At 44.9% G+C, this 57,173-nt stretch overlaps 1 protein-coding gene across 1 annotated transcript; it reads right to left on the bottom strand.

Moving 5' to 3' along the window:
• Positions 1-23,237: 23,237 nt before the first annotated feature.
• GHRH (growth hormone releasing hormone) lies at positions 23,238-38,134 on the bottom strand. The gene is made up of 6 exons (XM_075347547.1): positions 38,016-38,134; positions 36,981-37,061; positions 25,609-25,728; positions 25,421-25,525; positions 25,255-25,344; positions 23,238-23,483 (listed from the first exon to the last, which is right to left on the bottom strand). Coding segments are annotated over exons 1-6 (441 nt in total). The 5' UTR covers positions 38,018-38,134; the 3' UTR covers positions 23,238-23,440.
• Positions 38,135-57,173: the final 19,039 nt, after the last annotated feature.

The raw sequence follows: 57,173 nt of genomic DNA, 5'->3' as shown, positions 1-57,173 counted from the left end.
GCATGGGAGTATATTAAAGACATTGGCAGTGTGGGTATAATAAGGAGAGCGGCAGCATGGGGGGTATATTAAGGAGAGTGGCAGCGTGGGGGGTATATTAAGGAGGTGCAGCGTGGAGCCAAAAACTGCTGCCGCGAGGAGGTGCAACGTGCAATCCTGAAACTGCTGCCGAGAGGAGGTGCAGCGTGGAACCAGAAACTGCTGCCATGAGGAGGTGCAGCGTGGAACCAAAAACTGCTGCTGCGAGGAGGTGCAACTTGCGATCCAAAAACTGCCGCCGCGAGGAGTGCAGCATGCGATCCAAAAACTGCCGCCGCGAGGAGTGCAGCGTGCCTTTTAGAGATCATTTCATCTTCAACTTGTTTAACTGTTCTCAATAATAATTTTGACCAGGGGTGTCCAAAATTTTACATGCCACTGTATATTCTTATACATAGGGGCAGTATTATAGTAGTTATATTCTTGTGTATAGGGGCAGTAATATAGTAGTTATATTCTTGTACATGGGGGCAGTATTATAGTAGTTATATTCTTGTACATAGCAGTATTATAGCAGTTATATGCTTGTGCATAGGGGTAGTAATATAGTAGTTATATTCTTGTACATAGGAGCAGTATTATAGCAGTTATATGCTTGTACATAGGGGCAGTATTATAGTAGTTATATTCTTGTGCATAGGGGCAGTAAAATAGTAGTTATATTCTTGCACATAGGGGCAGTATTCTAGTAGTTATATTCTTGTACATAGGGGCAGTATTCTAGTAGATATATTCTTGTACATAGGGACAGTATTCTAGTAGATATATTCTTGTACATAGGGGCAGTATTCTAGTAGTTATATTCTTGTACATAGGGGCAGTATTATAGTAGATATATTCTTGTATATAGGAGACAGTATTATAGTAGTTATATTCTTGTACATAGGGGCAGTATTCTAGTAGATATATTCTTGTACATAGGGGCAGTATTCTAGTAGATATATTCTTGTACATAGGGGCAGTATTCTAGTAGATATATCCTTGCATATAGGAGTCAGTATTATAGTAGTTATATTCTTGTACATAGGGGCAGTATTATAGTAGTTATATTCTTGTACATAGGGGCAGTATTATAGTAGTTATATTCTTGTGCATAGGGGCAGTAAAATAGTAGTTATATTCTTGTACATAGGAGCAGTATTATAGCAGTTATATGCTTGTACATAGGGGCTGTATTATAGTGGTTATATTCTTGTACATTGGGGCAGTATTATAGCAGTTATATTCTTGCACATAGGGGCAGTATTCTAGTAGTTATATTCTTGTACATAGGGGCAGTATTCTAGTAGATATATTCTTCTACATAGGGGCAGTATTCTAGTAGATATATTCTTGTACATAGGGGCAGTATTCTAGTAGTTATATTCTTGTACATAGGGGCAGTATTCTAGTAGATATATTCTTGTACATAGGGGCAGTATTATAGTAGATATATCCTTGCATATAGGAGACAGTATTATAGTAGTTATGTTCTTGTACATAGGGGCAGTATTCTAGTAGTTATATTCTTGTGCATAGCGGCAGTAAAATAGTAGTTATATTCTTGTACATAGGAGCAGTATTATAGCAGTTATATGCTTGTACATAGGGGCTGTATTATAGTGGTTATATTCTTGTACATAGGGGCAGTATTATAGCAGTTATATTCTTGCACATAGGGGCAGTATTCTAGTAGTTATATTCTTGTACATAGGGGCAGTATTCTAGTAGATATATTCTTGTACATAGGGGCAGTATTCTAGTAGATATATTCTTGTACATAGGGGCAGTATTCTAGTAGATATATTCTTGTACATAGGGGCAGTATTCTAGTAGTTATATTCTTGTATATAGGGGCAGTATTATAGTAGATATATTCTTGTATATAGGAGACAGTATTCTAGTAGTTATATTCATGTACATAGGGGCAGTATTCTAGTAGTTATATTCTTGTACATAGGGGCAGTATTATAGTAGATATATTCTTGTACATAGGGGCAGTATTATTTTAATTATTGTCTTGTGCATTTATGCTGTAAAACAGAAGTATTTTGACTGTCCCTATGACGGCAGCCATAATGTCACCATTAATAATGCCAGTGACACCCCCCTGGATCCTCGCTCTCTGAGTAAATAATGGAGCCTCGCTGAGTAAATAATGGAGCCTCACTAAGTAAATAATGGAGCCTCGCTGAGTAAATAATGGAACCTCGCTCGCTGAGTAAATAATGGAGCATCGCTGAGTAAATAATGGAGCCTCACTAAGTAAATAATGGAGCCTCACAAAGTAAATAAAGGAGCTCGCTGAGTAAATAATGGAGCCTCACTGAGTAAATAATGGAGCCTCGCTAAGTAAATAATGGAGCCTCGCTAAGTAAATAATGGAGCCTCACTGAGTAAATAATGGAGCCTCGCTAAGTAAATAATGGAGCCTCACTAAGTAAATAATGGAGCCTCGCTGAGTAAATGGAGCCTCGCTGAGTAAATAATGGAGCCTCACTGAGTAAATAATGGAGACTCACTAAGTAAATAATGGAGCCTCGCTAAGTAAATAATAGAACCTCGCTCGCTGACTAAATAAAGGGGCCACACTCACTTGCTATGTCATCATATTATGAGGTCACAGTAGTCAGAGACTATAAAAAGCCATGCGGCTATCAATTGTCCTCATACTCCTGGACCGGACCGCCGAAAAACAAAGCTCCACCTGTCACCATGCCATCTAGAACGCAGAATGAACGCAGTAGACGTCGGCGGCGACGCAGAGCCAGGAGGACCCCCATAAAGCGCCACCCCGGCCTTAGGACAGGTAAATATCTATGTACAGGCTTGCCTGTGGACAGAATGTGTAGTAAGGATGGCTTCTTCTTGTCTCAGTTCGCAGGCGCAGAAGGCACCATCACAGACGGTGAACAGGTCTCCACACAGCGATGCCGCGTCTCAAGACTTCAGCAAACCCTGGGTGAATCCAAAAGACTTCTGAAGACTCCACCAAAACCGTAGTGAATCCAAAATATCGCTTGAAGGCTTTACGAAACCCGTGCTGAATCCAAAATACTTACTGAAGGCTTCACCAAACCCGTGCTGAGTTCAAAAGACGCTGGATGCCGCTGGAGATATCTGTTAATAAACCTAAGGCGCAAAAACTCTTCTGTTCTGGTTGTTTTTTTTTAGTAAAACGCCTCAATCTTTTTGTGCTTTATCTAAGCTGGGGTCTTAAAGGGGACCGGGGTTCTTCTTGTAGAGATGTGGGATCTTAAATGGGGTCGGGGTTCTTCTTGCAGGCATGTGGGATCTTAAAGTGGGCCGGGGTTCTTCTTGCAGGCATGTGGGATCTTAAAGGGGGTCGGGGTTCTTCTTGCAGGCATGTGGGATCTTAAAGTGGGCCGGGGTTCTTCTTGCAGGCATGTGGGATCTTAAAGGGGGTCGGGGTTCTTCTTGCAGGCATGTGGGATCTTAAAGTGGGCCGGGGTTCTTCTTGCAGGCATGTGGGATCTTAAAGGGGGGCCGGGGTTCTTCTTGCAGGCATGTGTTCCTGCATAGAGACCACACTTATCAGCTGCAGGACACCACACATCAGAGGATATGGCCGGCATTAGCCTCCTATCAGTCCAGGGTCTATAATCAGCTCATATCTGTAAATACAAAGTGACAAATATTAAAACCCCATTGTTAAACTTTTTATTAAAAAAAAAAAAATCTCCACAAAGTTGGATGGAAATATATGATTAGTGATGGGTGGGACCACAAACACCCGAAATCAGTGCATCCAACAGGGTTTGGAAAAAAAAAAACAAATAAAGAAGTAAGAATTATAATAAAAACATCACATTAAAAAATAAGTGAATCCAACCAGGTTTAAAAAAAAACCAGCCCAAGAAACAAAATACAATTAAAGAGAATAAACAGAAAATAAAACAAAAACCTCACATGCACAAATATCCTGGATCAGTGAATGCAACCCAGGTTTAAAGAAAAGAAAACAAACCTAAAAAAACGAAATACAAACAAAGAAAATAAACAGAAAATTAAAAAATAATAAAATAAAAACATCACCTGGGATCAGTGAATGCAACTGGGTTTAAAAAAGAACAAACAAAAAATAAACACAATCGAAGAAAATAAAATTAAAAAAAAAATAAAAACCTCACATGCACAAATATCTGGTATGAGTGGATCCAACTGGGTTTAAAACAAAAAAAAAACAAATAGAAAATTAAAAATAAAAAAAAACAGATCTCACATGCAAAAATATCCAAGATCAGTGGATCCAACCAGGTTAAAAGAAAAAAAAACCTTATAAACAAAATACAATCACAGAAAATAAACAGAAAATTTAAAAAATAAAATCATCACATGAAAAAATACCTGGGATCAGTGAATGCAACTGGGTTTAAAAAAAAAAACAAAAACAGAAAATTAACAAAATTAAAATAAAAACCTCACAGTATATCCGAGATGATTGGATTCAACTGGGTTTAAAAAAAAAAACATCCTCCCCCCCCAAAAAAAAAAACAGAATTAAAAATAAAAAAACAGAGACCTCACATGCACAAACATCCAAGATCAGTGAATGCAACCGGGTTTAAAAAAAAAAAATAATAATAATAATAATACAATCAAAGAGAATAGAAAATTATGATAAAATAAATAAAAACATCACATGCAAAAGTACCCAGGATCAGTGAATCCAACCAGGTTTAAAAAAAAACAAAAAAACAAAACCCCAAAAAAATAAATAAAATGCAATACAAATAAATAAACCGAAAATTTAAAAAAAATCCCACATCCACAAATATCCGGGAACAGTGAATCCAACCGGATTTAAAGAAAAAAACAAAACCAAAAAAGTAATACAATCAATGAAAATAAAATGAAAACCTCAAGTTTTTTTTTGTACTTCATACAAACATTTAAAATATTATAGAAAAACGATGCAGGAAAAAAAAGTGAAATAGCCTTTTTTTTTTCTTCCCAAAAAGGGTTGAAGTGTACACTTCCTTGTGTGATATATGTCTCATTGTAGATAACGGCAGCTGTTGTTTGGGCCTGGATTATTATATTTACATGTGAAAAATCAAGATAATTATGGAGATAATTAAGGAGAGTGTCAGTGTGGGGGTATATTAAGGAGAGGAGCAGCATAAGGGTATATTAATTAGAGTGGCAGCGTGGGGGTATATTAAGGACATTGGCAGTGTGGGTATATTAAGGAGAGCAACAGCATGGGGGTATATTATGGAGAGTGGCAGCGTGGGGGTATATTAAGGAGAGTGGCAGCATGGGGGTACATTAAGGAGAGTGATAGCGTGGTGGGTATATTAAGGAGAGTGGAAGCGTGTGGGTATATTATGAAGAGGGGTAGTGTGAGGGGATATTTTGGATAAGGGCAGTGTGTATATGGGTGGAGATATTTTGTGAAGAAAGTACAGCAATTATTTATTCAGGGTTGCAGCATGGGAAATATTCATATTAATGGATCAGAATAATGATTCTTTTATAGTTAAAGGCACTGTGTCAGGAAGTGCTCCTGAAAAGCAAAGAGGAAGGTCTTCAGAGACGAGTTGAGGGCATTAAATCTCATGATGGTGGCTGTACTACGTGGAAACAAAAGGGATGGGAATGACTCTGATCAGAGATGATGTCACGTATAAGGTACCTGGATGTAAATGTTTATTTGTGATGCTACCTGCGTCTTATCAGTACTGTGGTTCTTGTATGACCCGCAGTCTGATAATTGATAACAACAACTCTCAGCATTTCCTTACCATTATTAAGGACAAATTGAGAGTTGTAGGTTCATACAATCCAATTGTACATGGGGCTAAGCATGATTCATGTACTGACGTTAGTTTTGACGCTATAGTCATGTTCTGGTGGTGGTTCTGGTGCTGTATTCATGTGCTGATGATGGTTCTGGTGCAACATTCATGTACTGATTGTGGCCCTGGCGCTGCATTCATGTGCTGATGGTGGTTCTGAAGCTACATTCATGTGCTGATGGTGGTTCTGGTGCTGCATTCATGTACTGATGGTGGTTCTTGTGCTGCATTCATGTGCTGATGGTGGTTCTGGTGCAGCATTCATGTACTGATGGTGGTTCTGAAGCTCCATTGATGTGCTGATGGTGGTTCTGAAGCTACATTCATGTGCTGATGGTGGTTCTGCACTTGACAATCCAAAACAAGTTTCATAGCTATGTTAAAGCTTAAAAATAAAAAAAAACCTTTGTTTTGAGATTTTGAGAATTTGGCAAGATTCTGCTCAGTTTCTGCTCCAAAAACAGTGTAAATTAGCGTATGTTTGCACATATTTTTCAGAATGTCTCCAAATCCTCCTTAAATCTTTGGTTCTAGTGATATATTCATGTAAGTACCCCTTACATGAGGCTGACTGTTCACATCCTCTTGATGTCTGATGCGTCTTTTTTGTTATTAAAAAATACAAACTGCTGTTGCATCTGGGGTCTATAATTGTCTGCATCTCTGACATCACATCAGCAGCGCTGTAGCCGATCAGTTAGCTGCTGAGCTCCTTGATTGGTTCCAGCGCTGTCATTGTGATGTGACATCAGCGCTGCAGACAATAGCAGACCTGGGGAGAGTTAATAAAGTTAACAAACAATGCAGGGAATGGGTTTCCAAACCCGGAAAACCTAAGGTTATGTGCACACAAGGGATTTTAAACTCAAGCAAAACCGCCATGTTTCTCAAGCAGAAGATGCTGAAAACCATTGCGTTTTTTTTCTTGACCCCATCTTCTGTGTAGTTTTACAGTCGTTTCCTAGCACCTGTGGTTTTCACCATCTTTGGTTTTTCTTTTAGTGATTTCTCATTGTTTTTGTCACATTTTTTACTGCACTTTTAAGAAAAAGCGATGGTAAACACAACAAAAAACGTCTGGGCATCTTCCGAGCCTTCTTATTGATCTGCATTGTAAAGCACAGAGAGTTTTCTAAGTGGAAAACACCAAAAGAATGGAGCGGTCACTTCTTTTAACCACTGGGTGGTTTTAGAAACCCAAAGTGGGTAAAAAATGCTGAAAATCCTGAACATGTGCACAGCAATAGATGCATAAGATCATTCGAGTATTTTTCATAGTAGTTTCCATGGTGTGATCTGCCCCCAAAAATGTCATTACACATTCCCTAAGTGGTATGTGTCCAAAATGATCACCAGTGACAACAACAGCTTCCCTGATCACCTATCTCCTATCTGTAGAATAGGTCATCAAAATTAGTTCAGGGGGATGTGATTTTGTATCCCTGCCCATCAGCTATATGACCGCAGTATTATATGGAGAGCAGCATCCTCTTCATTATCTGCGAGACCCAGCTCTGTAGGGAAAATAGCGGCTTCACCAGGTCCTGCTACTAAGAGCAATAAATAGGCCTGAGCTGTAATAATGGATGCAGCCGTGACTGCATGTTATATGGTCGTGTTACACAATCTACAACTGCACAAAGATATTACACATTCACCACGCGAAAAGTGGGCCTGTGTACTGCCCCAGCGCCAGCAGCCGGGCTGCTGCTTGGACCCAGATCCGCGGTGGCTCGAGGGGTCTCCGGATCCGAGAGGGGTCGCGCAGACACCCAGAATAAAAGGGGGGGTATTTATAGGTGATTTTGTGATTAGAGTTTGTGACGCCACCCACGGTGCGTGGTAATGTGGGATACCCCGCTGCTGTTGGAAGCTCCCGGTGGCATTGGTATGGCAGCCGGGTGTTTATCCCATCCATGGGTAGGGGAAAGTGCCCCGGGACTTAATGATGGGGAGAGGAGAGTACCGTGGGGGAGGAAAGGGTCACTGCGTACTTACTCAGTCCAATAACGCTGACACTGACAACTTGTAAACCGGAATTCTTAGCACCACTGCAGCAGGGAGGGAGTACGCTGGGGTCCATACCCGATGGTGTTGCTTGTTAGCCTGTGACCTTTTCCTTCGCACTGTTTCTACTTGTTGGCCCCTGTAGTTTGAAACTAGTTGAGTCCCGCTCACCCGTATGGCTAACTGACTATAACTAACTGAGCTTGCTCTCAGGGTTCATACTTGGGATTTTCTGGACTGTGTATTGGGAAAATCCCATCCCCCTCGTTGAGCTATTACCCCGATTTTGGAGCGGTTGGAGAACGAATCATGAAGTCTTCGCCCTCGTCGTGTAAATTACCAGGACGCGTGAAGCTACTTCCCGGCCTAGGGTCCACGTACCCCGTTGTGCCTTGGCCCCTGCCTGGCTCAAGGCCGCCGGCTGCCCTCCTCGGCAGTTCCGTGCCCCATGACACGATCCCCTGCGACCGGGGTTCCAGCTCCTACCAGGCCCAGACCAACGTCTGCCACCTAGTACTGAGGAGCCCAGCTCCGAACCTGTGACCTCTCCTCTCAAGAGTCACTCCACAACTGACTGTCTCCTACATTCCTGACCCTCCCAAACCAACCCCCCAAGTGGGCAGCCCTATTCCCTTCATTGGCGTGTCTGGTGGGTGTGGTGCAGAGTGTTTCTAGGATTTTTGATTGGCTTGGCTTAGCAACACCAAAAGGTCAGGGACCCATAACCAAGGAGGTGGATACCGTGCATAAGGGCATACTGCACAATACCATGTGACGACTTGATAGGCCAGGGCGTCACATTCCCCCTTGGTTAAACGTCCCCGAGCTACAGGACACCAGAGGTTTATTATTATTATTTTTTTAAACTGTAGAAGGGTAAAAACAAGTTAACAGCAATTTTTATTGACAATTCTCATCCTTCACAGGGGAGGCACTTCACTTGAACTCCTTAAAGTTAAGTAACGTTTACCTCCCAATGGTGGGACGCTACCGGTTTTATTGGTAACGGAGGCTCAACCTACTCCGTTGCAGCCCCTTCCTGCGACAGTCCAGTCCCAATGTCTCGGATCCCAGTAACCCGCTACCCAAACAACCTGACCCCCTGAAAACCTATGGTGGGTCCGTGACCGGGTTAAGGTCCCGGATGTGGTATTAGACGACTCTGGTTGGCACAGGAGGTGCAACTATATATAATACACAAGTTTGTGTTGGTCACGCCAGTCCTGTGACCGTGGTCCAGTTTTACTGACTATAAAAATTAACGGAGTCCATGTACCGGGTGTACACTGCAAAAGAATCTAATCAGGTAACTTCCTCGTTCATTTGTAATTGGTTACTCAAGCATTCATTTTCTAACATTTCTACATGAAAAACAACAAACTGTGGAAAATAACAAATGAAAACACAGATCCTCACTCTAACTTCTACGGTTTGAAATGGCCCAGCACCGCTGCCATCACTGCAGCAGGCAGTCAGGGCCTACTTGCGCCAGTGGGCCTTCCAGGATACAGCGCTGGATCAGGCCACAGTTCCGTGGGTCCCTGACCCAGACGGCACATTCACTCATAAGTGCCCGAGCGCCAATTCTTCTCCGGCGCCGCTCTCTGGCTAGCACTTTTGTATGGAATCGCATCAGCCGTCGCCCCTGCATCTCCCAATCATAGGGGTCGGCGTCAGGCTGCACCTCATCTTCTGACACTGGTTGTAAGTAACCTCCTGCGTCCCCAACAGCCGTCGCGATACCGCGCTGCAACGTAACCAGTGGACCTGTAGGTTCCGCTTCCACATCTGCAGACAGATGGACCAACTGCTCTGCAGCTGGGGTTGCAGGGTCCGGGTGCTCCACCTCTGAGGACGGGCCTGGTAATGCGGCCGGGTCTGTTCTGGCCGGGGTCCGGGTGACCGCTGTCGTGACTGGAACGAGGGACAGCACCGGGGTTTCTTCAGCTGGAGCTTCCCCTGTAGATACTGAAGGTTCTGTTGCCAGGATTGGTGTAGGCAGCTCGAGGACAGGGTAGGTGACGATGTGGGGCTGACCGCAAGCGGGGGCGGTCCGGATCCCTCAGCCACTGTGGCCGGATTTGGGCAATCTATAGGGACTGGGTAACCGCTTACCCTCTCTTCACGTGGGACTTCTGTCTCACGGGCTCGCACTGCCAGGCTCCTCATCTCTTCCCTCCAGTGGCTTAGGATGTACAAGAACTGCGCCCGCATTCTTCTGCACAGCTGTTCGGTCTCCTCCTCTATCCATGTCGCGGTCCCGGGAACAGCACGTTCTGGTGACCAGCTCCGTTCCGACATCTTGCCTCTGCGTTGTCCAGGAATGTTATCGCAGAGTCCTGGTGTCCCTGCTCCACTTCCGCTGTGGTTACATTCTGGCACGCCCCCTCGGTTTTAGCTGCGCACTCTTTCGCATGCTGTGGCCCTCTGTGAACTTCCGGTTCCGGCCTCACACGCAAGACAAAGGGCGGGGCTTAGACTTCGCACGCTTTCTCGGGGAAGACAGCTTTTTATCACGAAAAGATGGCGGAAAATGGCGGAATCAGCGGGAAATAAAATCTTGACTCACGATTTTCAGCTTCAAGGCGCATTTCACCCAGGTAAGTGGGTCCTGCTCGAAATCCTGTTCATGACGCCAGAATTTCCGAGGTGTACCGCCCCAGCACCAGCAGCCGTGCTGCTGCTCGGACCCGGATCCGCGATGGCTCGAGGGGTCTCTGGATCCGAGAGACGTCGCGCGGACACCTGTAATAAAAGGGGGGGGTATTTACAGGAGATTTTGTGGTTAGAGTTCGTAACGCCACCCACGGTGTGTGGTAATGTGGGATACCACCGCTGCTGTTGGAAGCGCCCGGTGGTGATGGTATGGCAGCCAGGTGTTTAACCCCTCCGTGGGTAGGGGGAAGTGCCCCGGGGCTTGGTGATGGGGAGAGGGGAGTACTGTTGGGGAGGAAAGGGTCACTGTGTACTCAGTCCAATAACGCTGACACCGACCATTTGTAATCCGGAATTCTTAGCACCACTGTAGCAGGGAGGGAGTACGCTGGGGTCCGTACCCGATGATGTTGCTTGTTAGCCTGTGACCTTTTCCTTGGCACTAACTCTACTTGTTGGCCCCTGTAGTTTGAAACTAGTCGGGTCCCGCTCACCCGTATGGCTAACGGAGTGAGCTTGCTCTCAGGGTTCAGCTTGGGATTTTCTGGACTGTGTATTGGGAAAGTCCCATCCCCCTCGTTGTGCTAGTACCCCGATTTTGGAGTAGGTGGAGAACGAATCATAAAGTCTTTGCCCTCGTCGGGTAAATTACCAGGACGCGTGAAGCTACTTCCCGGCCTAGGGTTCACGTACCCCGTCATGCCCTTGCCCCTGCCCGGAAATGGCTCAAGGCCGCCGGCTGCCCTCCTCGGCAGTTCCGTGCCCTGCGACCCGGGTTCCAGCTCCTACCAGGCCAGACCAACGTCTGCCACCTAGTACTGAGGAGCCCAGCTCCCAACCTGTAACCTCTCCTCTCATGAGTCACAACTGACTGTCTCCTACATTCCTGACTCTCCCAAACCAACCCCCCCAAGTGGGCAGCCCTATTCCCTTCAGGCTACCCATTGGCGTGTCTGGTTGGTCTGGTGCAGAGTGTTTCTAGGATTTTCTTTTTCGCTCTATTGGGAGACCCAGACAATTGGGTGTATAGGCTATGCCTCCGGAGGCCGCACAAAGCACTACACTTAAAAGTGTTAGGCCCCTCCCCTTCTGCCTATACACCCCCCGTGCTCCCACGGGCTCCTCAGTTTTTTGCTTTGTGCGAAGGAGGTCAGACACAGCACAGCTCCACAGATTAGTCAGCAGCAGCTGCTGACTATGTCGGATGGAAGAAAAGTGGGCCCATATAGGGCCCCCAGCATGCTCCCTTCTCACCCCACTCTTGTCGGCGGTGTTGTTAAGGTTGAGGTATCCATTGCGGGTACGGAGGCTGGAGCCCACATGCTGCTTTCCTTCCCCATCCCCCTCTGGGCTCTGGGTGAAGTGGGATCTTACCGGTCTCCAGGCACTGAGACCGTGCTCCATCCACAACTCCTGTGGAGCCTGATGGATAGGAGCCGAGTATCGTTCAGGGACATGGCCCTGCATCTTGGAGGTACTCTGTATCCCTGTGGGGACCGCGCACGGCATCACCTCAGCTTTGCTGGGTGTGCTAGTGCACCGGGGACCGCGGCGCTGACCGGGTCTATATGTGCCATTACACACTCAGCGTCGCTGAGTGTGTTTATATGTAAGGGCTACCGCACTAACCGCCGCTGCCATGGGACACTGCGGCGCGGCTGGGACTTGTAGTTCGCCGGGGACTTTCACGCCGGCCGCGCTTTTACGGCGGCCGCGTTTATTACTAGAGTCCCCGGCTTCCTTGCGGCCTAGTTTACTTTTCTCCCGCCCTCAGCCCTGACAGGCAGGGGGAAGGGCGGGACGCTGCACGGAGCGAGCAGCTCTGAGGGCTGGAGTATGATTTACATACTCCACCCCCCTCACTGTGCACGGTGTGAGCACCAGTTCGCGCTCTTTCTCGGCCACGCCCACAGCTCCCTCATCTCGTCAGGACGCCGCAGCCATTCCTGTCAGCTCCACCGACGCTGCAGAAGAGGGACAAGTCCTGGGAGACCCAGACACGGTCTCTGGTGGCTTCACAACCGCTTTAGGCGGCTGGTAAGCAGCACCTGTTGGTGCTAGCCCCATGGTGCTGTAGTGTATTGGTACATTATTTGTGTATCATATATACTTTACACTGTATGAGCACAGTGCATTCTGGCTATATACCCTTTTGTGTAACTCAAGGAAAACTATAGCATGGCGCCCACAAAAGGCAGGGGTGCCAAAACACAGGCTTATTATGCTGCCTGCGCCGCTTGTAAGACCCCACTACCGGCAGGTTCCACTGACCCTCATTGTGTGCAGTGTTCGACCCCTGTGCCACTTCTTCAGCCGGAGCCTATGCTAAGAGGGGCCCAGGGGGAGACACCTGTTGACACTGTCCAGGTGACGGGGACTGAGTTTGCTAAACTCTCTGAGACTATGGCTAAGATACTAGAAGCCTTGCAGTCCAGGCCGGTATCTCAGCAACGGGACCCTGTTGAATCGTTGTTCCCGGGCCCCCCTCAGTTGGACCAACAATGTCCTCCCGGGGTATCTCCTACATCCCAGTCTGAGGGTTCTGACTTAGACCCCAGCCCCAGATTGACTAAGCGGGCTCGCTTAGAATTTCCCTCGACATCATATTGTTTAGGGTCTCAGCGGGGGGAATCTTTGGTTGATGATGCGGAGACAGCTGATCAGGATTCTGATCCTGAGAGCGCTCTCAATCTTAATACTCCAGATGGGGACGCCATAGTGAACGATCTTATTGCGTCCATCCATCAGTTGCTGGATATTTCTCCCTCAGCCCCTCCGGCGGAGGAGTCAGCTTCTCAGCAGGAGAAATTTCGTTTCAGGTTTCCCAAGCGGACACAGAGTATGTTTCTAGACCACTCTGATTTCAGAGAGGCAATCCAGAATCACCATGCTTGTCCAGATAAGCGTTTTTCTAAGCGCCTTAAGGATACACGTTATCCTTTCCCCCCGGACGTGGTTAAAGGTTGGACTCAATGTCCCAAAGTGGATCCTCCAATCTCCAGACTGGCGGCTAGATCCATACTTGCAGTGGAAGATGGGGCCTCGCTCAAAGATGCCACTGACAGGCAGATGGAGCTCTGGTTGAAATCCATCTATGAAGCTATCGGAGCTTCTTTTGCCCCAGCATTCGCAGCCGTATGGGCGCTGCAAGCTATCTCAGCAGGTCAAGCGCAAATTGAAGCAGCCACTTGCACGGCCGCGCCACAAGTGGCATCCATTACCACCCAGACCTCGGCAATTGCGTCTTACGCTATTAATGCTGTCCTGGACTCTGTGAGCCGTACGGCGGTGGCGACCGCCAATTCGGTGGTACTCTGCAGGGCCTTGTGGCTACGGGAATGGAAGGCAGATTCTGCTTCCAAAAAGCGCTTAACCAGTTTGCCAATTTCTGGCGACAGGCTGTTTGGCGAGCGTCTGGATGAAATCATCAAACAATCCAAGGGAAAGGATACATCCTTACCCCAGCCCAAACAGAACATTCCCCAACAGAGGAGAGGGCAGGCGAGGTTTCGGTCCTTTCGGGGCGCGGGCAGGTCCCAATTCTCCTCGTCCAAAAGGTCTCAGAAAGAACAAAGGAACTCTGATGCATGGCGGTCTAAGTCACGTCCTAAAAAGAACATTGGAGGCACCGCTAACAAGGCGGCTTCCTCATGACTTTCGACCTCCTCTAGTAGCATCCTCGGTCGGTGGCAGGCTCTCCCGCTTTTGCGACGCCTGGCTGCCACAAATAAAAGACCGCTGGGTGAGAGACATTCTGTCTCACGGTTACAAGATAGAGTTCATCTCTCGTCCCCCGACTCGATTCTTCAGGTCTTCTCCGCCTCCCGAGAGAGCCGAGGCTCTTCTGCAGGCGCTGGGCACTCTGAAGGCAGAAGGAGTGGTGGTCCCTGTTCCTCTTCATCAACAGGGCCACGGTTTTTACTCCAACTTGTTTGTGGTCCCAAAGAAGGACGGGTCTTTCCGTCCTGTCCTAGACCTGAAACTTCTCAACAAACACGTAAAGACCAGGCGGTTCCGGATGGAATCCCTTCGCTCCGTCATCGCCTCAATGTCCCAAGGAGATTTCCTTGCATCGATCGATATCAAAGATGCTTATCTCCACGTTCCGATTGCCCCAGAGCACCAGCGCTTCTTGCGCTTCGCCATAGGAAACGAACACCTGCAGTTCGTGGCACTGCCATTCGGCCTGGCAACAGCCCCACGGGTTTTCACCAAGGTTATGGCTACTGTAGTAGCGGTCCTCCATTCTCAGGGTCACTCGGTGATCCCGTACTTGGACGATCTGTTGATCAAGGCACCCTCTCAAGAGGCATGCCAACACAGCCTCGACGCTACCCTGGAGACTCTCCAGAGTTTCGGGTGGATCATCAATTTTCCAAAGTCAAATCTGACACCGGCCCAATCGCTCACATACCTTGGCATGGAGTTTCATACCCTCTCAGCGATAGTGAAGCTTCCGCTGATCAAGCAGCGGTCACTACAGACAGGGGTACAATCTCTCCTTCAAGGCCAGTCACACCCCTTGAGGCGCCTCATGCACTTCCTGGGGAAGATGGTGGCAGCAATGGAAGCAGTCCCTTTCGCGCAGTTTCACCTGCGTCCTCTTCAATGGGACATCCTACGCAAATGGGACAGGAAGCCGACGTCCCTCGACAGGACCGTCTCCCTCTCTCAGGCGACCAAAGCTTCCCTTCGGTGGTGGCTTCTTCCCACTTCATTATCGAAGGGGAAATCCTTCCTACCCCCATCCTGGGAAGTAGTCACGACGGACGCAAGTCTGTCAGGGTGGGGAGCGGTTTTTCTCCACCACAGGACTCAGGGTACGTGGTCCCGGCAAGAGTCCTCGCTTCAGATCAATGTTCTGGAAATTCGGGCAGTGTATCTTGCCCTGAAAGCGTTCCAGCAGTGGCTGGAAGGCAAGCAGATCCGAATTCAGTCGGACAATTCCACAGCGGTGGCATACATCAACCACCAAGGCGGCACACGCAGTCGACAAGCCTTCCAGGAAGTCCGGCGGATTTTGATGTGGGTGGAAGCCACGGCCTCCACCATATCCGCAGTTCACATCCCAGGCGTGGAAAACTGGGAAGCAGATTATCTCAGTCGCCAGGGCATGGACGCAGGGGAATGGTCCCTTCACCCGGACGTGTTTCAGGAGATCTGTTGCCGCTGGGGGGTGCCGGACGTCGACCTCATGGCGTCCCGGCACAACAACAAGGTACCAACGTTCATGGCACGGTCTCAAGATCCCAGAGCTCTGGCGGCAGACGCCTTAGTTCAGGATTGGTCGCAGTTTCAGCTCCCTTATGTGTTTCCTCCGCTGGCACTGTTGCCCAGAGTGTTACGCAAGATCAGGGCCGACTGCCGCCGCGCCATCCTAGTCGCTCCAGACTGGCCGAGGAGGTCGTGGTACCCGGATCTGTGGCATCTCACGGTCGGCCAACCGTGGGCACTACCAGACCGACCAGACTTGCTGTCTCAAGGGCCGTTTTTCCATCTGAATTCTGCGGCCCTCAACCTGACTGTGTGGCCATTGAGTCCTGGATCCTAGCGTCTTCAGGGTTATCTCAAGAAGTCATTGCCACTATGAGACAGGCTAGGAAACCAACGTCCGCCAAGATTTATCACAGGACGTGGAAAATTTTCCTGTCGTGGTGCTCTGCTCAGGGTTTTTCTCCCTGGCCATTTGCATTACCTACTTTTCTGTCCTTCCTTCAATCTGGACTGGAAAAGGGTTTGTCGCTCGGTTCCCTTAAGGGACAAGTTTCAGCGCTCTCTGTGTTTTTCCAGAAGCGCCTAGCTAGACTTCCACAGGTACACACGTTCCTGCAGGGAGTTTGTCACATCGTTCCACCTTACAAGCGGCCGTTAGAACCCTGGGATCTAAACAGGGTGCTGATGGTTCTTCAGAAACCACCATTCGAGCCAATGAGAGATATCTCCCTCTCACGACTTTCGCAGAAAGTGGTTTTTCTAGTAGCAGTCACTTCTCTTCGGAGAGTGTCTGAGCTAGCAGCGTTGTCGTGCAAAGCCCCTTTTCTGGTTTTTCACCAGGACAAGGTGGTTCTACGTCCGGTTCCGGAATTTCTCCCTAAGGTGGTATCCCCCTTTCATCTCAATCAGGATATTTCCTTACCCTCTTTTTATCCTCATCCAGTTCACCAATGTGAAAAGGATTTGCACTTGTTAGATCTGGTGAGAGCACTCAGACTCTACATTTCTCGTACGGCGCCCCTGCGCCGCTCGGATGCACTCTTTGTCCTTGTCGCTGGCCAGCGTAAAGGGTCACAGGCTTCCAAATCAACCCTGGCTCGGTGGATCAAGGAGCCAATTATCGAAGCTTACCGTTCGGCTGGGCTTCCGGTTCCCTCAGGGCTGAAGGCCCATTCTACCAGAGCCGTGGGAGCGTCCTGGGCTTTGAGGCACCAGGCTACGGCTCAACAGGTGTGTCAGGCGGCTACCTGGTCGAGCCTGCACACTTTCACGAAGCACTATCAGGTGCATACCTATGCTGCGGCGGATGCCAGCCTAGGTAGACGAGTCCTTCAGGCGGCGGTTGCCCACCTGTAGGAAAGGGCCGTTTTACGGCTCTCTTACGAGGTATTATTTTACCCACCCAGGGACTGCTTTTGGACGTCCCAATTGTCTGGGTCTCCCAATAGAGCGAAAAAGAAGAAGGGAATTTTGTTTACTTACCGTAAATTCCTTTTCTTCTAGCTCTAATTGGGAGACCCAGCACCCGCCCCTGTTTTTTTGTGTACACATGTTGTTCATGTTGAATGGTTTCAGTTCTCCGAGTTTCCTTCGGATTGAAGTTACTTTAAACCAGTTTATAATTATTTTTCCTCCTTCTTGCTTTTGCACCAAAACTGAGGAGCCCGTGGGAGCACGGGGGGTGTATAGGCAGAAGGGGAGGGGCCTAACACTTTTAAGTGTAGTGCTTTGTGCGGCCTCCGGAGGCATAGCCTATACACCCAATTGTCTGGGTCTCCCAATTAGAGCTAGAAGAAAAGGAATTTACGGTAAGTAAACAAAATTCCCTTCTTTGATTGGCTTGGCTCTTAGCAACACCAAAAGGTCAGGGACCCGTAACCAAGGAGGTGGATACCGTGCATAAGGTCAGACTGCACAATACCCTGTGACGACCCGATAGGCCAGGGCATCACATCTGTGTACCCCCAAATGCCAGGGCTGAATTTTAGTCCCAGTCCGGCCCTGCTATGTGACACTCCTGCACACTCCATGAAACACTTGTGCAGCTGGCAGGTTACAAACTGCTGGAGAATGACAGAAGCGATGCTGGAAACAGATGAAAATGCTAGCGGGTGAATATAACACTAGGGGGCAGGAGACTTAGATTTAAAGCACCACTCCAGTGGTAAAGTAAAATAATAATAATATGAGGGGCTGCTGATAAGTCTTTGGCTTTGTAATTTTTTTTTTTTTTTTATGGTAACGAATGTTACATCACATGAAAGCCTTATGTATCTATTATGTTTTCAAAATTTTGCATTTGTTGCTTATGGCAAGAGTGTTCTATGCCCGCAGGAAAACAAAATGGCGCAGTCTAATGCAATACTCACAGCAACTGAGAGCAGAGGAGGGATAAAATTCTTGTTTCTGCAAGAAAAGTCTGCAAAGGATATTCATGGTGATATGTTGCAGACAATGCCCTTCATATTCCATAGTTAAGAACTGGGTTGCCAAATTTAAAATAGGCCACTTCAGCACCAATGATGAGAAACGTCCTGGACGATAGAGTGGTTGATTTTCCAGAGGTCGTCGATGCTGTGCACAACCTCATACTGGAGAATCGACGAATTTCAGCTAAAGAAATAGCAGACATCATGGGGATTTCCTGTGAATGTGAGTCATTATCCATGAACATTTGGACATGAGGAAGCTATCTGCAAAGTGCGTCCCCAAATGTCTGACAACAGATCAGAGAAGCATGCGAGTGAAAACTTCCTGGACCATTTGTCAGCATTTCTGGACTGATAAGAACTTCCTGGATCGACTGGTCACTATGAATGAGACCTGGATTTATTTGTATGACCCTGACAACAATGAGCAGTTAAGAGTGGAGGCACAGTGGGTCTCCTCATCCAAAGAAGTTCAGGGTGCAAAAATCAGCCACTAAGGTGATGGCGTCTGTGTTCTGGGATAAGGAGGGTGTGCTGCTAATAGACTACCTTCAAAAGGGTTCCACTATGAATGCAAGGTATTGCATTGAACTTTTGTACCAATTGAAGGCAGCTCTGAAGGCCAAAAGGTGCGGCAAGCTGTCCAAAGGAATCTTGTTCCCTCAAGACAATGCCTCCGCTCACACTGCACAAGTGACCATGCCAAAACTGGCAGAGGTGGGCTTCCAGCTGGTTGACCACCCACCTTATTCACCAGATCTAGCTCCCTCCGACTATCATCTCTTTCCAAACCTGAAAAAACACCTCAAGGGTACCAAATTTCATTCCATTTCTGATGCCATGGCTGCTACGGATGCCTGGTTTGAGGCACAACCGAAATCCTAATTTTTGCTAGGCTTACAGAACTTGGAATACTGATGTAAGAAGTGTGTTGATATCAGTGGAGAGTATGTGGAATACAAGTTTCAACATTCTATCTCATTTCTTTATCGGTAAAGCCAAAGACTTACCAGCAGTGCCTCGTAATAATCATAATAATAATAATTGCTTTAGATGTGCTTCAAAAGACTTTATCAAGCTGAAAATATGTTTCCTTGAAATAATTTGACTTTAGTATAGAATTTTCTTTTTTAACAATATGGCATAAACTTTCTTGAACATGCAGGTTTTTGTTATGCATCACTTTCTAAACCAGGAATGGCAAGACTTAAAGTTTTGCAAGTTTTCTGAAACTATAACATAGTAGGGGATTTGCTATAGGAATCTGGTTGGTGATACTGAAATTTTACTTAAGGGTAACATGTTAGCCATTTCATGACACCTGAACCACAGTCCAGCGCCTGTATTAAAACCATCTATGTTTTATTCTGAAATGCTGCAGTGTTTCATAGAAAAAAATACTTTCAAGTGTGGCCAGGGAGGAGGTGCTGCCTTCTCCATTAGGGTAGACTAACAGATGTCCCCTTCTGTGAGCAGGTAGGTTCTGTGTTTCAGTCTAGCTAGATGGGCAGGGAACAACTGATGGGGATAGACAATTCTCCATGTCCTCAACTGCATCTGTTTATTTCTGAAACATAGATTCTGCCCATATTTTTAGGCTGCAGAGATTAAATGACAGCTTCACTTGAACCCCTTCACAAAATCATATATAGTGGAGATAAGTATCTGATGCACTGCCGATTTTGCAAGTTTGCCCACTTACAAAGAATGGAGAGGTCTGTAATTTTTATCGTAGGTATACTTCAACTATGACAGACAAAAAAAACCTTCAGAAAATCAGATTGTATGATTTTAAAATAATTATTTAGCATTTTATTGCATGAAACAAGTATTTGATCACCTACCAACCAACAACAATTCTGGCTCTCACAGACCTATTATTTTTTATTTAAAAAGCCCTCTGCAGCTACTCTGCACTCATTACCTGTATTAATTGCACCTGTTTGAACTTGTTACCTGTATAAAAGACAACTGTCTACACACTCACTCAATAACACTCTAACCTCTCCAACATGGCCAAGACCAAAGAGCTGTCTAGGGACGCCAGGGACAAAATTACAGACCTGCACAAGACTGACATGGGCTACTGGACAATAGGCAAGCAGCTTGGTGAGAAGGCAACAACTGTTGGTACAATTATTAGAAAATTATTAGAAAATCTCTCCTAGTCAGGCGCTGCATGCAAGAGCTCGCCTCGTGGAGTAAGGATAATTCTGGGAAAGGTCAGGAATCTGCTCAGAACTACACGGGAGGACCTGGTCAATGACCTGAAAAGAGCTGAGACAACTGTCTCAAAGTAACACTATGCCGTCATGGATTAAAATCCTGCAGGGCACGCAAGGTCCCCCTGCTCACGCCAGAACATGTCTAGGCCCGTTTGAAGTTCGCCACTGACCATCTGGATGATCCAGAAAAGGCATGGAAGAAGGTCATGTGTTCAGATTCGACCAAAATAGAACTTTTTGGAATCTAATCCACTCGTCGTGTTTGTAGGAAGAAGAAGAAGAAGAAGAATGAGTACAACCCCAAGAACACCGTCCCAACCGTGAAGCATGGGGGTGGAAACATCATACTTTAGGGGTGCTTTTCTGCAAAGGGGACAGTATGACTGCACTATATTGAAGGGAAGATGGATAGGGTCATGTATCGCGAGATTTTCGCCAACAGCCTCCTTACCTCAGTAAGAGCATTGATGATGGATTGTGGCTGGGTCTTCCAGTATGACAATGACCCGAAATACACATCCAGAGCAACTAAGGAGTGGCTTCATAAGAAGCATTTCATGTAGTCTTATAAAAGGGAGTTTCTAATACCTGAGTAGTCCTGGAGTAGCCTAGACAGTCTCCAGACTTGATCCCAATAGAAAATCTTTGCAGGGAGCTGAAACTTAATGTTGCCCAGCGACAAGCCCGAAACCTGAAAGATCTGTGCAAACTACAAGAAGGTTTGACTTGACAATAATTAATGCAAATTAATTATTTAGAATTATTTAAAAATCATAGACTGTGATTTTCTGAATTTTCTTTGTTGGATTCTGTGTGTCACAGTTGAAGTGTACCTAAGATAAAAATTACAGACCTCCCCATTCTTTGTAGGTGGTAAAATATGCAAAATTGGCAGTGTATCAAAAACGTATTTTCCCCACTGCAGGTGCATGACGTTTATAAGGCAGGCTCAGAGTATGAGTCATTCTCGAGGGATGTCGGTTCTCTTATACAGCTGGCATTTGAGTGTAACAATAGCATCTCTGATAGCTGCTGTTTAATCATTTAGATGCCACTGGGAACATTGGCATCTATTGACCCACCTTGATACAATTGCGGGGTGCAAATGGGCAACCATAGTAGCAGAGGGCCTGCTGAAGTTCTCCCATGGCCGCCATTTTATTCCTCTTCGAAGCTCTACTTATAGAAGCCTGTGGCCGGGCTTCATAGCAAAACATCAATTTGCAATAACTATATACTGCAATACAATAGAAACAATCAAAAGATCACAGGTAGTGATGAGCGAGCATTACCATGCTCAGGTTCTCAGTACTCATTACGAGCCGCTCGGACGGGATCGACTAGTGTACCAAGTATAATGGAAGTTAACAGATCTTCTGGAAAAATGCTTGAGTTTTCCATTGACTTCCATTATACCTGGTACACGAGTCAAAGCTGTTGTGAATACATTTTCCAGTTTGGGGCTCCCTCTTGTGGTCAGTGCTGGCGGTGCAGTTTACTTGTTGAATGGGAGCCAGACACCTGTGGAGGACTGGCAATCAGGTCATTCAGATTGGGCTTATATAACTGAGTAGTTTTTTCCATTTCCTTGTCGGTGTTCAATGTATCTCCTGTGTTCTAAGGACATTCTGAAACCAGCCCTTCTCTCTACCAGAACTCCTCTTAGATAAGTTGGTCTTTGTACCTCTGCTTATTGTTTCCACTTTATTGTAGTTTTTTCTGTTTTGATACTAATACTTGATTCCTGATTTTGCCTGTGTGGAGTTCTTGGTGGAGTTGAATCATTCTCTGTTGGGAGTGTCTGTATACCTAGCTCCATGTTCTGCTATGTATTGTGTTTTGTCATGCTTGGTATTAAATTCAGTCCCTCATCTATATTAGTATTTTTTGGATTGCAGCAACACCAGAGTACTGATACAATAGGGGAGAGCCTGTGTGGGCTCAGGGCTTTTCCATATCAGGAGTGCTGAGATTTATTAGGGTTTTTATGGCTGCAGACAGTGCTCTTTCCTTTCCTTTCCTATACAGATAGTTTGGGCCTCATCTTTGCTGAATCTGTTTTCTAGCTATGTATTGTGTTTTCTTATATCACCATAGTTTTTACATGTGGGGGGCTATCTATATCTTAGGGGATTGCTCCGAGGCAGATTAGCGTTTCTTATATTTCTCTCTGTAAGAATATTTAGTTTTCCGGCTGTGTCATGGCGACTAGGTCATTGTGGGCACGTCCCACGGCTACTTCTAGTTGTGTGTCAGTATTAGGTCTGCAGTCCATTAAGGTTCCAGCCACTCTGGTTACTTATTGAGTTTCCGCATTTTTGTCCTTTTTCTGATCCTCCTCAGTTACTGAATCATAACACAAAGCCATCCGAGCATCTGACTCCTGGTTACGAGTACCCAAGCATGGTAGTGCCTGCTCGTCACTATTCGTAGGTTTAAAACCTGTAAGGAAAGCAAAAAATTAAGCAAAAATCACACCTTTTTTCCCTTTTTAAAAATAAAAAAAATGATATTTGGTACAGCCAAGTCCGAAAAAGTCCAATTCCTCAAAATATAAAATAAAATGAAATGCCAATATTGACGGTTTTCAGTCACTGTACTTCTCTACTAAAATGCTAATAAAAAGCAATCAAAACATTGTATACTCCACAGAGTACTAGCAATAAAAACATCAGCTAAGCTAGCCCTCCTACTGGACTATTGATGATAAATAAAAAGTTATGGGTATCAGAAAATGGCAACACAAACTACGTTTTGTTTTTTATTTTTTTTTTACAAAGTATAATTTTTTTTCAACCACAAAAATATAAAAAAAGAAAACCCTCCTAAGTGGTATATAACCAATTTTTTCATAGAGGCCAAAATCAGACAGCTTCACAAAGCATTTATTTTATTTGACAAATTAATTTACATGTAAAACAAAACCTGGTGGAAAAAAGTGGAGGATGAGAGCTGCACAGGAAGCGTAACACTTGCTTCAGACACGCATTGTGTAAGATTTTGCCAGGTTAATGACTGTTATCTTCTTAGACGGGCCGTAGTGCCGAAGGAACGCCATCCACACCGATCACTATAATGGCTGAGGCTCATCTGTTCCCCACTCAGGGTTTTTTCTGTTGATATGACAAGTTACACATACTATTTATTACACATTAGTCACATTTACCAGACGGTTTTTAGCAGAGGGGGCCTTCTAGAAAGATTCTATTTGGCTCCCCCACTAAATGATGTACGTATACCAGTGTTGTGCCATAATTTCCAGCTCTCACCCTCTTACTAAGTATTTGAAAATTGGCAGGGCGTTGTAAGAGCACATGGCATGGCCTCCTGGCCTGACAAATTCACTATACTTAATACCAGAAGTTGGCATAAACTTTAGCCCAAATTTGCTCATAGCTCCAGTAGATTGAACTTTCTGATGCATGGAAGGCCAAAGATGCACTTAATTTATTAAAAGACGTACACCTCTTACTTCATTACATTCCAGATATGAAATATTAAGAGTTTTCCAATAAAATTCAATTATAAATGCCCTCACAGGCCTTTGCTGACTGCCTAAGCCAAGCACAGTGATTAGCTGCAGTGATCATGTGCTCCCAAGCCCAGTGATTGGCTGCAGGGACCATGTGCTCCCAAGCCCAGTGATTGGCTGCAGTGATCATGTGCTCCCAAGCCATGTGATTAGCTGCAGTGATCATGTGCTCCCAAGACCAGTGATTGGCTGCAGTGATCATGTGCTCCCAAGACCAGTGATTGGCTGCAGTGATCATGTGCTCCCAAGCCCAGTAATTGGCTGCAGTGATCATGTGCTCCCAAGCCCAGTGATTAGCTGCAGTGATCATGTGCTCCCAAGCCATGTGATTAGCTGCAGTGATCATGTGCTCCCAAGCCCTGTGATTAGCTGCAGTGATCATGTGCTCCCAAGCCCAGTGATTGGCTGCAGGGACCATGTGCTCCCAAGCCCAGTGATTGGCTGCAGTGATCATGTGCTCCCAAGCCCAGTGATTAGCTGCAGTGATCATGTGCTCCCAAGCCATGTGATTAGCTGCAGTGATCATGTGCTCCCAAGCCCTGTGATTAGCTGCAGTGATCATGTGCTCCCAAGACCAGTGATTGGCTGCAGTGATCATGTGCTCCCAAGACCAGTGATTGGCTGCAGTGATCATGTGCTCCCGAGCCCTGTGATTAGCTGCAGTGATCATGTGCTCCCAAGCCCTGTGATTAGCTGCAGTGATCATGTGCTCCCAAGCCCAGTGATTAGCTGCAGTGATCATGTGCTCCCAAGCCATGTGATTAGCTGCAGTGATCATGTGCTCCCAAGCCCAGTGATTATCTGCAATGATCATGTGCTCCCAAGCCCAGTGATTAGCTGCAGTGATCATGTGCTCCCAAGCCCTGTGATTAGCTGCAGTGATCATGTGCTCCCAAGCCCAATGATTGGCTGCAGTGATCATGTGCTCCCAAGCCCTGTAAAAGTTTCACGTCTATTTCAGTGGGGCAGAAATAAATTGAATCTAATGTAGTGCAGGGCAGCCCGTCTGATCTTATAGTACGGGTGCTGACAGTAGGTTGTAAGCTGACATGGTACACTACACGTGTCAGTAACTGGCCCATCATACAAGCCTCATCTGTGGAGATCTATAATACTAAGCAACCACCCCCCTGATGGACGATGTGAGAGGTTGGTCATCAGTACTTTGGACATCATAATGTCCTCTTGCATTATACCAGTACAATGATATTGTGACCAGGTGTTGGTAAGTAAAGTGTGGACTTTTTTATGTGATGCAATTCGAACCCAAGACGAAGAAGTTGATATTTTCTAGTAAATTCATAAGACATTTTCAATTAATATGTGATTCTAGGTAATCAATTAGTACTTACAGGCTCGTCAGCAGTGATGCAAGTGTATCCCTCAGGTTCCTCTGACCTGTCTCACGATCACTTGGGTATAGTGATCCTAAATCATCCTGTCTGGAGATGGTGAAAAAAATGTTACAAATCCTTGCTATTGAACAGATAGTCTGACCTTCTAGCCTATGATACCTACCCTAGTCGTTTCCCCATCATGTTCTGTAGGTATCGCCTGGCTGAAATCTGTCCCAGGAATTTTCTATAGGTGTTGGTGAATATAGCATCTACGTGTCTCTCCATTCTGTGGGTAAGACACCAAAGTACATATATAGTACACCTGAGATGTAGTGCATGCATTAATTGTTCATGACTCAAGTAATTCACCTTTTCTCTGAAAGACCCCGAACAAATCCCTGTGCCTCATCCAGAGACCAGTCTTGCATGGGGCTTCTCTTCAGCACTGGAAGATTTACATTTCTGCTGTATTTAGACGTCTGGTCATAACTGCACAGTAAAAATAAGAAGGGTTATTGTGCATAGAGTAAGGTCATTAGTAAAAGATTATCAAGGTAAACATTCCTTAATGGGAGGACTTTTCCTATTGAAACCACTTATTCTTTCACATGTACAATAATATCAACCCTCCAGGAACATTTACTTATTGTAGATACTGCATGAATTCTAATGGCTTCTATTAGAAGCTTTTCTTTATTTGTATTTGATTTTGCATTTATTTATTTATTAACATTTTATTTTCAATTCATTTTATTTTTATTGTTATACTTTATTTCCATTTTACATATAAGTAGAGTTGAGCGGATAGTGAAAAATCCGGGTCCGGCAGCTACCCGGCGGGTTGAAAAAGAAGTCCAGATCCGATCCGGAGTTCGGCCCCATATATGTCAATGGGGAGTGGAATCCGGGGACAAGAGAAAGAGAGAGAAAGAGAAAGAGAGAGAGAGAGAAGAAAAAAAACAAAAAAAACCCCCGAATCCGGATCGTGCAGCTGGATTCCCGGGTCCGGGTCAGACCCGGATCGGACGCTGAAATCGCGCGGATCCGGATTTTTACAGTTCGGGTCCACTCAACACTACATATAAGGCAACATTCCCACAATGAGATTTACTCGTGGTCTGGACGCTGCATGTTTTCACTGCATCAAAAAAAGCATCATTACATTATGCATTTTACAGTATAAGTGTGGCGCCCTGGACAAGCCAGCGGCCACATAGCACAACACCACACACCCCACACTCCCGGTCAGGCACACCGAAGTCAGACACAAAACCCTTGTTGCCTTCCTCCAGGGGCTGATGTCCACACCAGGGGGGTGGGCCAGGTCGTTGGCCCCGCCCACCGAGGAGTTCACAGTCCTGGAGGCGGGAAAAGTAATCAGATTAGTTTTGGAGGTGAAAGTGGAAGGAAGTGAAGTGGTAGTGAGCAACTAACTGACAGCGTCCGGGTGTGTGGCCCGGGCGGTACAGCAAGGTTGGCAGACGGTGGTGACCGTCTGCAGGAGTGACCGATTGGAGTCTACCATAAGGACCGTGGGCGGGCGGTGGCCCGGCGGTACCGGACCGGTACACAAAGAGAAGTCAGCACCATCTGGCAGGGGTTTACGGACCCTGACAAGGCTAGGAGTCGCCATGAATTTGTCGAATCCGTCAGCGAAGGGAACCTCCTGGGTTCCCCAGCAGCCAAGTCCCGACAAAAGGCAACCGCCCAACCGTGAGAGGGAGACACCGCCACCGCCAAGGCAACCGTTTTCCAGGGCCAGAGCCTGTGGGCAAAAAGGGGCTCCTCCAGCCCATATCCAAGCTGGGGAGCGGGTTACCGGTGGGAACCCATCGTAACCATCTACTGTACATAGGTGCAGGGAAAGGCAGTCACCATCAACCTGCCGGGAGCAGAAACCACCGCAGCCGTCAGTGGGACCCGTCCATCCAGCCGTGTGTTTTACCGAGAACTGTGTCTTCATCATTGGCTGAGTGAGTACCACTGTGCCGTGCGGCACAGCGCTGCCCCTGCGACCCTGCACCTTACCAGGCTCTGTAACTCGCCTGCAATCCATCCCTACCCCATCACCGGGCCCCAGGACAACCAACCCCCTACCCACGGAGGGGAGAACTAACACCCAGGCTGCTCCCTGTCATCGCTCCCGGGATCCCCGTCCAGAGCAGTGGTGGTGTCACCAATCTCACCACAACCGTGGGTGGCGTCACGGACAATAAACAAAACCCCCACAATCAAAATCCCCTTTTCACTCACGGGCGAGGAGCGCCGCTCGAGTCCCCGGGATCCGGCCCACCGCTCCAGCCACCACCGAGCAGCAGCGGCAGCCGCAGCAGCAGCGGCCGGACCCGAGCAGTGGGAGAGCGCAGCGTCCCCTCCTCCGCCCGCGACATAAGCAAAAGGGATGGGATTAATAGAAATCTTCTTTTTACGCTGCGCAAACTGACCTGCGGAACGTTTTTTGCTATCTGCAGCATGTCAATTTATCTTGCAAGTATGCAGAGGTTTATGTACATATTTTCCCCACAGACTTGCATAAGATGCGGAAACTATGCATGTAAAAAACGCACATGCGATTTTAGTGAGTTTCCATGTCAAAAATGCACCTAATCTCCACATAAGAATGTAAATATCAGGAAATTTAAAAACAGATCAGCTTTTGTTTAAAGGATGACACACCAAACAGAGACAAAAAAAGCACCATCAAAAATGCAACGAAAAAAACCCCTTAAATAAACAAAGGTGCAGAAATTCTGCAGCATCAAAAACTCAACAAACACTGATCGTGCGAAGGTGGCCTTTCTCATCTTTATATTTTTATATGCCGTATTTTTCAGATTATAAGACGCACCTTTCCTCCAAAAAATTTGGGAGGAAAATGAGGGGTGTGTCTTATAATCCAAATGTAGCTTACCGGGAGGTGGTGGAGAGCAGTAGCAAGAGACAGGGGCAACACTGCAGGCACAGTGCTGCGGCGGCTGTGCTGGGGCTGCGAGCACTGTGCTGCTGTGGCAGCTGTGCTTGGGCTGCGGTGGCTGTGCTGGGGATGCAGCTGCTGTGCTGTGGTTGGCTGTGCTCTGGGCGGTGAGGGCTTCAAATAATGGCTCCTGGAGATGGTGCATGCGCAGATGGAGCTCTTGGCTCAAGATCTCATCGGCGCACGCTCTGCCTCTGGCCTATTGATCTCCAGGCAGCGAACTTAAGGAAAATGACGCTGAGGTTTTGGCTTGTCATTGAGCCAATAGCTCAATTTGTGTACACGCCGGCTCGGGACGCCATTTCTTTGAAGTCTGCACCGTCGACAGTTTCTGGGACAGCATCTGGGACACCCATCGCACCGCCCGCAGCATTGCCTTGGTCCACCACCGCCACTGCGTCCTGTGACCCTGCTCCACCACCGCTGCCGCCCCATTCCCCCCCCCCCACGGTAAATACTGGATATTTTATATACACTAGTTATTACTACAGTTATTACTTTCATACCACTATGCAGGGAATAAAAAGGAGAAGCTCTTAGGACTCAGGATTAAGACTTAGGATTCAGATGGCCGTGATTTTTTTTTATAGATGCTAAAATTAGTCCAAGGGTCATCAAAATTTTTCATCAAATTTTTATTAGTATTTGGTTCATGAGTCAGTTTTTACCATGATTTTCACATATGGATAAATAAATGAATTACATTGCTTCTCCTTCTACATTACAACGTTAATCACAGACATAATGCCATCCATGTGCTTCTCATGATTTTCACGGACCACAAACATTGGGTGATTTTCATCTGTGATGCACAAAAACAAAACAGTCTGCAAAAATAACAAGGACTCGTCAATAGTCTCATAGACTATAATGGGTAGGTGTTTAAGCCATGAAAAAGGGACAGAACACATACGTGAAAAATGGATGTCTACTGACTAAGGCTTTAGGCAGCTGGAATGCAGCATTTTGCAATGGAAGAACCTGTTAGTGTGAGCCTCCATGTTCTGGTAAAGTTCTATAAAAAATACTGCGTTGTTTTTTTAACTCTGTTCATTATTGATACATTTCCAGATGTGTTCAGACCCAAAGTAAGTAGTTTTCATTGTGGAGATAAAAGGGTAGCTGACTGATTCCTGGTCCTGTAGTGTATATACAGTACATCAAAGTACTTCAGAGACCAAGCTACACCAAAGAGATACCTTCACCTACTGCCCTGGTTGAGACACATCTAAAGTTCTTATTTTTTCTCCATGGAGATACTGCTGGGATCTATGATATGATGAGTAACTAGCCAGATCTTCACATAATAATATTTGATTGGCTTGCACTTTCTGAAGTTCAGCTCAGATGATGAAAGGAATAGACAGTGGTCAGAAAAGAATAGAGGGACCAGGTGAGGACACCATGACCTGTGTCATGAGCATGCATTTAGCTCAAAGTGCCATCAAAGACAAATCCTGGAGAATTGTACAAATGTAGTAAAATAATCCTGGTTCACCTTTACCCTATATGTTCTGATATAATCGTCATAGTAAGACTTGTGATGACTAAAGAAAATCCCAATTTTTTCTCTAGATGAGCATTGTGAATATCTCTATGTGTGCGGACGTATATGAGACAAAATAAACAAGCCTATATCTGCATCATATGTCCTGCATCTGATTCAATGAAGACGTGGGCTATGTTGCGTTTAGACTTGCCGACTAGTGATGAGCAAGCGTCACTGCTCTATACTGAATTGAGCATCAGGGTGCTCGACTGCACTTGTTACTCGTCAGTTGGCTACTGGCATTACTGTGACTGGCAGGCCGAATCGTGTCGTCAGGTCTTATATGAGAACCGGGGGCGCGGTTGTTGGCACACTGTCCTCTGGAAGTAGTTCAAGGAGATCTGATGTAGGAGGCAGAGCTTAGATTAGAGCAGGTTTTTTACACTTGCACCCTTAGTGCCTTTCATGTGGCACTAAAGATGTTTTTAGCCTTGTTTAACCTAACAAATTATTTAAAAAAATGACATGGGGTTCCCCCTATTTTTGATGACCAGCCAAGGTAAAGCAGACAGCTTTGCCTAGCTCTTCCCGATTGTCCTGGTGCAGTGGCGATCGACAGGTGCACTGCGCATGATTGGAAGTGCAGAAGCTGTTCTGATCATTCACAGTACGCCTGTCTGAATCTGGGACGTGTACACTCGGCTTGAGAGGCACACTAGCGCTACTAAAATGAGCCACACACATGCGCAAGATTTCCAGGAGCTGCCATAACAGCGGCTCATAGTATTCATGTCATCACGCCCACAGGGGCGTGATAACATGGAAAAAGGGCCAACTAGTCTAAGGAAAGAAGGCCCCTTCGACTAGTCAAGGCACTAATTTGCATACAAAAAACAAAGGTAATAAATGTTCTTTTTACACATTGATTTTAGAGAATGATGTTATACACGGCTGGTTAGGAAGGGAATTTTGACTCGCAAATGTGAATGCTGCTGGGTTGGATGGCATAAGGAACCTGACAGGTTCTCTTTAAGCTAATTAAAGCTTAATAGTGACATCATTAACACCAACAGGGTCAACCAACAGTTTAATAATGATAATTGTATTTCTATAGTGCCAACATATTCCACAGATTCCAAGAGGAGTGAGGGCCATGTGTTCAAGCTTACAATATACAGGGAAATAGGGTGTATGGTGGCTTCCCTACTGCCACCTGACAGAAGATATTGGCAACAGAAGAATCCAATATGTCTGATTTCAAATTGATGATCCTTTAGTTCTCTGCAAGATACACCAGCGTCGGACATGTCTGGCAGCAAGAGAACACCGGAGTGCTTAGTCAGCTGAGTGCCAGGAGGGATAGCTGCCAGACAACAATCAGTTAAACCATCCTTTGGCCAACAATCATGTAAAGTGTATGAGGGACCTATGAGCTAAGCATTATGAAAGGGAACCTGTCATGTGAAAAACACACTATTAACCTGCAGATATGGGGTTAAACTGCAGGTTAATAGTGTTTGGAACCTTCTCTGCGCTTGCACTGAAAACCTCACTGCCAGGAGGAAATTAACTTTAATCCTCCTGGCAGAGTTCAGATCTCAGTAATCGGGGAAGCGCCGGTGCGGGTTCAGTCACCGCTGTATGTATGGAGACAAGCAGCTATAACCCCACTCCTGACTCATCTTGAGTGGTGACTGAACTCACATGGGTACCGGCCCTGATGACTGGAATCCAAACACTTCGTTACCACGAGGAATACAGTTAATTTTCTCTCGGGTTCAAGGTGCAGACACTTTGCAGGTTCCAAATGCTACGAACCTCCAGATTAACTTGATATTTGCAGGTCAATATCGTTTTTTTCACAGGACAGCTTTCCTTTAAGTCCTTGTAGAAAAATCCATTTTCCTTTCAGAAGACCAGTATAAGTTTGAAACAATAGCATAAATGCATGTTAACAGAAAATGTCTATGTCCATTATGTGGCACAGTGGAGATCTGATTTGCTGATAGAAGGCTGAAGATTTAATAAGCTTTCCAGAAATTTGATACTTTTAGCCTTTCTTTGTAACAGTTTAGCGGGGGTCCAACTCCCAATCCCAGCAACCCTATCGATCAGTAAAAAATATACAGTACTTTCAAGATTGCAAACCACCACATTATGTAATGAACAAGTAGGGAGTTCCAACTCTGAAGCCTGAATGCATATTAATGCAATGTCGGCTAATCACTCAAGAAAGGTTTGTATTTGTAACAGGTTTATTGAAATAATTTTACAACTTGTTGACAAAATTGCTCATGATTGTTATAAAATCACATATCCCTGAACAATGTGGTGATAATGATTTCAGCTTTCACTTACAATCTCTCATTATTTTATTAAGATATATAGAAACCTAAGCTTCTTATACTGGGAAAAATGTGAAATATGGCAACCTCCAGCAGACATTAGAGAACCCATAGTAGTTGATGTAACTTTATGTCTCTCTACTTAGCGAGTGGGTCAGTTAAGTACCAGGGAACTATAAGGCTGCTTTCACACATCCGGCTTGAGCTCTGCGGCTCAATCCGGCTGTGAAGCCTATGCAACGGATGCGGTGAAAACACCGCATCCTTTGCATAAGTTTTTTACATGCGGCCGGTCCGGTTTTTGCCGCTTGCGGCATGCTACTGAGCATGCACAGTGGCAAAAACCGCATGCGGCGGCCGGATGCGGTTTTTGCCGCATCGCGCCGCATCCGGCATCCATAGGGATGCATTGGGAAAAGCGCCGCATCGGACGGATGCGGCGTGATGCGTTTTTTTTTGCCGGAGCAAAAAACGTGCCAGGGAACGTTCCATCCGGCCGCCGCATCGGCTAAATCTGCCCCATGCGGCAAAAACCGGACCGAACGCAAGCCCATGCGGCACAATGCGGCACTCATTAAAGTCTATGCAGGAAAAACGCAACCGGCAGCAAAAAAAATGGTTGCGGTTTTCCTGCAAAGTGCCGGATTGTGCCGCATTGCAAAAGCCGGATGTGTGAAAGCAGCCTAACTAGACAATCTAAAACATCAACAGATAACTATTGCTATATAACACCCAAGAGCCAGAAAAAATAGAGTGCACAAAAGTATAAATAGTCCAGCCCACATCCAGATCAATCATGGCAGCTTAAAGAATTTCTCATCCCCCTGACAAGATAAATTATTGCCTTCCTGGTGGTCTATGGAGTTTAAAGGGGAGAGGGTACTATGAGTAGTGGCACCAAGCAGTGGTACGAGCTGCCCTATCACTCTGTCTCCTATCTTCCGCCATTCTGTAGATTGCGGGCCTGAAGTGACTTATGAGGTACAGAATGATGGAGACACACATTGGCTTCAGCCTCCCGGCACAGGTGGCGTGATGATATCACTTCCATTCTCAATGTGCGCTTAGGTAATAGCTGTGTAGGAGAGCACTTGGCACGTGGGCATTTTCTTTTTCCCTTGGGGCAATAATGCTTTTAAAATAGCCTTTCATGGCATTATTCCATTTTTATGGAAGGGGCACTCAGGGAAGAACACCAGAAATCATTATTATATGTTAAGGTGGTACTTAGAGTATTAATATTTATGGCGGGCATTGAGGGGACAATTACTTGTTAAGGGAAGCTTAAGTGGCAGAAGGCATTACTATTTCATAAGGAGAACTTGGGATTTTTTTTCTTTATAAAAAGGTAAATTTCGGAATTATTAATGAAAAAGAGGCACTTGCAGCACTATTTCTTTATAGGGGTCACTCACGGAATGGTCACAAAAAGGCGCACTATTAGTTTCTCAGGTGATAAAAATGGGCAAACTATTGCTTTCTAGCAAGCACAAAAGGTATCATTTTTACTTTATAAGAGGCCAATGGTAATTATTATTACTATGTGGGCACTAATACAGTTTAAGGGCACTAAGAAAATCTCTACTTTTTTTAAGAACTTTCACATTTTTTCTGTTTTGGGCACAATATAAGTGCCCCTATCTGGCACCATCTCTGGCATTATTGAGCTGGGGTGCTGTCTGTGTGACATTTTTGTTTCGAGGTTAGGTATATTAATGACACCAATATTTTTGAAGTGTGGTATTTAGTGTACAACACAAGACAGCAGGAGTAGTAATTGTAAAAAAAAATGGGGCAGCAGTAGGCACAATATTGGAGTGGTAATAGCAAGTTTGTGTAGGTTGGGAATAAGTGGGGAGAGTGCTAAGAATTTGAGAGATGTAATGTCTATGTGTTGCAAACTGTACAGACAAGTTGTAGCTGGAAGAAGTTGCCATGGTGGTCTTGGCCAGATGAAAATGATGGAAAATGTGAAATGAAGTCACCTGTGAGTCTGTGGATTTGACTGTACAGTAATAATACAGTGGGTATAGAAAGTATTCAGACCCCTTCAAATGTTTCACTCTTTGTTTCATTGCAGCCATTTGATAAATTAATAAGAAAAAATATATATTTTTTTAATGTACACCCTGCACCACATCTTGACAGAAAAAAAAAAGTAATTCTTGACTGGCCCAGTCACAGCCCTGACCTAAACCCAATAGAGCATCTCTGGAGAGACCTGAAAATGGCTGTCCACCAACGTTCACCATCCAACCTGACGGAACTGGAGAGGATCTGCATGGAAGAATGGCAGAGGATCCCCAAATCCAGGTGCGAAAACTTGTTACATCATTACCAAGAAGACTCATGGCTATACTAGCTCAAAAGGGTGCTTCTACTCAATATGGAGCAAGGGGTCTGAATACTTATGAATACTATGTGATATTTCAGTTTTTCTTGTGTAATAAATATGCAAACATTTCTACATTTCTGGTTTTTCTGACAAGATGGGGTGCAGAGTGTACATTAATGAGAAAAAGATGAACTTTTTTTGAATTTACCAAATGGCTGCAATGAGAGTGAAAATTTAAAGGGGTCTGAATACTTTCCTTACCCACTGTATATACCTGGAATATTCATGCTTGTTCTTCTATAGTGTTTTTTATTCAATAACAGCATTATCCTCCATTGAGGTGTCCACTATTCCCACTTTAATTAGAGGGCACCTCTGTGGTTGTAAACATGTGTTACCTGAGCTGATGACCCACTCAGGTGTGTGTTGCCCTTTGCTGAAACACCAGCTACACCTCTGTCTGATGGTTTAGAATAGTTAAACAGTTTAATGGATATTTCAAAAATTACATTTATGACAATGCATAGGTGATCTTATAAAGGCCACAAAGGTGGGGTCTTACGTATCATGAAAATAAAGGTCCCATGTTCTCCATTGTAATGTTAAATTTGGCTGCATAGACATTACAAGATGAAAGTGTGATTCTCTATTGTAGTCAAGCGTAGTTACAAAAAAATTGAAGAATTTCTACATTAAAGGGAACCTGATACATGATACTTGCTGCCCGATCCACGGGCAGCATGTATCAGATACTGGCTTTATGACTTTAGCCATATATGGTTTATATTTGAAACACTGTGGTGTTTCAGAGAAAAGCATAGATTAATAGCTGCACGGGACACACTAGCCACAGTAGAGACTAGTCAGATAGGTGGGTCCCCAGCGGCCCCTCCCCACCCGCTGTCACTAATTATCAGGTCTGTCCCTACAAGCACACATAGGTGTGGGTGGTTATTAAACCTTGTTTTTCTCGTGGATCGGGCTGCATGTATTGGCTGTCAGGTTCCCTTTAAGTGAGAGTTCTCAATTATGTTTGCAACTTCCCTTGACTACAATAGAGAAGCAGACTTACATCTTCCAGTGTTTAAGCAGCCAAGTTTAACATTATAATTTGGGAACATTTAACCTTTATTGTCCCAATCGGTAAGGCAGCATGTATCTGCTGTCAGGTTTCATTTAGCAGAATTGTTCTACGGGTGTTTTTTATGTTTAGAATTAAAAGGAACCTGTCAGCAGAAATTTCGCCCAAAACCTAAAAGATTCCCCCTCTGCAGCTCCTGTGCTGCATTCTAGAAAGGTCCCTGTTATTATTGTGCCCCCTGTGAGACCAAAATAAAGACTTTATAAAGTGGTACCTTTTTGTATTCAGATACTGTAAATGTGACACGGGGGCGGGCTCTCTGGCGTCCGTTATTCTGCCTCCTGGTCCTGTATGCCGCCCCCCATCGCTCCTTTCCATAGCTGATGCACCGCCCACTGCTCCAGCCATCCCCGCGCATGCCCAGTGCCAGTCTCACGGGACTGAGCAGTGTGACCGCTGGTGACGTGTGCGCAGGCAAGTGATTATGGGCGGGGCTGTGATTGTTATCAGCAAGTACCCGCCCATAATCTCGTGAGCGCGCAAACCTCACCAGCGGTCACACTGTGCTCAGGGTACATGCTAGACTGTATGGGCTGCTTCCAGGGATGACGTCCCTTTTGTCACGTGATAGTATTTTGAACACGCCCCTATCACGTGACAAAAGGGACGTCATCCCTGGAAGCAGCCCATACAGTCTAGCATGTACCCTGAGTACAGTGTGACCGCTGGTGAGGTTTGCGCGCTCATGAGATTATGGGCGGGTACTTGCATCAGCTATGGAAAGGAGCGATGGGGGGCGGCATACAGGACCAGGAGGCAGAATAACGGACGCCAGAAAGCCCGCCCCCGTGTCACATTTACAGTATCTGAATACAAAAAGGTACCACTTTATAAAGTCTTGATTTTGGTCTCACATGGGGCACAATAATAACAGGGACCTTTCTAGAATGCAGCCCAGGAGCTGCAGAGGGGGAATCTTTTAGGTTTTGGGCGAAATTTCTGCTGACAGGTTCCCTTTAAATGTCCTTAATGTACTATGAAGTGAATTGCCAATTCTGCAGGGGTGCAAACGTCTTTGCATCAGTCATGAGGATCAGGGGGTAGGGCATTGACTGGACTTTTATCCCAGGTAAAGGCGTGGGAAAAAGTACCTTGACCACACATCGGGGCCAGACATACTATTGGTGCAATCTGTGCAGCAGCACAGGAGCCCAAGAGGTTGAGGGGTCCATTTCTAGCTCCAAATTATGTGCAATTTTTCATTTTGATGAGCTCTTGGGCTGGTGCACAGGGACCCTTTTCTGTCTGTGTCCACCAGTGCTAAATACACTATGTAAATATCCATTATATGCCCTATCGGTCAGAAGTGAATATGGTTTGGTTCTACCATGGGCAGTGCAACATCTGATCTAGCCTAAACATTTCACGATCTCAGACACAAGATTGAGAAGAAGAAATATCTACTTAGACAAAGTCACGGTGGTGATATCGGTACCCAATGACTGGTAATTACCTACCTGTAGTTTGGATGCATCAAATAGCAGTGAACGTAAAACCCAAATTGCAGCAATACAAGATACAGGAATCTGTGCATCACCCTGAGAAACAAAAGCAGATGAGTGGGAGACTCAAAGAGATTGTTGGAATAGTTAACAAATAATTGCAAACGCTCCGATTTCTAGTGACTAATATTTTGTGAGCGATATCAACAAGCTGTGTGTTTGTGGAATCCGAACGCTAAAATGAAATGCTATAGCCAACAGAACTTGATGGAGAAATGGTCTCAAAAATACCACTGTTGTTAACCCTTATCTTGCTACTATTCATACCCGTACACACCGGATCTTATCTATAATCATAAATGTGAGCTCTACACTGAAACCTTCATTTAATAACCTATGCACTCATTCCTGGACGATTACACATGGCATAGGCACGGTAAATTTATATGAAATCTGAAACTGTCAGCAATCAGACAAATAACTGTTAATAGTATCTTGGGATCTCGGTGCTGGAGATATGTGAAATAAAGTAGTATACAGTAAACCAACAAAAAAAAAACAGCATATAAATATGTGTAAGACAATTGGGAGACAATTGCTTTACACTACTGTAGAATAGAGAGATACGGTGGAAAATCGATTTAATGCTCCTTGAAGTGTATCTCATCAGGAATATCCGATGTCAGAAGATCGGGGATTTAATATATGACAAAGGAGATACAGGTAAAGCTTCATTGGATCTAAAAGTAAATGCACTTATAGTAGTTATCCCAAATTAGTAACAGGTACAGATGGGAAATTACATGTTTCATTTTCTTCATCGTATTCCACTAAAATCCGGCAATTCACATTTGAACTAAAAGCTCTACATACAGATATTCCCCGTTCCTCCCATATCTGATAAGGATTCTGGAGTCCTAATTTAGTTTTTAAATATAATCTAGATTATCAGAGAGCAGATAAGTGTAGTATGCCATGTACCGTAAGGACATAGCTCCAAATAATGCTATAGTAAGTGTCAGATACATCTGAAGTGTTGTAGTTACTTACATTCTCAGCAGCGGTGATTTCCTCTCTTCTTCTTATTCTCTGGGTACTTAGGCTGCTTAGTTATTCACAGCACCAGAAATATGTGGCAGCTGATGTGCTTGACTATATCTACTGTAAGTTAAGACCACATTCTTATATACCCAGAGTCCCCCGGTAGGAGGAGAATGGGGTGCTCAGAAGAGGGAGATCAAACAGAGGGGGGTGACGTCTATAGGGTTATTATCCACTTGCACAAACCTCGGTCACGTGAGACGTTACTGTGAAAGGTGATGATACAGATTATGGTGATCAATACCCAGAGTCTCATCCTCATTATATCATATGCTACATTCACAAACAAGCTAAAAATATTTTTCCCTTTACTTTACACAATAGCATTAAGTAAGTATAGCTTTGTCAATGTAAAAGCTCTCAGTACAATACGCGTAGGGTCTGAGCATTTACATTTATCCACAGCAGTGATATGGAGAGATGCAATGCATTCATTAAATGAACTGCAAGAGTTAGGGGCATCCTGATTAGGTACACCTTGTCGTGCTTAGCTTTTACTTTTTTTTTTTTAATCAAGCACCCTATGTTATTTATATGTACTATTACTATTTACTTACAGTTAGGTCCAGAAATATTTGGACAGTGACACAAGTTTTGTTATTTTAGCTGTTTACAAAAACATGTTCAGAAATACAATTATATATATAATATGGGCTGAAAGTGCACACTCCCAGCTGCAATATGAGAGTTTTCACATCCAAATCGGAGAAAGGGTTTAGGAATCATAGCTCTGTAATGCATAGCCTCCTCTTTTTCAAGGGACCAAAAGTAATTGGACAAGGGACTCTAAGGGCTGCAATTAACTCTGAAGGCGTCTCCCTCGTTAACCTGTAATCAATGAAGTAGTTAAAAGGTCTGGGGTTGATTACAGGTGTGTGGTTTTGCATTTGGAAGTTGTTGCTGTGACCAGACAACATGCGGTCTAAGGAACTCTCAATTGAGGTGAAGCAGAACATCCTGAGGCTGAAAAAAAAGAAAAAATCCATCAGAGAGATAGCAGACATGCTTGGAGTAGCAAAATCAACAGTCGGGTACATTCTGAGAAAAAAGGAATTGACTGGTGAGCTTGGGAACTCAAAAAGGCCTGGGCGTCCACGGATGACAACAGTGGTGGATGATCGCCGCATACTTTCTTTGGTGAAGAAGAACCCGTTCACAACATCAACTGAAGTCCAGAACACTCTCAGTGAAGTAGGTGTATCTGTCTCTAAGTCAACAGTAAAGAGAAGACTCCATGAAAGTAAATACAAAGGGTTCACATCTAGATGCAAACCATTCATCAATTCCAAAAATAGACAGGCCAGAGTTAAATTTGCTGAAAAACACCTCATGAAGCCAGCTCAGTTCTGGAAAAGTATTCTATGGACAGATGAGACAAAGATCAACCTGTACCAGAATGATGGGAAGAAAAAAGTTTGGAGAAGAAAGGGAACGGCACATGATCCAAGGCACACCACATCCTCTGTAAAACATGGTGGAGGCAACGTGATGGCATGGGCATGCATGGCTTTCAATGGCACTGGGTCACTTGTGTTTATTGATGACATAACAGCAGACAAGAGTAGCCGGATGAATTCTGAAGTGTACCAGGATATACTTTCAGCCCAGATTCAGCCAAATGCTGCAAAGTTGATCGGACGGCGCTTCATAGTACAGATGGACAATGACCCCAAGCATACAGCCAAAGCTACCCAGGAGTTCATGAGTGCAAAAAAGTGGAACATTCTGCAATGGCCAAGTCAATCACCAGATCAAGGGGGCGGGTCGTGCAGCGTCACAGCGACATCACACTGCAGGCAGCCAATAGAAGCGAAGGGGCGGAGATGAGCGGGACGTAAACATCCCGCCCACCTCCTTCCTTCCTCATTGCAGGCGGGACGCAGGTAAGGAGATGTTCCTCGCTCCTGTGGCTTCATACACAGCGATGTGTGCTGCCGTAGGAACGAGGAACAACATCGTACTTGTCGCTGCAGCTAAATTATGGAAATGACCAACACTACACAGATCACAGATTTTCGACGCTTTTGCGATAGTTTATCGGTGCTTCTAGGCTTTACATGTTGCAACGTCGCTACCGGCACCGGATGTGCGTAACTTTCGATTTGACCCCGATGAGATCGCAGTAGCGATGCGACAACGTGCAAAGTACCCCTAACTCTCAACTTTAGCTACTGTAAAGTGCTATAGTGAAGGCTGGTGTCTACCCTCATAGTTCTTACGGACTAACAACCAGGGCTGTGGAGTCAGAGTCATATAGTCACTATCCATTTTGGTGAAGTCGGTATAAAATGGACCAACTCCCAATCCTAAAATATATCATAAATTGGGTACATGCAGTATGTGCTGATTTTTTTTCATAAGAAATTGGGAAAGTTATGAAATGTCCTATAAATGTCGGTTCTATTCCTGGTCAAGGAATGTAGGCTTTTAGTTGAGATGAGTCTGTGCTGCAATTTATGTACATGATACATAGTGAAGCTCCTCCTCTACAGATAAGGGTAAAAACACACTGGGAAGGAAGGAACGTCTGCACTCATCATAGAAATGCTATAACATAACAGGTTCTTGTTATTGTAACTGACAATGCTTCAAACATGATAAGTAGAATTAAACTGATGAATGGGAATAATGAAGGTGACCAGCACATGAAAAACTTCAGATTCAGTATGTTTGTGATGGAGTCACAGTCCTGTTCCTGTAACTGAGGAACAAACAGATATTAGTACAGAAGAACAGCAAAATGGTACTTTAGAATTCAGTGGTTAGCACTTTAGTCTTGTAGTGATGGAGTCCTGGGTTGAAATCCCACCACGGACAACATATGCACAGAGTTTGTATGTTCTCCCCCTGTTTGCGTGGGTTTCCTCCAAGTTCTCCGGTTTACTCCCATACCCCAAAGACATACTGATTGTGAATTTAGATTGTGAGCCCCAGTGGGGACAGAGATGATCACATCTGTAAAGCGCTGTGGAATTAATAGCGCTATATAAGTAAGTCAAATAAAATTGACCCACATTAAATTAAAATGTAATGCCAATGCTGCATAGGGACAAGTTCTTTGCACAGCTATACCAATGCCAGCAACTGGCCAAGCAGAGGCCAGCAGGTGATGTTGGCGCCCCCCTGGACCAGGCCATGATCTTAAAGGGGTTTATTGTGCTTGAGGGCCACATGTGCAGAAAAGAGGATGCACAGGGGACGGGGGACAGGTGAGACAAATCTTTTTTATTATGAGTTTGCGAAGAATGGCACAATAGGGGATACTACTACAGGATGGGACAATTAGGAGACCAGGATGAGGAGATTACAACAAGATGAGGAACAAGATAGGGCATTACTACAAGAAGGGGACCAGGATGGGACATTATTACAAGAAGGGGACAAAGATGGGCACATAACTACAAGATAAGAACCAGGATGGGGCATTACTACAAGATAAGAACTAGAATGGGGCATTACTACAAGAAGGGTACCAGGATGGGGACATTACAATAAGATGAGGACCAGGATGGGGCATTACTACAAAAAGGGGACTAGGATGGGGCATTACTACAAGAAGGGGACAAGGATGGGCACATTACTACAAGATGAGGACTTGGATGGGGCATTACTACAAAAAGGGGACTAGGATGGGGCATTACTACAAGAAGGGGACAAGGATGGGCACATTACTACAAGATGAGGACTTGGATGGGGCATTACTACAAAAAGGGGACTAGGATGGGGCATTACTACAAGAAGGGGACAAGGATGGGCACATTACTACAAGATGAGGACTTGGATGGGGCATTACTACAAGAGGAGGACCAGGATAGGGTATTATTACAAGAAGGGGACCAGGATGGGCACATTTCTACAAGATAAAGACCAGGATAGGATATTACTTCAACATGAGGACCAGCATGGGGCATTACTACAAGATGAGGACCAGGATGGGGTATTACTACAAGATGAAGAACAGGATGGGCACATTACTACAAGAATGGGACAGGGATGGACACATTACTACAAGATAATAACTAGGATGGGGCATTACTGCTAGGCGAGGACCAGGATGGGGCATTACTACAAGAAGGGGACAAAGATGGACACATTACTACAAGATAATAACTAGGATGGGGCATTACTGCTAGGCGAGGATCAGGATGGGGCATTACTACAAGATGAGAACCAGTATGGGCACATTACTTTAAGGGGACCAAGGTTGGGCATTACAACAAAATGATGACCAGGATGGGGCACATTACTACAAGAAGGGTACAAGGAGGATGCATTACTTCATGATGAGGACCAGGATGGGAACAGTACAACAAGATGGGGACCAGAATGGGGCATTATTACAAGTTGAGGAGCAGGATGGGGACCTTTACTGCAAGATGAGGACCAGGATGGGGCACATTACTACAAGAAGGGGATCAGGATGGGAACATTATTTCAAGATGAGGATCAGGATGGGCACATTACTTCAAGGGGGCTGGGATTGGGCATTACTACAAGATGATAACCAGGCTGGGGTACATTACAACAAGAAGTTGACAAAGATGGGGCATTACTACAAGATGAGGTGCAGGATGGGGACCTTTACTACAAGATGAGGACCAGGATGGGCACATTACTACAAGATGAGGACTTGGATGGGGCATTACTACAAGAGGAGGACCAGGATAGGGTATTATTACAAGAAGGGGACCAGGATGGGCACATTTCTACAAGATAAAGACCAGGATAGGACATTACTTCAACATGAGGACCAGCATGGGGCATTACTACAAGATGAGGACCAGGATGGGGTATTACTACAAGATGAAGAACAGGATGGGCACATTACTACAAGAATGGGACAGGGATGGACACATTACTACAAGATAATAACTAGGATGGGGCATTACTGCTAGGCGAGGACCAGGATGGGGCATTACTACAAGAAGGGGACAAAGATGGACACATTACTACAAGATAATAACTAGGATGGGGCATTACTGCTAGGCGAGGATCAGGATGGGGCATTACTACAAGATGAGAACCAGTATGGGCACATTACTTTAAGGGGACCAAGGTTGGGCATTACAACAAAATGATGACCAGGATGGGGCACATTACTACAAGAAGGGTACAAGGAGGATGCATTACTACATGATGAGGACCAGGATGGGAACAGTACAACAAGATGGGGACCAGAATGGGGCATTATTACAAGTTGAGGAGCAGGATGGGGACCTTTACTGCAAGATGAGGACCAGGATGGGGCATATTACTACAAGAAGGGGATCAGGATGGGAACATTATTTCAAGATGAGGATCAGGATGGGCACATTACTTCAAGGGGGCTGGGATTGGGCATTACTACAAGATGATAACCAGGCTGGGGTACATTACAACAAGAAGTTGACAAAGATGGGGCATTACTACAAGATGAGGTGCAGGATGGGGACCTTTACTACAAGATGAGGACCAGGATGGGCACATTACTACAAGATGTGGACAAGGATGGGGTATTATTACAAGAAGGAGACCAGGGAGGGCACATTACTTCAAGTGGACCGGGAATGGGCATTACTACAAGATGATCACCAGGATGAAGGATATTACTACAAGATGAGGACAAGAACGGGCACATTACTACAAGAAGGGGATCAGAATGGTGCATTACTACAAGATGAGGACCATGATAGGGAATATTACTTCAAGAAGGGGACCAGGATGGGGCACATTACTACATGCAATGAACCAGGATTGGCACATTACTAGAAGGGAACAAGGATGGGGCACATTACTACAAGAAGTGGTCCATGATGTTTGACATTAATACAAGAAGAAAACCAGGATGGGGGAATTTCTACAAGATGAGAACTAGGATGGGTACATAACTACAGTAGATGATAGGGACCAGGATGGGGACATTACTAAGGTTGAGGACCAGGATAGGCATATTACTACAAGATGAGGACCAGGATGGGGCACATTACTACAAAATGTTGACCAAAGTTACTATATGGTGCTAATTTTAAGATGATAGTAGTAGAAGTAACAAGAAGAGGATAAAATGCAAAAAAGTTCAAATAAAATTTTTCAAAAGAAGGCATGATTTTTTTACCTCTAAAAATGCTATTTTTTATGTATAGACTAAAATAAACAAAAAAGTGCATGTTTATTATTGCCACATCCATAACTACCCAAGCTATAAAACTGTGCCATAACACATATGATGAATGCAATTTAATAAAATTAAATAAACATATGAAAAATGCTCAACAAAAATGTTGAATATGTGTACAGAAAAAAAATGTTATAAATAAAAATGTCACTTTGTCCTGGAAAGAATGTGGCCCCCAAACGAATTTTTTTCTATGTGCGGTCCAATTACCCATCTGTGTTTGAGACCGCTGCTTTACTCTGTAACATAAAATAGATGCTGGGCAGCACGATGCTTCAGTAATTAACACTGAAGACCCTGAGTTGGAATCCCACCAAAGAGAACATCTGCAAGGAGTTTGTATGTTCTCCCTGTGTTTGTGTGGGTTTTCCAGCATACTTTAAAAACATACTGATCGATTATTTAGATTGTGAGCCCCAATGGGGACAGAGATGATGTTGTCTATAACAACCAGTGGAAATTAATGGTGCTATATGAGAAAAATAAATAAAGGAAAAGTCAATGTGCATTTTTCTGGCATTGCATCTTCATCAGGATGCTTTGAACAAAAAAAAAGAATAGCAATATTTTATAGTATATGTACATGTACCTCAGCAAGAGGTAATTTCTGGTGCTCAGTGACTCAGTCTTTTAGGATGATGTACCGTAATATAAAACATTTCTAATATACTGTAAAACAAAACTACTGAAAAGTGTCGAAATAACCCAATAGTATTTCATGGTCCCCCGACTATGTTTAGCGGACCATTTAATTGTAAGTAAAAAGTAAAGTTTTGCTGCAATCAAGTGTGATACATGTGATCATTCTTAGAGGGGAGCCTAGTTAGTATCCCAGACAGATAAGTGTTTCTTGTGCTGCTTGAGTTGTTGCACAGACATTTCTTTATTCAACAATAGAAAAATCCAAAAATGTTGCTGCACAGCTCTGTATAACTTCAAGATCTGCAGGAGAGAAAACAGTGATTTTATCAAAATGGCAGCAAATAGCTCAGTAAGTGACACATCGCTGGAATCGGGATCTCTGTCCCTACATAATGCTGCTCTCAGATGGGGGAGCAAAAAACTTGGCGATAGATTCCCTTTAATTATGCAGCTACTTCATTACAAAACAAGTCCATGTTTTGGAATGTTAGTTATGGTAAGGTATGATACAACATATACGGTAAGTACAATATACTGTATGTCTGGGGCAGACAGAGATTAAGGCTGCTTTTCCGACGTTCGTGTGACATCCGTTTTTAACACAGATGCCACATGTACCCATGTTATTCTATGCTGTACTCACTCGATCGTATTTTCACATGGACTGTGTGACCCCTCATGACCCCGCACGCACACACGCAGACATGTCAGTTTTTTCTCCGGCAGCACGGGTGTCACACGGATCGCACACTGATGTGATCTGTGTGACATCAGTGGGACACGTACTTAAGAATACACGGGTCTTTTAAAAAAAAAGATTTTCTATATTTACCTGTATCCAGCGCTGGTTTCTTCGGCTCCTGCCTACCGCTTCTGACCGCCGGTCATTATATTCATTGATTCACTGCACTGAGGAGCTGGAAGCCAAAGCATTGCGGGGACTTCAGTGCCAGGGACCGCATCGCTGGGAACAGGTGAGTATCCAGGTGTGTGTGTGTGTGTAGACATATGTGTGTGTCTGTGTTCAGTGTATACATGCATGTGTGCTGTGTGTGTATGTGCTCGGTGTATACATGTGTGTCTGCTATGTGTGTATATATACAGTATGTGTGTATATGTCCTCAGTGTATAAATGTGTTTCTGCTATGTATGTATACATATGTGTGTATATGTGCTCAGTGTATACATGTGTGTGCTATGTGTGTGCTATATGTGTGTGTGCAGTGAGGACCTGGAAGCTGGAGTATGGCGGGGACAGCATCGGGGACTCATCAGAGTTCCCAATGAACTGATGAACCTGTGAAGTCACTGCGGTGACACGTCCTGTAGCGCGGGTGTCATCAGGATGTCATCAGAGGTCATTGTGAACTAGAATGACCTTCTGGACGTCACTGCACACACTGCTTGCTGAATACTCACCTGTCCTCACGATGCAGTCCTCGGCGGAGCTGTACCCAGCGCTGTCCCCTCAATGCTCCGGCTTCCAGCTCCTCACTGCGGTGAATATTCTATGAGTATAATGAGTGGCGGTCAGGAGCGGGAGGCAGCAGAGCCGAAGAAAACAGCACTGGATACAGGGATACAGGTGAATCTAGAAAATCTTTTTATTTAAAAGACCCGTGTTTTCTCCGGTACGTTTGACACGTATGAAAACATAGATGTCACACACATGACCATAACCATGCATGTGACTTGTACCTGATTATACACAGACGTCTGAAACCAGCCTAAACTCTGCTGACATCCAGATTGTCCACAAATTGGAGGCCAATGAAAAGTGTAACCACAAAAGCCAAATCGGCTAATAGGAAAAAGATTCTTGACAGCAATACAGCTTGTTAATGCAGAAGAAAAAAAAAACACACACATAGTGTCAGCGGTCATTTATCAATATGCCATTATTGATTCATCTGCTCAAGAACCACGGGTTCCACAGTGTCTAGTCAGAGTCACACGTGAGCAGAACACCAAAATGGCAGCAGGCTAAACTTACTCTCTTGTTTGGGAAAACGTTAGCTCATTCTGTGAAGCCTAAAGGACAAAGGCATTTTATATTTAGTGAACCAAAAACTACATGGTCTTCTAATGGCTGGCTTTGGAAAAACATGGCCAGAAGGAATGGTGTAGATTGAGACTGAACTTGTACCAGTCACAGGAAATCTGGTTTAGGCCTCATTCACACTTCTGTGTTAGGCTAGGTTCACATTTCCGTTGTTTTAAATCCATCAGGTCCGTCATTGCGACTGAGCGACGGATCCGTAGTTTTTTAGATGTCAACTGACGCAACGGATGTGTTATTTCACAGGATTCTGTTCACAAAAATCCTGTGAAAAAACGGATCCGTCGCGTCCGTTACATCCGCTGTGCGTCCGTTTTTTGACGGATCCGTCATGATGCGTTTGTATTTGGGACAGCCCAGTGGGTGTGCCAAACATGCTGGGCATGCTCAGTAGAGCATGACGGAATCCAGCGCTGGATTCCGTCGTAAGAAGGATTACGACGGAATCCAGCACCATAGACAAACATTACAAGCGTGATGGATTGCGACGGATTCCTGCACAGTGCGTTAATTTTGACGACCCAAAAACTTTACATTCTGCATTGTTTCCGCCCGGCGGTCAGTCCAAAAATGACTGATGTGCCATGCAGCGGATGCAATGCAAGGTCATCAGTCACAATCCGCCACTCATACAAGTCTATGGGATACAACGGAATCAGCCAAACGGATTCCGTTGTTTACAAGAGCCGCGGATTGTGACTGATACAAATTGATGGAAATGTGAACCTAGCCTCACACGTACGTGTTGGATCCATTTTTTTCAGATACAACACGAGCCCATTATAATCTATGGTTCTATTCACATGTCCGTGTTTTTTCACAATCAGTGTGTTCGTGCAAAACAGACAGAGGCATGTCTGTTTTTCTTCCCAGCAGCACAAATTAAAAGGGCCAATATAAGTGTAGGTCTGTGAAAAACATGTACAGCACACAGATAGCATCAGGGTACCATCTGTGAGCTGTGCCTGTTTAATAATGCAAAGTATAGGAGAAGCTTTATTTATCCATCCATCCGTGAAAATCACTGATAACACACTGATGGTAAAAACAGACACATGGACCATACACTGATGACATTTTTTTGTGAATGAAGCCTTAGACAAAGGAGGGGAGGGTGGTCTTTTAGAGAGGTTTCAATTTAAAGGGGTTGTCTGGTCTAAAAGGACAAGTCGCTCTGTGTCACTCTATGTAAAGGTACCGTCCCACTAAGCGACGCTCCAGCGATCCCACCAGCGATCTGACCTGGCAGGGATCGCTGGAGCGTCGCTACATGGTCGCTGGTGAGCTGTCAATCAGTCAGATCTCCACAGCGATCAGAGATCAGCCACCAGCCACCAGTGACCCGTGTAACGACGCTGTGCTTGGTAACCATAGTACACATTGGGTTACTAAGCAAAGCGCATTGCTTATAGTTACCCGATATGTACCTTGGCTACGTGTGCAGGGACCAGGGAGCCGGCATCTAGAAGCTGTGGACGCTGGTAACCAAAGGTAAATATCGGGTAACCAAGCAAAGCCTTTGCTTGGTTACCTGATGTGTACCTTGGTTACCAGCGTCCGCAGAAGCCGGCTCCCTGCGCATTCAGATCGTTGCTCTCTCGCTGTCAAACACAGCGATGTGTGCTTCACAGCGGGAGAGTAACGACCAAAAAGTGGTCCAGCACATTCAGCAACGACCGGCGACCTCACAGCAAGGGCCAGGTCGTTGCTGGATGTCACACACAGCGACATCGCTAGCAAGATAGCTGTTGCATTGCAAAAAGCGTGACTCAGCAGCGATGTCGCTAGCGATGTCGCTTAGTGAGACGTGGCCTTAACTGTAGACTTGTGAATCCTCACATCACACGCACTGTGCACTATGAGGATTTTCTGGTGTGAGAACCAGGAACAGCAATTACGTGACCACTAGTGATCAGCGAGCATCTACTACCTACTATTATATGTGCCTCAACATGGTGTTAAAACTACAGCTTTCGGTGCAAAAAAGACAAGCAACCACATAAAAGTGCATCTCAATAAATTAGAATATCATCAAAAAGTTAATTGATTTCAGTAATTCAATACAAAAAGGGAAACACATATATTATATAGAGTCATTACACACAGAGTGATCTATTTCTATATATATTATATAGAGTCATTACACACAGAGGGATCTATTTCAAGTGTTTATTTCTGTTAATGTTGATGATTATGGCTTACAGCCAATGAAAACCCAAAAGTCATTATGTCATAAAATTAGAATATTATATAAGACCAACTGAAAAAATTATTTTAAACTCAGAAATGTTGACCAAGTGAATAGTCTGTACAGTAAATGCACTCAATACTTGGTCAGGGCTCCTTTTGCATGAATTACAGCATCAATGCGGCGTGGCATGGAGGCGATCAGCCTGTGGCAGTGCTGAGGTGTTATAGAAGCCCAGGTTGCTTTGATAGCAGCCTTCAGCTCATCTGCATTGTTGGGTCTGGTGTCTCTCATCTTCCTCTTGACAATACATCATAGATTCAGGTCAGGCGAGTTTGCTGGCCAATCAAGCACAGTGATACTATGGTTATTAACCTCAGAGCGATGGCCTAGCGTCTCAAGACGTCAAAAAAACAGGGTACTTATTCTGTTCCGACGCTTTGAGACGTCAGGCCGGAAAAAGCTTGTAGCGCCCCCCCCAGTGACGGAAAATCTCGGGGGTTTCAGCTACCGGAGGAAGCGGAGACCCCCAAGATTATGAATCGGGGTGGTTTTTTTGGACCCCCATAATGTGATCGCCGGTATACACTGTATACCGCCAATCACATAAAAGAAAAAAAAAAAAATGGCAAATAATACTGATTTTTTTCTCATCTGACATGATCAAACATGTCAGATGATAAAGAAATATAAGCCCCTAGTGCTCCCAAAGCCCCCGGTACCGGAGAAATCAAACCCCCCCCCCGGAACATCCAAAATAGCGCCGACGCGCGCCGAAAACTGCAGCCGCCGCGCGCCGAAAACTGCAGCCGCCGCCGGCTCTGCATTCATTTCCCTCCGATCTAAAATGATCAAACATTTCAGATCGGAGGGAAATGTCCTCCCCCTGACCCCTCCTCCGGGACACCAGAGCCCTCTGGTCCCCCTGAGCCCTCCTCCGGTACACCGGAGCCCTCTGGTCCCCCGGAGCCCCCTCCGGTTCTCCAGAGCCGCCCCCCTTCCCCCTCCGGAGCATGCAAGATGGCGGCACGCAGCGCACAGTAGCGCGCGGCCGCATTCATCCTGCTCTTTCTGCCGCATGTGACACGTCACATGCGACAGAAAAGTTGTCCCCAGGTCCCGCCAGGTCTCCCGCCGTCACCCCCCCCGTCAGCCCCCGGACATCCCCGTTACCTGGCTGCTGCTCCGTCCCCGCGATCACTCCTCCTCCTTCTGGAAAGCTGGCGGCGCATGTGCAGACAGCGGCTGTCAGCTGGATCCTTGCAAGCAGGGACGCTGACCTCGCTGCTGCACATGCTGCTGCACTGTGGACCGGGGGAGAGTGAGTGCAGTAATCTGCAGCCACACTCCTCACATGGAGAGCCTGCTGTTCTAGAAAATGGGGGGGTACGTTCTGTGAGCGTGCCCCTCATATTCTGGAATGAGGTTACTGCAGGTCACTCTGCCCTAGGTTGGACCGGGGCAGTGTGAATGCAGTATTCTCAGATTACTGCACCCACACTGCTCATGGAGAGCTTGCTCTTCCAGAAAATGGGGGATATGTTCCCTGAACGTGCCCCCCATATTCTAGAAGGTCCAGAGTCGTCGAGGGACCTCCAAAATGGATTACAGCGACCGGAATTTGTTTATTTTCAATAAATTGGTGAAAAAGGTAATGTTTCGGGGAGTTTTTTTTTAAATAAATTTTTTTTTGTCTTTATTTTTTTCTATTACTGACTGGGTTAGTGATGTCGGGTATCTGTTTAGATGCCGTGACATCACTAACCCCAGGGCTTGATGCCAGGTGACATTACAGCTGGTATCAACCCCGTATATTACCCCGTTTGCCACCGCACCAGGGCGCGGGATGAGCTGGGGCGAAGCGCCAGGATTGGTGCATCTAATGGATGCGCCACTTCTGGGGCGGCCTGCTATTTTTAGGCTGGGAAGAGTCTAATAACCATGGCTCTTCCCATCCTGAGAAGACCAGACCCCAGCTGTCCGCTTCACCTTGGCTGGTGATCTAATTTGGGGGGGACCCCACGTTTGTTTGTTTGTTTGTTTTTTTAAAAAAAAACGCCTGGGGAGCCCTCCAAATTGATCACCAGCCAAGGTGAAGCTGTCAGCTGTGGTTTGCAGGCTACAGCTGTCTGCTTTACCCTGGCTGGCTATCAAAAATAGGGGGGACCCCACGTCGTTTATTTTAATTATTAATTTTTTGGGGGGCTAAATACAAGGCTAGGCATCCTTTAGTGCCACATGAAAGGCACTAAAGGGCGCCAGCTTAGAATATGCAGGGGGTGGGACGTTATATTTGTTTGACATCTATCCATTCATCCATTGTAGCATTTTAGGCTGTGCGCCCACGAGCAGGGTTTGTAGCGTTTTGGGCATAGTGTTTTCCCTGTGTCCATAATGCTGCGTTGTGCAGTAGAAGCACAGTGGAAGGATTTTTAGAAATCCCGTGCCCACTGTGCTTCTCTTCTCCGCAGCATACACTGACCTGTGGTGCAGCTTCACGAGCCTCAGCATGTAAAGATATGATGCGGAGACGAGAGTGTTCTCTGCAGGTAGCATAGAGCTCCACAGCAGCCTGAACCCAAATCGTGGGCATGGGCAGCTGCGTTCTCCCGTGGACAACACTCACATCTCTGCAGGAAGGCTGACACTGTGTACTAGACGCCGTGTCGCTGGATCATGGCCACATAGCCTAAAAGTGAGAAATTTGTTGCTACAGCAACATTTTTGTGAAGTACCTGTGGATTCAAAATGCTTACTATACTCCTGAATAAAATCCAGTTTCCAAAATGGGGTCACTTGTGGGGGGTTTCTGCTGTATAGGTACCCAAGGGGCCCTGCAAATGTGACATGGTGCCCGCAATTTATTTCAACTTTTCCAGAATTCAAATGGTGCTCCTTCCATTCCAAGCCCTCCCATTTATCCAAACAGAGGTTTATGGCCACATGTGGGGTATCCCTGTGCTCATAAGACATTGGATAACAACCTGTTAGGTCCACGGTTTGTTGTTGACTCTTGAAAAAGTAAGAAATATGATGCTAAAGCAACATTTTTGTGAAAAAAATGAAAATTTTCAATATGGCAACCTAAGCTTATCAAATTCTGTGAAGTACTCTTGGATTCAAACTGCTCACTATACACCTAGATAAAAGCCTCAAGGCTTCTATCTAGGGGGATAGTGAGCATTTTGGATCCACAGGTACTTCACAGATTTTGTTAACGTTACGTTGTCATATTGAAAATTTTAATAATTTTCTCAAAAATGTTGCTTTAGCATCAATTTTCTCACTTTTTCAAGAGGTAATTCCAAAAATTTGACCTCAAGGTTTGTTACCCACTTTTTTATGAGTGCGGTGATACCTCAGATGTGGTCTGAAACCTTTGTTTGGACAAATGGGAGGGCTTGGAACGGAAGGAACAATATTTGAATTTTGGAAAGGAAATTTGGCTGAAAAAGATTGCGGGCACCATGTCACATTTGGAGGTCCCCTAAGGTACCTAAACAGCAGAAATCCCGCACAAGTGACCCCATTTTGGAAACTAGGCCCCTCAAGGAATTTATCTAGATGTTTAATGAGTACCCTGAACGCCCAGGTGCTTCACAGAATTTTATAACGTTGAGCCATGAAAATAAAAAAATAAAATTTTACCACAAAATTGTTATTTCAAAAAGGTAGCTTTTTTTCACAAGGGTAACAGGAAAAAAATCACCATGAAATTTATTGTGCAATTTCTCCTGAGTTTGGCGATACCTTATATGTGGTGGAAATCAACTGTTTGGGTACACGAAGGGGCTCGGAAGGGAAGGAGCGCCATTTGACTGCAAAAGTGGCTGGAATCAATAGCGGACACTATGTTGCATTTGGAGAGCCCCTGAGGTGCCTATACAGTGAAGCTCCTCAACATGTGGCCACATTTTGGAAAATAGACCCCACAAGGAATTTATCTAGATGTTTGGTGAGTACCCTGAACCCCCAGGTGCTTCACAGAAGTTTATAATGTTGAGCTGTGAAAATAAAAAAATACATTTTTACCACAAAATTGTTATTTCAACCAGATAGCTTTTTTTTTTTACAAGAGTAAAAGGAAAAAATTCAGCATAAAATTTATTGTGCAATTTCTCCTGAGTTTGGCGATACCTTATATGTGGTGGAAATCAACTGTTTGGGTGCATGACAGGGCTCGGAAGGGAAGGAGTGCCATTTGACTGCAAAAGTGGCTGGAATCAATAGCGTACGCTATGTTGCATTTGGAGAGCCCCTGAGGTGCCTATACAGTGAAGCTCCCCAACATGTGGCCCCATTTTGGAAAATAGACCCCTGAAGGAATTTATCTAGATGTTTGGGGAGTACCCTGAACCCTCAGGTGCTTCAGAGAAGTTTATAATGTTGAGCTGTGAAAATAAAAAAATACATTTTTACCACAAAATTGTTACTTCAACCAGGTAGCTTTTTTTTTACAAGTGTAAAAGGAAAAAATTCAGCATAAGATTTATTGTGCAATTTCTCCTGAGTATGCTGATACCTTATGTGTGATGAAAATCAACTGGGTGCACAGCAGGGCTCGGAAGGGAAGGAGCGCCATTTGACTGCACAATTGGCTGGAATCATTAGCGGACGCTATGTTGCATTTGGAAAGCCCCTAAGGTGCCTAAACAGTGGCGGTCCCCCACAAGTGACCCCATTCTGGAAACAAGACACCTCAAGGGGTCTAGTTTCCAAAATGGCGTCACTTGTGAGGGGTTTCTTCTGTTTAGGTACCTTAGCGGACCTGTAAATGCAACATTGTGCCCGCAATCTATTTCGGCCAAATTTGCTTTCCAAAATTCAAATATTGCTCCTTCTGTTCCGAGCCCTCCCATTTGTCCAAACAGAGGTTTCTGACCACATGTGGGGTATCCGTGCGTTCATGAGAAAGTGGGGAACAAGTTTTGGGGTCCATTTTGTTGTGATATTTTTTCTAAAAGTGAATAAATTTGGGTTAGAGCAACATTTTTAGGTAAAATTTAATTTTTGCTTTTTTTCATTCCACATTGCTTTTGTTCATGTGAAGCACCTGAAGGGTTAATAAACTTCTTGAATGTGGTTTTGAGTACTTTGGGGGGTGCAGTTTTTAGAATGGTGTCACTTTTGGGTATTTTCTGTCATCTAGGCCTATCAAAGTCACTTCAATTGTGATGTGGTCCCTAAAAAAATGGTTTTGTAAATTTTGATGTAAATATGAGAAATCACTGATAAACTTTGAACCCCTCTAACTTCCTAACAAAAAAAAATTTTGTTTCCAAAATTGTGCTTATGTAAAGTAGACAAGTGGGAAATGTTATTTATTAACTATTTTGTGTCACAGAAATCTCTGGTTTAACGGTATAAAAATTCAAAAGTTGAAAATTGCTAAATTTTCAAACTTTTTGCCAAAATTCATTTTTTTTCATAAATAAACGCAAACAAATATTGTCCTAAATTTGGTACTAACATGAAGTCCAATATGTGACGAAAAAACAATCTCAGAATCACCGGGATCCGTTGAAGCGTTCTAGAGTTATAACCTCATGAAGTGACACTGGTCAGAATTGCAAAATTTGGTCTGGTCATTAAGGTGAAAATTAGCTCCGTCACTAAAGGGGTTAAACCAGGTATTGGTACTTTTGGCAGTGTGGACAGGTGCCAAGTCCTGCTGGAAAATGAAATTTCCATCTCCAAAAAGCTTGTCAGCAGAGGGAAGCATGAAGTGCTCTGAAATTTCCTGGTAGACGGCTGCCTGACTTTGGTCTTGATAAAACACAGTGGACCTACACCAGCAGAAGACATGGCTCCCCAAACCATCACTGATTGTGGAAACTTCACACTGGACCTTGAGCAGCTTGAATTGTGGTCTCTCCACTCTTCCTCCAGACTCTGGGACCGCGATTTTCAAATGAAATGCAAGATTTACTTTCATCCGAAAACAACACCTTGGACCACTGAGGAACAGTCCAGTTCTTTTTTCCTTGGCCCAGGTAAGTCTCTTCTGGTGTTGTCTATTGGTCATGAGTGGCTTGACAGAAGGAATGTGACAGTTGTTGCCCATGCCCTGGATATGTCTACATGTGTTGTCTGTTGAAGCACTGATACCAGCAGCAGTCCACTCCTTGTGAGTCTCCCGCAAATGTTTGAATGGCATTTTCTTAACAGTCCTATCAAGACTGCAGTTATCCCAGTTGCTTGAGCACCTTTTCCTACCACACTTTTTCCTTCCACTCAACTTTCCATTAATATGCTTGTATACAGCACTGTGAACAGCCAGCTTCTTTACCAATGACCTTTTGTGACTTACCCTCCTTGTGCAGTGTGTCAGTGATTGCCTTCTGGACATCTGTCAAGTCAGCAGTCTTCCCCATGATTGTGTAGCCTACTGAACCAGACTAAGGGACCATTTTAAATGCTTAGGAAACCTTTGCAGGTGTTTTGTGGAAAATATTCTAATTTTCTGGGATAATGACTTTAGGGTTTTCATTGGCTGTAAGCCATAATCATCAACATTAACAGAGATAAACACTTGAAATAGATTATTCTGTTTGTAGTGACTCTATATAATATATCCATTTCCCTTTTTGGATTGAATTGCTGAAATATATTAACTTTTTTGATGATATTCTAATTTATTGAGATGCATTTGTAGCTCCTTGGATGAAAAAATAAAAAGAGGAAAATGGAGACTAATATTTTTTACACGGTTCTGATTTTTTTTTAAAGAAACTAGAAAAAACCTAAGCTGTATATCGTACTGACCTGAAGTCATATTTTCAGGTAAGATTTACTGCACAATGAACGCCATATAAAAAAAAACCAACCCAGAAAACAGTGGAGGGATTGAGTTTTTTCCCCACCATTTCACCTCATTTTGATTCTCCCCCCACATTTTTCACTACATTATATGGTAAAATGAATGGGTCATTCCAAACTACAACTTGTCTCTGATCCGGCTATGTTCATGCCAAAATAATAATGAGAATAACTGTGGAAAGAGAGGCGCAAAAATAGGTTCTTACCCGGTATGACACGTGGGGGCAAGTGTGGGTTAGAACACTCACCTGATGGGGTTGTGCAAGTCACAACCCCTATGAAGGCACGTAGTTAATGTGGAAGGCAGCGGTCCCGCAGTGTAGATATAATCCAAGAGGTAAAGCAGAAAGCAGGTTTCACATTCCTAGTCTTTGTTTGTACATTGTCCTGATGATGAGGACGGCTGTGTCCTCGAAACGCGTAGACCTGTGTAAAAAATAATAAAGAAAGGGATTTACTTACAAACATCTGGATTCTCTGTGGCTTGGCGTGGAATTTTAAACCTGCTTTACCTCTTGGATGATGTCAAAATAATAAAAGGCATGACTCTCGAAGGAGGGAGGGGGTGCCGGGTTTAAAGAGGGTTATAGAAGACCTCATGAACTTCAGATGTCAGAGTGCTTAGATACATACAGTGTTTCCCAGAAAATAAGCCCTCCCTCAAAAATAGGGGGAATGAAATATTAGCCCAAAATAAGCCCTAGTTGTGATTCAATAATGAAGTGTCCATACAGCTAAAAAAGTTAAAGAATTCTGCAGGACACTTTATTAAAGAACAAAGGAACCCCAAAAAGAGAGAAAAAAGACAGAAGACCCCGCAATCATATTATTCACGAGACCCCAAATGGGAGGACCTGTGGTGGAACGCATCAAGGACCTGCAATGGAACATACTCACAGTAATACCGTACTGCTCCGGGGACCTAAGACTCAGTGGCCCGCAAGGACCTACGGTGGAATGCATGGAGGACACATCAATGCGTTCTACCACAGGTTCTCGCGCTTCACTGCACCCAAGTCCCCCTGCCGACCAGAAGCAATATGGTATCACCGGATGTTGTGTGTGTCATCTGATTTGTGTGTGTGTGCATATGTGTGCGATCTGATGTGTGTGTGAGTGCCGGCCGGGTACAGGGGAGGACCGCTGTGGAGCACACCTGCTGGGAGCACCCGCCAAATATCGCAGGAGGACCTGGCAGCAATGCAGACGTCCAGGGCCTGGTATGATTCTTCTGGGGGTTGGGTC

Source organism: Anomaloglossus baeobatrachus, chromosome 5 (assembly GCF_048569485.1).
Source record: "Anomaloglossus baeobatrachus isolate aAnoBae1 chromosome 5, aAnoBae1.hap1, whole genome shotgun sequence".
NCBI classification, from domain to species: domain Eukaryota; kingdom Metazoa; phylum Chordata; class Amphibia; order Anura; family Aromobatidae; genus Anomaloglossus; species Anomaloglossus baeobatrachus.
This window is presented reverse-complemented; position numbering and strand designations above follow the sequence as displayed.

Excerpts from the sequence above, each read along its gene's own strand:
- GHRH (XM_075347547.1), bottom strand. Across the intron at positions 25,526-25,608 it reads CGGGGTCTTTCAGAGAAAAG|AATGGAGAGACACGTAGATG; the intron begins GTGAATTACTTG and ends TCTTACCCACAG. Across the intron at positions 25,345-25,420 it reads ATGATGGGGAAACGACTAGG|ACAGGATGATTTAGGATCAC; the intron begins GTAGGTATCATA and ends CACCATCTCCAG.